The 72,089-nt window shown below is 45.1% G+C and overlaps 3 protein-coding genes across 3 annotated transcripts in view; all 3 read left to right on the top strand.

The window, feature by feature from the left end:
• The first annotated feature begins 7,753 nt into the window (after positions 1-7,753).
• Positions 7,754-29,636, top strand: LOC119400362 (cytochrome P450 3A4). Its single transcript, XM_037667375.2, has 14 exons — positions 7,754-7,962; positions 8,594-8,690; positions 9,605-9,657; positions 9,784-9,880; positions 10,812-10,937; positions 11,806-12,058; positions 13,674-13,804; positions 18,069-18,180; positions 18,284-18,377; positions 19,289-19,397; positions 19,531-19,619; positions 21,274-21,414; positions 28,741-28,906; positions 29,437-29,636. Exons 1-14 carry the CDS (start codon positions 7,802-7,804, stop codon positions 29,518-29,520), a joined length of 1,713 nt encoding a protein of 570 aa, XP_037523303.1. The 5' UTR covers positions 7,754-7,801; the 3' UTR covers positions 29,521-29,636.
• A 4,650-nt stretch (positions 29,637-34,286) lies between these two features.
• On the top strand, positions 34,287-51,370 carry LOC119400364 (cytochrome P450 3A8-like). Its single transcript, XM_049418061.1, is given in 15 exon segments — positions 34,287-34,406; positions 36,170-36,266; positions 36,749-36,801; positions 37,334-37,430; positions 37,966-38,091; positions 39,720-39,972; positions 41,142-41,272; positions 42,031-42,111; positions 42,113-42,140; positions 42,241-42,334; positions 45,882-45,990; positions 46,071-46,159; positions 47,473-47,613; positions 48,970-49,135; positions 51,181-51,370. Coding segments are annotated over 15 exon segments (1,605 nt in total). The 5' UTR covers positions 34,287-34,350; the 3' UTR covers positions 51,265-51,370.
• Positions 51,371-60,226: 8,856 nt separating this feature from the next.
• LOC119400363 (cytochrome P450 3A8) overlaps positions 60,227-72,089 on the top strand; it is a 20,948-nt gene continuing 9,085 nt past the window's right edge. Inside the window, exons 1-7 of the mRNA XM_037667377.2 lie at positions 60,227-60,352; positions 64,243-64,339; positions 65,186-65,238; positions 65,782-65,878; positions 67,222-67,347; positions 69,107-69,359; positions 70,740-70,870. Of these exons, the coding sequence (XP_037523305.1) occupies positions 60,297-60,352; positions 64,243-64,339; positions 65,186-65,238; positions 65,782-65,878; positions 67,222-67,347; positions 69,107-69,359; positions 70,740-70,870 (813 nt within the window). The 5' untranslated portion in view covers positions 60,227-60,296. The remainder of the gene's footprint in view (positions 60,353-64,242; positions 64,340-65,185; positions 65,239-65,781; positions 65,879-67,221; positions 67,348-69,106; positions 69,360-70,739; positions 70,871-72,089) is intronic.

The raw sequence follows: 72,089 nt of genomic DNA on the forward strand, positions 1-72,089 counted from the left end.
CAACGTCGCGAAGTTCTGGTGAGGGAAAAAACGCCTCCTAACTAATGCAGCAGAAACGATATTAAACTTCAGTTGCATTTCCTCGCACAGCAATTCTTTCTTTTCTTCGTCTTTCTTTAAGGTTAAGATAACATGACAGGGAGCTTCTGTACTACTGATGAGAACCATCGTGAATGATTTTCAACCAATGACGGCACTGTGCCATACAGGAAAAAGCTCTCAAGGCCCCGCCCACATCTTTCAGCAACTATTGAATATTTTGGCATCGAGACAATACAGGACTACGAAGTGAGGAGCACGAGCAGCAGCCATCGTTCCTTCAGGAAGGCGAGGCTGCAGCGTCTGCTCTTGTGATCTCTTGATGCTACTATAGAGCAAACTTCAGAGAAGAGGGATGAAAGATCGCAACGCACACGAGAGCTGACTTCCAGATGAAATTTTATTGCTTGAGAGGCATATTCGTAATGATAACCACCGCGCGCCTGCGCCACTTGACCTCCACAACCTACCACACCCTAAAGTGTCGTGGGTTGTGGAGTTGAAGTGGCGCAAGACCATTATTTATATGTCTCAACTGTAGTATAGTAATCATGACATAAATTACAGAAAAATAAAGTTGACGCAAAATCAACTTGCCGCAAGTAGGGACGGAACCCACAACCTTAGGATAACGCGTCCGATGCTCTACCAATTCAATCAATTTGATAATTGATCTGCTGATAGTCTACTGCTTCCTCTGGAGCTCAAGAAGATTGAATGATGAGCGGATGTACTGACTTCCATATCTGAAGTTTTAACGAACGCTGGTATATCTTGCATCAGCACAATAAAAGTGGTCTATAACTAACGAGAAACGCAACCTTTTGGAGACGTCGGGGCTTGCAGACAATCGGTGCGCACTTTTACAGAGTAACCACATTACCGCAATCATTGTCACACTTAGCGCCTATTGCTCACAGAATCACGTGTATTCTTACCTGCTTCCCTTTACAAGCATGTGGTCTGACAGCGTGATTTGCATTATTTACTCCTAGACTCAGTTTGTTGCGGACAATAAAAGATGCGACGGGCTTATCTACTCAGTTTCTCTCTGCGTTATCGCATCTTTTTAACCCCTGTAAAGGGGCATTTATAGCAGAACCAATCTTCATAAGTTGCTCCCACAAATAGCGATGCAAATATTGACGTTGTGAGACAAGACACAAGTGTTAAGATAAGATGTTAGGCTTCGCCATGTTATTACAGCCTCTTGCCCAGGAAAGGAAGGTAGATAATATTACAGGTCCATTAGATTATTACAAGTCCGCGCAAAATGTCAGTGACCGTCCTCTACAGCCCAACTTCACTACCTTGTTAGAAGACACCGTCCAAACTGGAAATGCATCTGCATAATCTGGAACCGTCTAAAGCTGAGACGGTTATCTGAATGGCCAGTGCTGTTGACTGTCTGTAGCATTTTACGAGGAGGTTACAAGGACCGACACCTGGCCAGAAGGTGTGAATAGATCCTGGTTGAAATGAAAAGATCGTGCAATATAGTGATAGATTCGAGCATCCATTTCGCGTTGTGAGTTGGATTTATATTTTTAAATCATGTTTAAGTGCAACAAAAAACCGGTATGTCGTGCAGCCTAGTGGAAGATCCTTGAAGCTGGATTATGGAGTAAATCACTTTGCTGTACGTAGTCACGTAGTCTGATGCTGTCATGTGTGCCATAATTAGTCCTCAAAATTAGAGTTTGTATATTATTATCCATCTCTGTTCTATTCTGTGCTGCTTACAAGGTGAAAGAAGTTTCACGGTGAGAAGCGGCGCTGCCTTCGCGGCAGCCAGCGGCGCGGCAGCCACGCCACGAGCCGCGGCGCATGCGCGTGGAGTGCACGCACGCGCAGTAAACCACTGCGCTCGAACCGCTCTCGCGCTCATTGTTTGCAGCATGTGTTGCCACGTGTATATACGACTTCATATTAACCGCGAATATAAAAATTCTGATTACAAATGTTTCACGGCGTTTTCCACGTTACCATTCCGTGATTAGGCAATCTGACCGGTAAGGTTTCCGCTTCGCAAAAGGAAATAGGTACCACACGGTACCTATCTGTCATATAACAATTAGTTGTCGGCCCTTTTAATGTGCGCCTGGGCAGAAGAAGCTACGGCAATGTTAGAACATTAGCTATAGCGGTTGACTGAAACGTGGTCGCTTTCCTCGGATTGCCAGTGCAGCCAGTGCAGCCACGCATTGAAGCATACCTGCGCTGTCGCCTGAAATCAATGCCTGGTAATCATCGTGGTATCATCATCATCATCATCATCATCATCATCATCATCATCATCAGCCTGTCTATGCCCACTGCAGGGCAAAGGCCTCTGCCATGTTCCTCTAGTCAACCCTGTCCTGTGTTTTCAGCTGCCACGTTATACCTACAAGCTTCTTAATCTCATCTACCCACCTAATTTTCTGTCTCCCCCTCCCGCGTTTGCCATCTCTTGGAATCCAGTCAGTTACCCTTAATGGCCACCGGTTATCCTGCCGACGTGCTACGTGCCCGGCCCATATCCATTTCTTCTTCTTGATTTCAACTATGATATCCTTAACCCCCGTTTGTTCCCTGACCCACTCTGCTCTCTTCCTGTATCTTAAGGTTACACCTATCATTTTCCTTTCCATCGCTCGCTGCGTCGTCCTCAATTTAAGTTGAACCCTCTTTGTAAGTCTCAAGGTTTCTGCTCCGTAGGTAAGTACCGGTAAGATGCAGCTGTTATGCACCTTCCTCTAACTAAACTCAAACTCAAACTAATGTGGAACAATCTTGGCAGAGAACAGCGCTTTGCGATAGGTAGCGAGACACTGGAAGTTGTGAAGGAGTACGTCTACTTAGGACAGGTAGTAACCGCGGATCCGAACCATGAGACTGAAATAACAAGAAGAATAAGGATGGGATGGGGCTCATTCGGCAAGCATTATCAAATCATGAATGGTAGTCTACCACTATTCCTCAAGAGGAAGGTATATAACATCGTGGTATGCTCCCCTATTAAGGCGCAAAGGCAAAAACCAGTCAAAAAGACGCGGGACAAGGGGAAGAAGAGACACACACAAGGACTGGATGTGTCCTTGTGTGTGTCCAGTCCCTGTGTGTGTCTCTTCTTCCCCTTGTCCGGCGTCTTTTTGACTGGTTTTTGCCTCAGCGTCATGTACCAACTGACCCAGACTTCGACCTTAAGGCGCAAGCCTTAAAGGTTTGTTTCAAGGTCGTGTATGCTACGGAAAATTTTTTTGTTTCACGTGGTGCTGTTGTTTCACGAGATGGTTGACTCACTCGCGAGTGTATCGCTTGAAGGTCTAGTTTTGTCAGCTACGCCTCTTACAGCTTACGTTACAGCGGCGAGGTTCCGAAAATTTTCTCTTTTTGAAGATTCAGAAAAGGTTAAAATACCGAATTCAGAATATTCGCACTTGCATTTCGCATGAGATAATTAATGGTGTACCACACGTAAATTGGAAGTATCCATCACTAACTTAAGGTGCCTTATTCCACCGCTTAATTTTTACTTAAACAGGTCTGGTCTGGTGCGATCCCCTTTGTGCCCTAGCTCTAACGAACCTGAATATATTGACTATTATCTATTAAGCTGTCGCCGTTTAAAAAATCAAAGGAAAAATGATTTGAAATTTTATTTAAAAATTTCAGAATACCACTAAGTTCTCTAAATATTCTGTCCTTTGGGGCTGCTTCATTGGAATATAACAGCAGGAACGTCTGTGGGGCCCTCTGCAAATTTCTGGGTGACACAAGGAGATTTCCTTGCTAATTCATTCATCAGCATCATTATTCCCAAACCATAATTCGCACCATTATTTTCATCATTAATTAGCATGAGCTTTTCCAAGCCAGAAAATTAATAATGTATTAGAAATATGGTTTTTATTCTTAAAAACATCTTATTTATTTATTTATTTATTTATTTATTTATTTATTTATTTATTTATTTCATTTTTCCGTATCACAAAAATCACCTTATTCTATTTTTAAAAAAAGTCACTTTTTCCTTTCCCTGACTTTTACCTAATGATCGCATTTACAATAGCCGCCGGCTTCTTGGCCAATCCGTGGTTGTGGGTACGAGCCAAATAAAAGGAACCAGCAAGCAAGCAAGCACCCCGGCTCCCATTCCCTGCTGACGTCGATTCTGGTTCAGCCGTCGCTTTCCTTCGCTACTGTGGCATAAGCCTACAAGTGGAGACCTAGGGCGAACACAATGACTGATTCGAACGCACCCTCCACTGAACAAGCCTCACGTCTGCAGGACGTCTCGACGGGGCAACTACACCTTGTGCCCCATCTATTATCATGTGAGCCCCTGTGGTGTGATGTCTCGGCTGACCTTCCGCGCTCTTTGGCCGCGTGACAGCGCATATGCCCAATACGTTTTCACGTAATGGTGAAATAGTAAGACAATAAAATAAACGAACCGTAAAAGAACGACGCAACGCAGTACGGGCAAGGTTCCCGAGAACTAGTGATAAGAAGCGGCCACAAAACTGCCGCGTTTACAGACAAGGTGATAGCGATGACAAAGCACACACCGCTGAAGCAGACCACACCATATTCTCATAAACACGAGGACTTGGATAGGTTGCCACATGACGCATCGACAGACGTCCCTGACCTACGAACACAGTTACAACTTTCTGGCTGAAATATCACGTCGTACATATCCCGCACTCCCATTAAAAAAAACACGAGGGAAACGATTTTTGTCGTATCAGTACATTACCATTTCTCAATGCCGAAAACATCACGCTTACTGCGAGCAGACGCGCAGTAAGCGTGTTCGTACGCGTTCCGCATAGGAATGGCCCAAACGGGAGCCTGTGCAATGAAGAAACGATTACATATATTCGCTGGGACTTTACCCACAGCACTGTTCACAAAGACAGTTGCTTTGCAATGCTCTCCATAAGTTGGACGAGCGCACACTTTCAGAAGAAAGAATCCTGCGCCATCGATAGGACCTTACGTCAAAGAACAAGGCTGTGCAAGCGCTGCTGGCTCTACTGTGCTTTCTGTGTTCGACCTGTCTATCAGAACGGCTCTGATTGGAATGCCCTGCCTGCGTGTGCATGTTTGTATTTTTTTTCACCTTTTATCTCTCTCTCTGTCCTCTTTGCGACCTATATTTCCCCATTCTTTGCAGGGTAGAAAACCGGTTACTACTACCACGTTGATCTATCTGCCTCTCCTTTCCAGCTATTTCTCTCTCTCTCTCTTTGGCAAGCGCGAAAACGCGCAGCAAGAAAATACAGGCAGCGACACCGCCTCAGAGTTCGCGCACCAGCTCGCCTTGACGTCACACATTTTGATATTGTCTGCTTAGACCGAACTAATCGTTTGTCGCTAAACATCATCTACTTTATGTTCTAAAAGACACAAAGTCTCAACATAGCAAGTTTCGAAAAATTTCATTGAACCAATAAGGCCGAAATACGTAAAAATACGTTGATCTTCGTGACGTCACACTGACGTTCACGTGCTGAGGTTTCGGCGAGAAATTCAAACATAAAACTTTGACCTTCATTTCTTCTTCTAGTAATATAACCTATCATGATGAAACTACTGACAATGGAGTTCTGAAAGAATAATTTATTTTTCGGGACTGGTTCAACGTTTCCCTTCAGTGTCTCTTCAAATGCAAGCTCCGTAATAATATCTACGGTTTTTCGTCCCAAAACCACGATATGATTATGAGGCACGCCATAGTTGAGAGCTCTGGAAATTTCGGCCATCTGGTATTCTTTAACATGCACTGGCATCGCACAGTACACGGGCCCCTACCATTTAGAATCAATCCAAATGCAAGCTCATGCTGATATGTACTTCTAGAGTCCTCAAAAAGTCTTAACATAAAAGCAAGTATTGTGTTTAATGTGCCAAAAGCATAATATTATATAGCGCGTCGTACGAAACGGACTACCAAATAAGTTTGGCCAGCCGGAGTTCAGAGGCATGCTTCCAAGTCTAATTAGACAAAAATGAATGACATGATGCATTAGTCAGTGACAATATTTCATGGTTAACCTAAATTTCACGGTTAACGCAAGATACTGACTTATTCATCAATGTATACAACTGTGCAATACTCAAGCACTCAAGTGTGATAGCGCCAATTAGATTTTTTTAGAAGCGGGGGGTATATTTTTTCTTAAAGAAAATGTTATTCGAGGCCCCACGCTATTCTAGTGCACCAGATAACGAATCAAAAGCACAGAATATTTGCTCTAAATATTAGGAGATGATTTTTGTTTTGGGAAAGTCAAAATAGTCGATCAGTGGCATATTGAACGTTGCTTCAACTTTGTGTACTCATCATGCTCATCGTCAGTGCACGTACAGTAAAACATAAGTAAATATATGGTGTCCACTTCTCCTCCTCCTGAAACTGAATCGAATCTACATTACACCTAAGCCTACTATTGTTGTGTTACAGTCTTTATTCTCATGACAACCATACTATGATAAACCTCCCGTAATCTCCGCAGTGCATGACCAAATTTTTTTTTATTCTTTCCGTGATTCTCAATACAACTCTCAACAGAGTCCTTTAACTCCGGCATACGGCCGCGATAACGCTGAAATGTCGACGTCCTCGTATTACGTTTTGTCTTTGAATTGTGTAGGGTGGTAGATCAGAGGGTATTGCTGGTGGTGCAATATTTTTATCACTTTTTCCCGCAATATGAATATGATAATATTAAAGAAAGCTAATATGGTTGCCTCTCTGTATGTTTAGCAATTAGGCCTTCTTAGGTCGTTGTTGGAAAGTTTTTCCACTGTCTCTTCTTAACATTACGTTGGATGAACTGGTCAGCGTGCCGCGACTACCGCACCGTGTCCGCACATATCAGAACGGACGTAATATGCTTTTCCTACGCTCTTCGTTGACTCACGCAACAATGAATACAATATCTCAGTCTCAGAAAAGAGCTCCTGCAGGTCCGGGTGACAAACTGTGACACCACCGGGATGCCAGGATGATCGCTTGACTGAAACGGCACTCTTCATGTTCTCTCTGTCTTTCCGTATTTTATTCCCTTATTCTTTTTTTTTACCTGAACAGGGTAGCAAAGCGGGCGCTCGTGTGGTTCAGGTCTATGCCTTTCCATTTCTTGATCTCTTCCTCTCTGTCACTCTGTTTGCCGCAGGGCAGCCTGTCAGTCCTTTAGAGAACAGCAGGACAGTTTCTCAGAGTGTTCCGTGGACACCACCGAAGGCCAGCATGTCTACCCCTGTGCTGCAGAACACAAGCCCGCATTACGTTGCTTACAACTGATTGAACTTGATAACGCCACTGCAGTCAGCTGAGTGTCGCTGACTGAGTCACTGAGTGTCACTGAGTGTCACTGAGTGTCACTGAATCACTGAGTGTCGTCCCGACTAGTGCACATCATAGCTATCAACGCATTAGTATCCCGTAGGTGGGGCCTCTGATCCTTCCAGAAACTACAGTTTCTGGAACCTTTGTAGGCTGAAGAAGTCATTCATAAAGCAAAACAAAAACAAAAAGGCACGGTGCGGAAACCGGCGAGAAGTGGCCATCCCGTAGACATTTTACTGCCAAGTCGCTCGCTTTCACGGCCGTCCTGATAAGACGGCTCACGATGCAACGTGCGCCAACAACCGAACCACGTACTCTTGTACAGCAATGACGCTCTTTGTACCTGCGTACCCTACGTACCTGCGTGCCAAAAGAAGGAGATAATTCAAGGGTATTTGTCGCTTTACTTATCTGTATACCATGGCAACAAACCACAGTGGGACTTCTAGAAAAGAGACTCATTGCCCCCAGCGACGTCAACCTTTGGGCACGTACGGATCAACTAAACGCACGCCATCTCGAGCAATGTTTGCGGCCTTCATATTGAGCTTCGTCATCGCTTTCGCAGCCTGGTTCATCATGTAAGTACCCTTCCGATATTAGTACTACACACGAGTGGGACTACAATTAAATAATAAATAAATGTGCGTAAACTTCAGAAAGGTAATCAGCGGTGCTATATATTTGGTGGACGTTCATGATTGCATGGCAACTAGTACTGCAGTGATGGAACAAAAAAAGAACTAGTATAAAATAACAACGTACGTCTACTGTTTTCGTCTTTCATGTTAGTTCCTTCAGTCTTCCCTAATCACAATAGTGAGCGCAATACAATCATGAACACTGCTTAAGCTTGTTAAAAGCAGGTCATATTAGCAGGTTGGTGTGCTTTTGGCAGGTCTACAAGACATGGGTGTCATGTACTATGCATTGCTACATTGTTCATAGACATCAAGACACACAATTCACGACGTCATGCACCATGTGGCCTCGAATACCAGCATCTTACTGTAAGCCGATTCGCTTGCCTGTACCATCAGAAATTTACAAGGACAGTGGAGCCCAAATAACTTTTTTTTTTCTGGCGATATCACAGTGGTGAACCCGCGCGTCGGCACTTACTGGCTAATGGTGTTACCAGGAGCCGGTAGTGATTCGGTTGTACTTAACAAGAACAATGTCGCCACTAAAAAAAATCGATGGCATTTTCAGACAGCGCAAGAGGCGCCTTTCTTTCTTTCGAGATCTGGGGATTCCAGGACCTCCACCAAGCTTCATTTCTGGAAATCTCTCAGAACTTATTCACAAGGTAATGTCGCTGCGCCGAACAGCGCAGATCAATGCCTGCGTCACTGTTCCAACATGCTTCTGTTTGTGGGCTTTACATGCGAATAAATTTCTATGAACTCAGTATGTCTAGTTGTCCACGGTGATTTACCCAGCTAAGTGGCCGCTTACATACAATTACCTTGCTTTTGCAGCGTGCTGAAGCTATTGAAGGAGAGAGCCTAATAAATATCGCATTGAAGTAATTGCTAATAGCAATAGTGCTTTTGTGAGACCAGTCAAACTATCATTCTTGTCTGTCGTCCTTCATGTTTTTATTTTTATTTTACCGACGTTCCATATGTCTTTCGTAATTCTATGCCGACTATTCCATGACTATATTGAGCTAGCTAGAGTCTAATTCCCTTATCATATATTATTTAATGACCCACGTGAATACACGAAGTTATTATTGCTACTACTTGTGGCATTAGTATTAAAAAGGCTCACCCTAAAGCCTCCGTATTTTTTATGCCGAGCCAGGATATGTAACAGGCATTGCCTAGCCAGGGTATGTGTCCGTCGGGGGTGTGGGGTGGGGGTGTTGTTGCGTGGTTTCAGCCCCTAAATTTTTCTAATTTGCGTGTGTATATATACACGTACCCCCAGTTGCTCCACAAAAAAAATTTCTGGCTACTCCGCTGGTAAAAGGACGTTCCAGTAAGAACTTTTACAAAACGTCACCGTATTGATTTTATTGATTGATTGATTTTTGTAGTTGACTTTCTTTATACTCTGCGTGCTTTTCATTTCACCCATTTTCGCATAACTTCGATATTTGAGCACACATGTCAACTTTCGTTTTGCAAGGTTACGCCGCGTCCTGAGTTACTTCTCTGAACACAATGTGCAGTTTGTTTTTATCGTGGAGACTCATCCTAATGTTACGTTGTGCAGGGGGCAGCAGCTGCATTCAAAGAATGGATGGAAAAGTACGGAGACTTCGTGGGGTATGGAAGTTTTTAGAAAGCAGGCTTTTGGCCTCTGTATAGTTGAGTCATGGTGCGCCATATTTGATAGCGTTCACGTGGTAAGGCGCTTATTCAGTGTCCGTGTATACTTTATTTTCCTTGCAGTTTCTACAATGGTGCTTTTCCGGTTCTTATCGTGAAAGACCCCGAGCTAATCAAGAAGATCCAGATAAAGGATTTTGGCAACTTTCACAGTCGAGGAGTAAGTCCAATGCCAGCGTTTTATTGCCGCAGTTTCGCGGTGCTTGTAAGGCATAAAGTTTTTCTGTTTACGCATGTGAGGCTGATATCATAGGCTTCATTTGGCTTCGGTTATGAGCATCGTGACACCACAAAAAAAGAAACGACCAAGGACACGGGTCAGTTTACAACGCTTCGACCACACTGCCAAGTTCCAACATTATTTGAATTCAGAATGACACCCTCCAAAAATCCAATAAACATATAAAAAGACTCTTCAGTCACTCCTAATCACTTCCTGTGAAAATTTGAAAGTCTTCAGAGGCGACTAAAGCTTGCACTAAAGCTGAGCTGAGCTAAAGCTCGACTAAAGCTGAGCGGTATCGCATTTATTCAAGGTAATATGTCAAACAACAAGAGATTTGCAGAAGTGCTCTTCAGAAACATTCAAAGTTTGTCTTGATGACAGTGGCATTCTTGACCGTTAATAACGCATTTAAGCTTTGTTGCGCTTTGACGCCACAGTCTACACTTATTTGACTGTTGACTATGTTTGTCTTAAAGGTTACGTTACGTATGCTACGTTTTATTTTAACGTACCGTGTATATACATATATGCGATTCTTGACTATGTTGTCTTGACTGTTTTGTTATGTCTTTACATGACAATTCATCTACATGATGTATGACTACAGAACTTCATAGAAGGGGACATTATTCCTTGTTTTTATCTTGTTTTTTTTTAGACGTCATAGTGTCATGATATTTATACTGTGTGTGCTGCGGATTTGTGACGTTCGGAAATTTTGGACCATGCATGGTTCTACGTTCGACACGTCTAAGATCTGAGAAGTAGGCGGCGCCTTAGTTGCGCGCCATCATCTTCGAATATCATTTTAATAAAAAAAAAGAACTACGCCGACTAAAAATGAACCCATTAACGCAAATTACAGGTGTTGTCAGGTTTCGCACGAATACATCCCATCAACAAGCTGAATCTGGTCAACACGCCGGCTGACCGTTGGAAAGAGATGCGCAGTCTACTCACTCCTGCCTTCACAACGAGCAACATGAAGAAGGTAACCAGCCTCTAACCAACATTGACTAGCGTGGTTTTATGCAGAGCGAGGCATAGTTGATTAGGATATCAATATATTTTTGTCGAAATTTTGAGGAAATATTTTACCGCGTAGTACGCATGCAATAACTACAGGTTACTTTGAAAACATTGGCAACAGTTTTTTTTTTTTCGAATATTATCTGCATTTATGGCAGGTCGATTGAAATTTTGATGCTATATTTTTCATAATATTGTCTCAAAACTCCATATTTACCATATGACTAACTGAATTCTTTAAATGGCAGTCATCAGTCTGCAATCGACTTTGTAAGTGATCTCCTTACATACAGCAAACAAGCATATTTCGCGAAAGTTTCGGCTACTCCAGCTCTGTTACCATGTTATCGTTATTCCACGTCCTTCTATTATAGAAGATGACCCGGCATATGCACGCATACTAAAAAATCTAAATTCCTTAATGTGAGCGCCCTACTGCGACGTAGTTTCATTGTTTAAGACTGCACGAAATGAAGTGTCCTTGAATGCAAGCGACAACGGCACATCTTTTAATTTATCTGGATAATGATGCCACATTTTGTTGGTCTAGCATAAGACCGCATCACTCGCTCGATATATCACATTATCACCTCGAACATAGACACCATCATTGAATATTTCTCTAGCTGGACTCATCGGACAGTGGTCTCCTCACTCAAATAATTAAGTCAGTTGGCACAAAAAGTGGTCCCGGGATAGCAAAACAATGCTGCGCAATCTAATAAAGATTGCCAAGCGTCATGTGTTGTGCCCAAGGAGGTTTCCTTGGTTGTGCCCGATCATGAACTACGTCCTTGCCGTCATTAATAAGGACATCTCTTCACTTTCAGATGGCAAACCTAATGGACGCTTGCACGAACGAGTTCCTCGACGTCCTGAAATTTCTTCACACAGAGAACAAAGTCTTCGAGGCTCGCGAGCTGTTTCAGAGGCTGACTGCTGACGTTATCATTCGATCGGCGTTTGGCCTCAAGTCAGATCTGCAACTGAAGAAAGGAAGCAAGAGTACCACTGAGTCACTCTTTCAGGATAGTTTGCGGAGCTTCCAGCAATTTCGATGCGCGTGGATGAGCTACCTCACTTGTAAGTGTGTCGCTCACGACAGCCATACTTCGCTTAGTAACGACTAGCGTAGCACTGTTAAGCAAACCAAATCCATTTTGACCACTTGTATTTATCTATCTACCTTGTCGCCTACGTCTGGGTGCTATTGCGTTCGTCTCCTTATCTTGGTATATACTAAAATCGGCATGAGAGTATGAAGAACATGGCTGCAAAGTCATGGCACTAATAATATGACAAGCCTGTGGCGTACGTCATTCTTATTCCCGCAATCACGTGTGGCACATACCCGTGCAACAGGGCCCGTAATATCCGGGTATGCGCCACCAGGTGATTCACAGAGTATATCAACTCCGGAAAAGCTAGAATAGACTGAAATCTTAACGCGAAAGCGTTACGGAGTAAACGTCGCAGAAAATCCGGTGCCGGCATTGACGCCGTTGTCGAGCGAAAAACCCGATTGAAGGAAAGAATAATAATCACATCTGAAGACGTAATAAAACCCAGGCATTCTGCATAACAGTCTTCTAACAGTGTTCTAACAAAGAGCAACGCCAGTGCTTCAAATTTCTTGAGAAAAGACCCTACACAAGCTTCACGTCGGGGCCCCGCCAGTAGTGGTTGCAGTGTTTGCTACCCGCTTTGATAGCAATGTAATAAACATTGACTACGCAATATATAGTCAAGCGTTGCTTAAATACGCCGACGAACGCTGCCTATCATATGCACTTCATCGGGCCGTTCGCAACAAAACTTGCATCAAAGCTCTGACGTAAGCGCTGACTTTACGTCGGACCACGAGCTACCCTTTAAGCGCCAGTGTAGTCGACATGCCTGAGAAGCCCACGATGCAAGCACAACTACAAAACTTACAATGACATCGATCCACCTAATAGTAAAGATTGGCTAAAAGCGAGAAATCCGGCATCGGCTGGTATGCACTGACCTCTACGCATGAAATCGATTCCCACAATGCGTGGGATCGGCTGAAATTTTTTTAAAGACTTTCAAAACGGCCTGCTACGCTCTTTAGATGGCCCCTGCCGTTGAAGCATTACCACTGATTTTGTGGACATTCGACCGCTCGGGAAACCGTTGCATCTGCAAACAATACATGTTTGATGCCAGAGTTATCAACGCAACTGCGCTACTTGGAAGTGTGTACAGGGTCGACCACATCTAAGCTGAACACCTCATTAGTATTCAAACCGGTAAAACTAGAACGTTTCTTATACCTCACAAGTGCAATGCCCGTTATAGAACGTCTAATCATGGTGTCGACAAACACAGTAACGATTTTCCGAATTATGTATTAAACAGCAGCTTCAATGAGGTCTTGAATACTAATGAGGTGTTCAACTTAGATGTGGTCGACCCTGTACATTCACGCGGGCAATCTGAATGCGATGCTCGCTACTACAGGCGAGAAACAAAAGCTTCTGCAAACACACCTGTTTACAATATCCGGGTATAGGTATTGCAAGAGCTAGGCACCCGCAGCTCGCATTTTCTAAAGCGTTTATTTGTTGTCCCATAAGCTGTCGCGCATTGCATTCACGCATTTTTTAAAGCAGTCCAGCTTACCTTCCTTTGGTTTTTTCAACCTCACCTGACTCATGCTCATTCTTTCTCACAGCCTCCTTTCCAGAGTTCGCGCCTCTGTGGAAAGTCATACTTTCCTTCAAGGCGCGGTACAGCAAGACTGCCACCGACAACATCCTGGACGACATTACTCCAATTCTGCAGTTTCGCCGTAAAAACACTGAGGTACGCCAAATCCGTGAGAAAGTAACATACTTTATTCTCCCGTAAGACAGCAAAGTACGAACAGCAGCCAACTAGCGCAATAATAATTATAACAATAACAATAATCGTTGGGTTTACGTGCCGAAATTACGATACGATTATGAGGTACGCAGTAGTGGAGGGCGCCGGAAATTGTCACCACCTGGGGTTCTTTAACGTGCACATAAATTAAGGTACATAGGCCTCAAGCATTTCCGCCTCCATCGAAAATGTGGCGGTCACGGCCAGGATTCGATCCCGCGACCTTCGGGTCAGCAGTCGAGTGCCATAACCACTAGACCACCGCGGCGGGTAGCAAACTAGTTCAAGTAATTGATCTATTGAAGTGGAGATAGAGAGGTATAGCGATTTTATGCAAGAACAGCGCAAAATACAAACAGCGAATACACGGGGCATAGCGCTGTGTGCTGTGTGCTCACTTTTACGTATTTTGCATTGCTCTGCCATAATGCTCATGAACCAACCAAGGAGGCTTAAAAAAATGTTTTTAACCTTCTTCGGACCAAAATAGCCCACCAGAGAATCCTTCGGCATATAGATTGTTTAGCCTACTCGCAAAGAAGTGATTCAATATTCGCTGAGTTTGTCATCGAGCGGTACATTCTCTAGCTGCCCTCGGTAGCAGGCTCGAAGGCTGCGGGTTCAGTCCCGGCCGCGGCGGTCGAATTTCGATGGAGGCGAAACGCCAGAGGCCCGTGTACTGTGGCGATGTCAGAGCACGTTGTAAGGAACACCAGATGGTCGAAATTTCCGGAGCCCGCTTCTGCGACGTGCCTCATAATGTTATCGTGGTTATGGCACGTAAACCCTAATTATTATTATTATTATTATTATTTTAAATGCGAAGCATTTCTTAGCGAACTTCTGCGACTTTGACCGTATCTATCTATCTATCTATCTATCTATCTATCTATCTATCTATCTATCTAGCCGCCTACGACTTTGTGCTCTCCTGGTCGCTTGGTTAATCGAATGTGCACCAAAATTGGTATGGCGTAACATGACTGTATGACGAACATAAATGACAAGTCATAACATGAAAATCATGACACGAATGTCATGTAGAGCATGATTTAAATGCTACGCTCATGGTGCGCTGGCGGCCGTTTCGCTAGCTTGATATACACCAAAATTGGTATCTTGTGACGTGACTGTGTGACGAACATAAATAACACGAGTTAACATGAAAATCATGACACGCATGTCATGTACAGCATGACTTACGTGCCACGCTCATGGTGCGCTGGCGGCCGTTTCGCTAGCTTTATATACACCAAAATTGGTATCTTGCGACGTGACCGTGTGACGAACATAAATAACACGAGTTATCATGAAAATCATGACACGCATGTCATGTACAGCATGACTTACGTGCCACGCTCATGGGGCGCTGGCGGCCGTTTCGCTAGATTGATATGCACCGAAATTGGTATCTTGCGACGTCACCGTGTGAAGAACATAAATAACACGAGTTATCATGAAAATCATGACACGCATGTCATGTACAGCATGACTTACGTGCCACGCTCATGGGGCGCTGGCGGCCGTTTCGCTAGCTTGATATACACCAATATTGGTCTCTTACGACGTGACCGTGTGACGAACATAAATAACACGAGTTATCATGAAAATCATGACACGCATGTCATGTACAGCATGACTTACGTGCCACGCTCATGGTGCGCTGGCGGCTGTTTCGCTAGCTTGATATACACCAATATTGGTCTCTTACGACGTGACCGTGTGACGAACATAAATAACACGAGTTATCATGAAAATCATGACACGCATGTCATGTACAGCATGACTTACGTGCCACGCTCATGGGGCGCTGGCGTCAGTTTCGCTAGATTGATACACACCAAAATTGGTATCTTGCGACGTGACCGTGTGTCGAACATAAATAACACGAGTTATCATGAAAATCATGACACGCATGTCATGTACAGCGTGACTTACGTGCCACGCTCGTGGTGCGCTGGCGGCCGTTTCGCTAGCTTGATATACACCAATATTGGTCTCTTACGACGTGACCGTGTGACGAACATAAATAACACGAGTTATCATGAAAATCATGACACGCATGTCATGCACAGCATGACTTACGTGCCACGCTCATGGGGCGCTGGCGGCCGTTTCGCTAGATTGATACACACCAAAATTGGTATCTTGCGACGTGACCGTGTGACGAACATAAATAACACGAGTTATCATGAAAATCATGACACGCATGTCATGTACAGCATGACTTACTTGCCACGCTCACGGGGCGCTGGCGGCCGTTTCGCTAGCTCGATATACACCAATATTGGTCTCTTACGACGTGACCGTGTGACAAACATAAATAACACGAGTTATCATGAAAATCATGACACGCATGTCATGTACAGGATGACTTACGTGCCACGCTCACGGGGCGCTGGCGGCCGTATCGCTAGCTTGATATCCCCTTCAGGCGCGAATTATGATGTACTGTCTGCAAATGTCTCAAATTCGCACAACCTAATTCTAAGGCACTCAATACTGCATTCCAAGCAAGAAAATAAATTCATATGCTGTTTTTGCGAGTTTTGCTAATTAATCTTAATTAGAGAATAATTGAATATTTAATTACTCAGCCGTCAGTCATGTTCCATTTTTATACAAGAATAAGGAAATTGTTGGCCTAAAATACATGCGTAATTTGTTTTTGGCTGCGTTCATTTCGTGCGGAGAAAAATACTTATGACGTTGGTCCTGGAATGCGGCACGTCGAACAACCCGTCGAACATCGTAGTGCCTTCACCAAAGTGATCGGTTATGGTCATACTTAGCACATTGAGGTTAAGTCGAGACACGTTGACCATGCAGAAGGTTCAGTTGATGCTATGCGCAATGTATCTTGCCCTTTCTTTCCGACTAGTCCAAAAAACTGGCAAAAACAAGTTGCGTCCACATATGTGGACGTTGCGCCTGAAGGGGATATACACCAATATTGTTCTCTTACGACGTGACCGTGTGACGAACATGAATAACACGAGTTATCATGAAAATCGTGACACGCATGTCATGTACAGCATGACTTACGTGCCACGCTCATGGGGCGCTGGCGGCCGTTTCGCTAGATTAATATACACCAAAATTGGTATCTTGCGACGTGACCGTGTGACGAACATAAATAACACGAGTTATCATGAAAGTCATGACACGCATGTCATGTACAGCATGACTTACGTGCCACGCTCATGGCGCGCTGGTGGCTGTTTCGCTAGCTTGATCTACCCCGGAATTGGTCTTGCGCGATGTGACTGTGTGACGAACATAAATAATAGGAGTTAACATGAAAACCATGACACGCATTTTCCTCAATGCCATACAAGACGATGTATGCAGCTCTTTGCTGGCTGCTTCGCATTACATCGATTCCCACAATACGTGGGATCTGCCGGCTTTTATTATTATTATTATTATTATTATTATTATTATTATTATTATTATTATTATTATTATTATTATTATTATTATATTATTATTATATTATTATTATTATTATCTATTCTGCAGTTAGCACTGGAAATCCAAAGTAAGGCAGTTGTTCAGGGGAACAGGGAAGCTTGAAGAGATGAAAATTCATGAACAATGAGGTGTCGCCGAAGCCGACGTTTCGACAAGCAGACTTGTCTTCTTTCAGGCTCTTTCAGCTTTGAAGAAGAGAAGTCCGCTTGTGGAAACGTCGGCTCCAGCGACACCCCTCACAAATTTTTCATCTTGCCAGTTAGCGTTGGGCCATTCGCACGCATGTTATGTGCAGAAAGGTCCACTCTTAAAGGGAAGACTTGCGTGCAGGGCTTGTTTGGATTTGGCTCTCTTGCAAAGGCATAGTGGCTTAGAATTGCGTAAGACTACTGGTGGTTGACAGTTGTGACTCCTTTTGACAGACTAGTGCCGCGCACGAGCAATGCTTTCACATTCACTCGCAGTTAGATGGCCAGCAATATGAAAGCTGCTCACTAGAGTCTTCCCTTCAAGTGTGCACCGTATATACTGTACATTCGTTGGCGTTATGATAGTAGTCAGCTCGGTGACAAATTGCTTATTATGTGTAACGGCTGCTTTTTTATTGTCGGTCGATATGGATTTGTTCATGCGTACAAAAAACAACACGTAATAATTTATGCAGACGAAAAGCACTTTCGCAGTCTCAAGACGCCCTTACAATGAATATGAATAATCATCTCTCTCTCAGGTGACTAGGAACGATATTTTACAACTGATGCTTAACGCCGAAGTTGAAGAAGGAGCACCCGTCAGCGTACACTCGCTGGCAATAGACTACGACGCGGACTCAACGTCCGAAAGTGAGGAAGTAATTTTATATTATGGAGAATGACATAATGGCTCTTCATTCTACAGACTTGTTCACTGATGTTTACTAAACTTTTCTCATAATTTCCGTTCTAGAGAACGAGCCAACTAAGGTTGGCAAGAACAAGAAGAAACGCTTCCTCACCAACGAGGAAATCTTGTCCAATGGTCTGGTTTTCTTCATAGCAGGGTATGAAAAACGTTTACCTTCTAAGGCACCTAGTATCATAAGCGTATGTCCTTATCACTGCAGGTCTAGCCCAGCCAAGTGCGGTGGTAGCCATACAGCAGCTTGACGATATTTTCATATTTTTTGTGCTTCATGTAGCGATACCAGAGACTTGCTTCAGTCAATATTGGAGCCGTAAAAAGTAGCCCAGTTGTCGACCTTCCTACAGAAGTAATCAAATAATTGTGTTCGCACATGGTCTTTAATTTTAACAGCGGAGTTCTTTAAGCCGGCCGCAAAATCTTTGGTGTGCGCAGAAAACCACAGGTGGGTCTGCGCCACAGGAATTGGGCAAGCCCATCTGCCGAGTACAGCCGGTGCGAGCGTTAAACGAAAACTATGCTCGGCGAAGTGGAGCACGTGAAACGCGTGTAAAAGAGAGAGAAAGAAAGATAAAATAGAGATAGAGAGAGAGAGAGAGAAAAAGAGAGAAAGCGATAGAAAAAGAGAGAAAGAGGTAGAAAGAAACAGACATGAAGAAAATGTAGAAAAACCAGAGCAAGAGAGCAAAAGAAAGAAAGATATAGAACGAAAGAAATTGAAGGCAATTGGTATCAAAAATAGGTACAAGAAACAGAGAGAAAGAGAAAGTACTAAAGGAAAGAAAGAAAATAATAAAGAGAAACAAGGAAGGCCACCCACCTCCGCTCTTCTTGAGGCTTGACACACCTAATGCGAAGCTGCCGTAAATTTTTTTTATGTAAAAACACTTCGAGATCAGCGTTAATTTTCTCTCTTAGTGTTAAGTTTCATGCAGCCCAACGTTCTTTTGCTGCAAAAGTAAGTACGTCCTTGTAACTGATTTTCTGGTCGCTTGAGCTGGTTGCTGATTCCGATTACTGCAATGGTCACTTCTTTGGTACAAATTCTAGATTTGAGACAACGGGTACAGCAATGTCCTTCATGGCCTACCTGCTTGCGAAGCACCCGGATATTCAAGACCGACTCCGCGAGGAAATCCTGGCTGTCCTGGAAAGAGATGTATGAACTTGTGCAATCTAAATATGCAGTCATATGCCTAATATTAGATTAGCACAATACGCAATCCGGCGAGCATAATATCTCTCTTTCACATCGCAAGCACCGATTTGATCGTATCGCAATTCATTTGCAGGGAGCGTTCACGTACGATAACGTTTTTGGTATCAAGTACTTGGATCAAGTCATATCGGAATCTCTGCGCTACTATTCGCCTGTTGTGGGGTGAGTGAATGTTTTGGCGGGTAGTATTTGCTGCATTTTGCACACTCCTTTATAAAGGTTTCTACTGTGTAGAAACCTTTATTAAGGAGCGTGCAAAATACCCCCTCCCTCCCCCCCTGGCTACGCAAGTGTTGTACATTATAAAACAGTGTCGTTGTACGAGCAGTTCATTGTACTTTACATCACGTAACAGTTGAATTTTCGAGGAAAGGTAAAGTGACCGTCTCGCTTCTCAGTGGACGCTTTAACCGTGTCGTGATGAAAGGAACTCCTGAATGCGTAATATTGAGACAGGAGCAGAAATGTAACTTAGAAAAGGGTACTGGTTTGGGCTGCGTTCCTGGCTTACAGCGTACAAGGGCACACACAAAGAGCAGACCAGACGACACGCCTGGTCTCCTCTATTTCCTTGTCCTTTCGCGCTGTAAACTATGAACGTAATCCAACTCTCCCAATTTTCTATCCTCGTTCGTTCTGGGCTAGTTAGTCTATTTATTCCGGTCCTACGCTCTTGAGAGGAGTGCCAATAACCGGACCATGAGGAGCGGTAAGGTTGCACTGCTCGCGGAGGCCATAAGGAGCAGCGTTGACGTCAGCGCTGGGGCATAAAGTGCTTGAACGTGCGCTCGCTCTTGGGGTACTTGCGATAGCTTCGGTGCCGTGTACTAATGGCGGGTGCGCTACATGGCACCAATGGGGCCTGTACGTCAAGTGGGGCTAGACACTGGTGGGAGGCCACGCAAGAGAAGGGCAGAGATCACGGTGACCAAAGCTCGGCATGCCGAGGCCATGCGGCGTGCCGAAGACTTAAAATTCAAAGGAAAAGTCTACTAGAAGAACCCCTTCGAAAGATGGTTTTGAATTTGTCGCTTCCGGTGGTTGTTTCATTCGGTGCTACCGTACTTGGTTTTAGCCACAGGAGCGTTTTCGACGCTGTATGCAATTTCCTACGAGAGACTAAAAGAATTGAATGTTAAGTGCAACACAATTCAGTTTCTTTTTCGAAAGTTTCTTTCCTTAATCACAGCCATTCGTTTATCTATATACAAGTATGTTTCTAATAACTTCTCTAAAGCTTTTTTTTTTTGCTGAATTTCACTTCGTTACATCTATAGTGAGTTAAAGTGAAACTTCTCGTTTTAAACTATTTCCTTAAGCAAGTTTATTGATCAAGGCACTGTCTGATTCAAGACCGATTCCCCGAAGTGGGTTAGCCAAGTGTCCGAGGAACAACAACAATCATACGGCGAAAGCGATGCGGGAAAGCAGACCTGCTGGTACAGCAGTCTGAGGTCAATAAACAGCGGCGGACTGTGGACCCGGATTTCAGATCCAGGGAGGCCGAGGCGATAGCACGTGCCAGAACAATGACAAGGCGATCGTACTTTGGACAAAAAAGGAGTGCTTTCTCATGGGAATTAGTTCATTGTGTGACTCAAGAGGATGACAAGCGAACGAGAAAGCAACACGAGTGGAGCCCGATAACGCTATCGCGTTCCACTCGTACATGCGATGCCCAAGTCCTCTAAGTTTTCTAACCCTTCAAGTTTCATATTTTTGAAAAGCACTGATGAGAAAAACTTTGGATACATTTTCATTCTTACGAGTGAACATATACATTTCCCGGGTTCCTTTTTGTTTCCTCGTCCCACAGGTTCACGACGAGAAGATGTTCCCGCGATTACACGCACAATGGTACCACTATACCTGCTGGAACCAGTGTTCTTATTCCAGGCTACCACATGAGCCATGACCCAACGTTCTGGGAAGAACCGGAAAAGTTTGATCCTGACCGGTATTATTTTTTGTTTATTTGGTTTACATTACGGCAACAGCCGGTTAATATGTAACAAAGAGCTCCCAGGGCTCGCCTTTACGCATTCGCCTAAAGAACTCGAAGGCGAACTCCATCTTCCTTTTTCTTCTTATTTCATGTATTGGTCCACCACCTCCTACCCTTTCGTTCGCAAGCTTTCTGCACCTAACGTGATTTTGTACTGCTTCCAGTATCGGAAACCGAAACGGTGGTTGAGTGGTTATGGTGCTCGACTGCTGACCCGTCATAGGTCGTGGGATCAAATCCCGGACCCGCCGGCCGCATTTTTGATGGAGGCGAAAATGCTTGAGGACCCGTGCACTTAGATTTAGAGGCACGTTAAAGAACCTAAGGGGGTCGAAATTTCGGGAGCCCTCTACCACGGCGTCTCTCATAATCATATCCTTGTTTTGGGACGTTAAAGCCCAAGAATTATTATTTTCAAGGATCGGAGGCATTGCAAGCTTTCGGCATCTCATCTGGTTTTGCTCTGCCTCCGTGACTGGCCCGCCTTCGACCACGGGATGATGTCATGCGATAACTTCATCATTTTACGTCACATTGTGTGACGTCATAGTGACGTGATGATGACGTAACGAGATTTCACAATGTGTAACGCCCTGATGGTGACGTCACATGATGACGTCATAATATGATGATGGTTTTTTGCATCACTCTTGTTGATGCCGCCGACGTCGACGGCCAAATTTTGTGTGTGATGTGGCATCTAAGGCTTTCTCTTAAAGGGCCCCTCACCAGGTTTGACAATTTTGAGCTAACGAGCGCAATGCATACACTGTGCGTTCACGATCACGTCTGCCAAAATTTGCAACGCTACGCGCCGCGGAAATGGGTCAAATTTCAAGGTGAACGCTGCTTGTCCTTCCTTTCGCGGGCGCGCGCTTTAGAGAATGAGGGGATGACGTACATGAGAAAATGGCCCTACGTAGATGATAGTGCTGTCACGTCGCTCCTCTACGTACACGAATGTGCTCTGACGTCGCCAACAGTAGCACGTGACACTGCGATAATTATTTGACGCGACATGTGTAGTTTGTGTAATTTCTTGCTTGAATAGATTAATAAAACATGAGAAATATAATGAGACACACAATGGGAATGTGTGCGTCTTTCTCATTTTTTTTTTCGTGAATTGCAGCGAGATGAGGGGCTAATGTGCCTCACTTTCCCATGCGTTCGTGTCCACGCGGTTAGCGCATTGAGCAGACGCCAGCCCTGGAAACGAAAGTAATGTTCAGGCGCGTTCGAGCACTCATTATTCTCAATTATTCTACCGCGTCCAAGTAAACGTTAATGCGGCACTGGCTCACGATACCGCCACTCTCGTGCCCGTACAAATGTCTCAGCTTTCATGCCCGTCCCGCAGAAACAGTCAGTACACCACAGAGAACGCCGACAAAACGCCCACGGCCGCTACATAAAAAAAAAAAAGGTAGCGGCCGTGCTACGCCGCTCGCGTGCTCGGGCTGGCTCGGACACGTCATGCGCACGTGACCATGCATGCGCATGATGTGTTCATGGGTATGTGTCAAGTGAAGAGGGCAGGGAAGGGATTTGGCTTGAGAGAGTGATTCGTGAAAGAAATGAAAAGGGGCGCTATTTTCTGCCTCCCGTCGCGGGGGCACGGCTCAGCGCCCTTAGGAATGGGGAAGGGGAAGTAAAGATGATAGAAGAAAGGAAGATAGAAGGAGTGATTAGCGTGGCAAGTGTGTCTTGTCCACGAAGGCGGGAGCACGAAGCCAAAGGGCTCGTCTATAAGGTGGCGAGGTCCGCAGAAGCCGCAAACTCGAGGAAGGCTCGCAGGGCTTGCAGCTTTGAACGTGCAGGAAAGAGAAAGTCCTCCACCGTTGTGGCAGGGAGCCCGAGCAGGCGATAGCGGCGCACCATCAAGCGTCGTTCAGCGGCCAGGGCAGGGCAGGCGCAAATTATATGGTCCAAAGTTTCGTCGTCACCGCATCTGCGGCACGCAGGCGATGAGCAGCGACCCTTGGAAAACATGCGTGCCGCAGGCCAAGCACTGCCGGTCCGCAGGCGAAGCAGTAGCCACCGCTCGCGTCTCTCCAGGCCGGTCTCTGGTAGGGGTGGCGGTGGTTTGCCGCTTGCCACGCGCGTGTCAAGGCTACACGGGGCGAGTGGCAAGGGTTTGAAGCTCGCCTCCTCGCATCGTGGTTTCACGCCGCTACAAATTATTGTTTTTCTCAGCTCGTAATGAACCGATTTGAAAAATGCTTGCGGCATACTGCTCTTCATTCGGCACACAACAACTTCCAGCGTCTAACTAAAACTTGCTATGTGGCCTGGTGAGGTAAGGAATGAAAGCACTTCCCCCAGAACCGCGGCGCCTCGGCCACTCACTTACGTAAGGGAGTCGTAAAAACTGTTCTCCGTTCGTACCATATGTACTTTTTTCCCTGCTACTGTAAATACTGCGCATATGGGGAATTAAACGACCGTCGTTCCGTCCTGATATATGGCGCTAGGCGAAGCGGTGATTCAGAATTAGGGATGAAATTCGTCAAGACGTTAACGCTTTAGATATAAAACCAGTGACACCAGTGTGCGTCTCTATGGGAAAATCAATTACGGGAAACACGTGAAGAGCGATGGGCGTCATACTTCATGCCAATAGATTATATGCGAGTTTGGTATCGGCAGAAACTCCATTTAAGTACGAAAAATGTACATAGTCCGCTTTTAGATGCGAAGCATCTCATGGCAGAGTTCAATCCGGTGGTGGTGGTGGTGGTGTGCGGCGTGAGCACCCTTACTACGCATGCGCATCCTCCTCCCCCTCCTCTCCTACGTTCCCCCCTCCCACATGCCTCATTATCTCCTTCGCAGCGCCGCGATGAGCGCCAGCGCATGCGCGTCCCCTCCCCTCTTTCTCTCCTCTTCTACGCTGTCCCCCCCCCCTAAAGCCCCTCCATGAGTTTTCCGCCGACCAGGTTAAAGGAGTACTGGCACAATTTTGAAGTGCAGCAAAACGGACGTTTTTGGTTTCCTTGGCATGTAGTGTTAACGCTCTCCCCACACCGCATCCGGGAAACACGTATAAATATTTAAGTTTGATTTTAAAGTTTTCATCTCCCAGCATCTGCAAGGCAGCTTCACCGCATGGAGAGCCCTATGACGTTTAAAGTCAGCTCACTTGGTTTGCGAAGTCTGGGTTCTGCATGCAGCCTAAATCACAGAAATCGCTGTCGGAGGCACTGGACGACAGTTCACTCATCATGAACCACGTTCGACTGACAGCAAAGGACAGCAGGTGCATATTTCGTGGGTTGCAGTCTGCCTCTGACGTCACGGGCAGACTTGACACGTCACTATGAAGCCGCCCCCTCGAAACCGAAACCGAAACTGCTGGTTGAAAGAAGCGGTATTAAAAATATATGCAATGCATCCCCAGGCCCCACGACACTCTTTTTAGGGTTCTCGACACCCGTGCTTTCATTTAGAGCAACAACCCTAAAAATTTTAAAATTCATGTCAGTACTCCTTTAAGTAGCGCCAACTCGCCCTCTCCCTCTACCTTTGAACCGGATCTGCCGCAGCGGAAGCGGACGTGCCGCCATGATGTTTCCCGGTTGCACCCTCCCCCACCCCCCGCCTCCGCCTGATTGTCCTGCCGCTCGGCTGTCTCCGCAACCTTCCTGCCGGCGGAGGATAGGTCGTGATTTTGCTTTAATGGAGCTTTGATGTACATCGATCTCGCTAAATGCACACACTAGGTGATGTAGCTAAGCGTCTAGGAGATCAATGGGAACTGCAGCTGTGCGTATGTGATGCGTGCGCGGGTATTGCAACTGCACGAGTGCGTCTCGCCCGATGGAAGGACCTCCTTGATATGTGTGTTGTGTGAAGTTTCGTGCGATGCACCGAAAATGTGGCTTCGCCGTGCGGCTACGACGTCGATGCGGCGAAAAGGCGGGCATTGCAACTGCCCAAGTGCATCTCGCCCGATGGAAGGACCTCCTTGATATGTGTGTTGTGTGAAGTTTCGTGCGATGCACCGAAAATGTGCCTTCGTCATGCGGCGAAAAGGCGAGCCGAATGAAAGAATGCGAGCTTCAGTGTGCGAGCTTGGTGTGAAGTTAAGCTCGCTTGGTCTGCCTGAAGTGACTTAAACGCCTTCCTGCAACGTCATACTGGTGTGAATGCTCATAGACTGGGCATTGTGACCGATTAATATAATCGTTTTGCAATGTAAAGTTCGAACATCTCTGTTCCACGGCTGCTTCTTCAGACGTCGGTCAAGCGTCGATGAAGGACCCTCCTTTGCGTCTGTTGCCCCATCTACGCCATGCAGTCATCGAACGCGAGGTTTGCGTGTGTCGTAGACAGAATGAACAATTCCGCTACTCACCCCACTGGTTCACTAGAAGTTAACAGTGGACCACACGGGCGGAATATTTATACTGCGCGGGAAGGTAGGTTTGCGAGGCGGCACGCATGCACATTATATGTATGAAATTCTGCTTTTGCACATGTGTATGAAGCGCTACGTGGTGCTCAGTGCCGACTTCTTTGGCTGGATGTTTTGTCGTCCAATGCGCTGCAGCCAGACGGCTGTTCTCTCTTCATCATACTTACCAAGGGGTAAAGAAAAGAGAGATTTGCCGGTATTCCATCGCGTCGGACAGCCTGGTGCGCAGCAGCGAGGCGGCATCCCTAGCGACGCAGAAACACCGAGCGAAAATTCCCTCGGCGGCAGAGGTAAAGATATTCTAGTTCACTGTAGCAGAGGAAAATAATTGCTGTCTCGCGTGTGTGGAAACAAGATGGAAGGAAAAAGCGGAAGGAGGTGGCCCAATAACTTCCTTCCGGAAACTCCGGAACCGGAACTAGGCGGCGGCGGCGGAACAATGCTTGGCGCTACTTAAAAAAGCGGCAGTAGACGTGATGGAGGGGCTTTACACCCCCCCCCCCTCTCGCGCGCCGGTCGACCGCGTTCCCCGCTTGCCCTGTGAGAATTAACGGCCAGGCTAGAGGGAAGACACGACCAAGGAACGCCAACGGAACGCGATCGCGCAAGTGCCCCGGCCTTGCATTGCCTCATGGTCCCCTTTAACGGGAGGTGGTGTAATTTTTATTTGTGCTTTCTGCTTTACCATGTAGTGTGCATATGTATACCTAGCTTTTTGTAACAAATTCTTTGTATCTCTGTGTAAATGTGCGAAACATCAGTTGTACGCGTTGCCTCCGTGTCATTTCATGTGTTGATTATGTCCATGCAACTGAAGTCTGTTTTGTCACTCGTAAACGTATGTTTATCAAGCAAACGTTATGTTGAATTGTTATTAGATGTGTAGCAGCTCTTTCACTAGCCTGTGTAACGCTGTCCATCCGTCCGCACAAACGCGAGGCAACGCGCTTCCCTCGGCGCAGGTGTTGGAGCGGTGCCAAGTTGGTCACGCCGCAGCTGGGCGTTGACGCCACGCACCCCTCGCACGCTTCCCTCGCCGGTGCGCGCGTACGTCACTCTCTCCCTCACCCGCCGGAGCGCCGCAGCTGCCGGCTTCAACTCCCGCTCGTCTCCCATGTCTGCGTTTCAAACAAACGTTTACACCAGTAAACGCTACACCGAGTTTCGCTTCAAACGAATCTTCCAGCGCTCACCGCAGCACCCGTGTTAGCGCCGTTCAACCCGTGACGCTACCCGTGTTGATGTTAACCGTCTGTGATATAATACATTTTTCTAAACACACACTGAAGTGGGACGGCACACTGCTCTCCCATAGTAGAATAAATATAGTACATCATCCACATTTTCTTCTAAACGCAAGCACACAAAAACGGGGAATAAGTCTGCAGCCGTTTCTCTCACTGACGTTGGACGGTTACAGCAGTAAATTCGATGCTGCCACATTTAAGCCACTGCGGCGCTCAGTGAAAATAGTGCCTTGAGCTAGCGAGCCCGGGGACGCGGGTTCGATTCTCGGACGCAGTCGCCACATTCCGACGGCGCTGGAATGCATGAACCTTCGTGCGTTATGCTTCGTGTGCATTGCAAGAAACGGCTTCTATTAACTTAATCTAGCACACTCCACTCTGGCGTTTCTTATAGCCAAATCAGAAAGTTCAGGACGGTTAGCTCCTTAACTATTATCAATTTTAACAACTTCGCAGATGTTTGAGGGACCTTTTATAAGAATCATACGATCTGCGTCCAAGGTGCTAGGCTAACGTAACTAGATATTTTGGCAATGGTTTCCTGCGTATCAGTATCTACGTTACATTATATTTTTACGCTGGTTTCCGTGCGCGTATTGAGTTTCATGGGAATATTAAATAATAATAATAATAATAATAATAATAATAATAATAATAATAATAATAATAATAATAATAATAATAATAATAATATCAGGAGTTTTACCACCCAAAACCACCGTACGATTGGGAGACACGCTGTAGTGGAGGGCTCCGGAAATTTCGACCATCTGGTGTTCTTTAAACTGCCCTGACATCGTACAGTACAAAGGCCTCTAGCATTTCGCCTCCATCGAAATGCGACTGCCGCGGCCAACATCGAACCCGCGACCCTCGGGTCAGCAGCCGAACACGTTAACCGCTGCACCACCGAAGCGGACTCGTGTGAAAGTTATTTCGTCTAAGCAGAAGCACGTGAGGAAAATAAAATTAAATCTGCTTTAGACACACCGAATACATCATTTGTTTATAAACACGCCACAAGCTCACCCACATTAGAATAGCCCTGCCTGCCGAGTCGATTTGGTGACCCTTTCTACTTATGATCTTTCATGCGAGAACGAAGTGCTTAGTTGACTTTATTAGGTCGAAAGTCTTGGATGCCTTAACATCTAAGGCTAAGCGCGGAGCTGGTCGTGGAGGCCACGCCTCAACAAACAGGATAGTTAACCGTCGGCCTCAACACGAGTGATGCAAAAAATTATGTGATGACGTCACCTCAGGATCTCCTCATGGCGCCACAGATCGACGAAGTTTGTGATGTCATCATGTCATCATAGTGGCGTCTCATGGTGACGTCAACACACTACATCGTCGCTTGGTCACAGGTGAGCCGATCCCGGAGGCACGTGAGGTACAGCAAGCTAGAAATGCTTCCGATCTCGGAGGCACTCAACACTACGCTAGACGCAGAAAGCTTTCCGGCGCGGGAGGATCAATGCAATAGAATGGGAAGAAAAAGAAAAAAAGGCGACGTCTTTCACGTTCGAGTCATCCAAGGCGAATGCCCATAAGGGACCCTGTGAGTTTTTCTGCACCTGCAAGTGTTGATTCGTTACTTTGACCTTGCTTCAGGTTCAGCAACGGCAAAAAGGGACAAGTCGACCCAATGGTATACCAGCCATTCGGACAGGGACCCCGTAACTGTATTGGTATGCGCTTCGCTCAATTGGAGATGAAATTGACCATGGCAAAAACTCTGGCCAAATACAAGTTTGTGCTGGACGATCGTCATGTCAACGTGAGTTTAACATTTTTATTTATTTATTTATTTATTTATTTATTTATTTATTTATTTATTTATTTATTTATTTATTTATTTATTTATTTATTTATTTATTTATTTATACTGCAATCACCAAGCGAATTTTACCAGGTAGACGTACAATATAGCTGGGCACAAATGTATACAGGCAACCGAACAAAGCAACATGGAATACATTGCTTGGGCTATTCTTGGCAGACTAGGCGACCCGCCTTGTAGAGATTAGCTGTCATGATGTGCGCAATTATTCAATTAATCATGTATGCAAGGATACTCCTGCATTGAGCCCTAAAATTTTTCAGCACAGACATTTAGGTTTGGTAAGCCCGCATTTATTTTGCATATTAGCAATATTTTAAGAGACAAAATTTTCATGACACTTTGTTGGTTTCGTTAAGTTTCTCCAAGACAGCCAGTTGTAGGTATATTTCTTGTCAAGTTGCAGAGCCTAATACACAGGGGTGTTGGAAATGTCCTAATAAAAAATTGCTTTGTTTCAATCGCAGGAAAAAAGCTTGGAGATTGGATCTTCTTTCATCTTTGCCTACCCTCAGGGTGGAATTTGGCTCAAGATTGAAGAATGCCTGTAACTACGCGTTCAATACACGTATTATTGTCATCCATTTCAGAAGGTCTGGGAAACACGCATGAACAAAATAAAAATGATCCCAAAAGTCATCGCGAAGGAGAGGAGAAACATCTGGCGTCTTTCGTTAAGCAGCTGGCGTCTTTTCGTTTTGCTTTAGAAACATCTGGCGTACGTCTTTTCGTTTTGCTTTTAGAAAACATCTGGCGTCTTTCGTTGGTTTATTTCATCAATCAACGGCGTTTGGAACAAAATTTTTATTTAATCACGCACAGGAGAAATCTTACCAGGCACTACCTTGGAGGTAAACAATGGCTGCTAATGGGAATGAGAGACAGAAGAAGTCGGCTTTTAGCTAGCACTTACACTTCTACTTCTACTAACGTTTCCTACTGGACATGCCAATGGCTGCTAATGAGGAATGAGAGACAGAAGAATTCGGCTTTTAGTTAACGCGCACGCTGCGAATTTTTTATTGTTCAACAACGCACAGGAGAAATCTCCCACCGGCACCACCTTGGAGGTCAAGATCTGGTACTAGCGTTAAGACTGGTTACGCACTACGACGGGGATGAACGGGTGCCGCTTTAAGGAGCTTCGCCCCTAAAAGAAGGAGGCCAGGCCTGTGCGCAATGCGCAGCACAATAACAGTGAAACAAGACGGGCCAATAGAGCCCGTAGTAAACTCTCTTGGGGCTTCTAATAATAGTAGACTTGCAAGGTACCCACTATGCCATAAATTATAATTTTTGTGAAGATGGGATGCACCCACTACGCCATTATTTGTCATTCTGCGGAGAAGCGACGTACCCGCTACATATTTGTAAGGCATTATGTGCACTTTGTTGACGCGGTAGCTTGTGACGTTGAAGAATTATGGCTGAGCCCCTTGTAATGGGTTGGGATCTTTAAACAATCAACCAATAATGTAATTCGCATTGTGTGACGCCCGGCAGTTATCTTACTTTCCTGCCACGCTATAATATATATGTTAGCGTGATTCCTTGGCATTTAAATAAGTACACTTGCCAAGTAACCCCTACGCTATAAATATTGAAATTTCTGTGAACTAGTGACGCATCCAATATACCGTTATTCGTCATTATTTCATTTATTTATTTATTTATTTATTTATTTACAATACTGCTACTCTCATTCGATGTCGTCGCAGTTGGGCAATACAATAATTTTTAACATAAAGTATAAACAAAAAAGAAATGTAGACGTAAAAACTTGCAAGCATTAACAGGACATGAAGATCATAAAACAATTGAGCAGTACAGAAGTTACACACTAAATATGTCAATATTACACAATGTATAAAATAACCACAAGATACAAAGCAAGTTATAGCCATTATACAAAGCTAAGACCTTGCCGAACGGCGATAGAAAGAAAATATATCATTCAAGAAAGGCAATCATGTTAGCATTGGTATCGTGAGGGAAAAGGAAATAAAACAGATGTGACAGGAATAACAAGCACTGAAAGCATATTTAAAAAAAAATAGCTATACTATCGTGAAAGGAACGTTTCTAAAAAGATGTGTTGCTTTAACTAACGGACAGTAGATCTGGACCGGTGCGTCTGGATGCATATCTGCTGTTTTGCGCGCACAGTTTTTTTCTATCTGTGCAACAAATTCTGATAATGATTCGGAGTTGGTGATACTGGCATCAAGTTGGTTCCATTCCGCTATCGCGAGCGGAGAAGCGAGGTACGTGCGACACACCTGTAAGGCATTATGTTCACTTTGTTGTTGCTGTGGCCGATGACTATGAAGAATTATGGCCCAGCCTTTTGTATTAGGTTGGAAGCATTTAACGACCCACTGGTTACGCAATTCGCATTGTGTGACGCCTGGTTGTTATTTTACTTGCCTACCACGCTGTACCACACATGTTAACGTGGTTCCCTCCCGACATGAAACGTGCATAGGGTCTTTTTGCGAAAGTGTTTCAAGCACCGGCATGGCCCGGTGTTAAAATAATACTTACGTAGTGATATTGCGCCTCAGATATGCGTAATGTTTGCTTTTTGATCGATGATGTACACAAGTATGGACCTACACACCAATTCAAGATGGCTGGCCCTTGGGCAAGTGGTTCAACTTTGGCCGGGTGGCTGAATCGGGTGACAGACAGACAGACAGACAGACAGACAGACAGACAGACAGACAGACAGACAGACAGACAGACAGACAGACAGACAGACAGACAGACAGACCAAAATTTCTGCGTTTAAGTTCCCCAAGAAAGACTATCGTCTTTAATACTCGGCTGCCACGCCGAAGGCCATAGTTGGAGTCCTGTTCCAGCCTGGATACTTTAGTTCTTATTTCTTTTTTTTTTCTTTTTTCGCGCGATAGCGGTTGCGGACACCTGCGGCGGGGGAACCCTACGGCGCCAAAAACGGCTGTTGTTGTGATCTTGCAACAGTTTCCGCTGCAAAAGGAAAGAAAGAAATAAATTCCCGCACCCCTCTCCGGCGCCTGACCAGTCCTGTCCCCCACAGTGTTACGAATGATGCCCATGAGGAACTTTACGTATCGCTGCTCGTCGACTGGTCCTCCGCTTTTTTGTGCGCTGTAGGTGTTAAGATGAATTGCCAACATGCCCAAGCTCACGTTCTTTCATGGTCCTCCGCGCTACGAAACTGCGCCTGAGCGTTACGACAATGTGGTTTTGGCCACGCAGTTGTTGAGGTCATCACGTATTTGTTTACCCCTTCAGTGCCTTGCACAGCGCTCTCTTATCACGCCGCCTGCAAGTATGTAACAGGAGCAACATGTGGAGGAAGCCTCGTCGTTGGTTGCGCGCCGATGACGTAAGTCGCTGACGTCCTATTACGTTTCAAAGGGGGCGTGGTCACGACGACGGGCTACGCCTACCCCTCACAGCGGCGGAGAAAGGCAGAGAGGCCGAGTGCGAAACTGAGAACCAGCCGACGCGGTCACAAATAGCGTTGTTTATACCCTGTAACTTTCTTATCACAGCAATTATTCGCAAGGTTCTTTGTGCGGCAGCGCGTTCGCGTCAGTACAAGTGCGCAGTTATCTCACCATTACGAGTTTTTGACCATGTGTGTTGTTTACTAGCCCTTTAACACTTTCGCCTTAAATATCTTCTGCTCACCCGCACCAATCATTTTTTTCCTCAAGCCACGAGTATTTGCTCCATGCATTCGTCGATGATGAGAGGTACAAGCCAAGCTGTATATGGCCGGGCGAAAAGTAGAGCAGAGTAATGTAGAGCCTTGCACCCGTGGCACACACCCACGCTGGGGGATCAGCCAAGAAAGGGGTAGTTTTGAAAGAAAATTATGAAACTATAAGTAAGATTATGTCTATTAAGAAGATGAAATAAATTAAATACACGAAAATAAAGAATAAATAAAAATATTAGGAATACATAAACAAAAAAATTCACCTGTCCTATGCTCGCAAAACCCCTTTGCGTTTATGTGCCGCAAAATTGAGCAAGCGCCGTTACTCGCTGCTGGTCAACCAAAACTGCGGAAGTCGACAGCGGGCAAAAACGTACGTACCACAGAAATTCGACAAGTGTCACTAATCGCCTATAGCCCAGAAATGACGCAAAATGGTGCCCACGCGCGGCAAGCACCAATTGAGATTTCTGCGTAGAAGCTACCTATATCTGAGAAAGACTTGAACGAGCCGTCGTGATTAACCTTGCGGTAAATTCCTGGGACGCATGTCTCAGCTTAACTGGTAAACGTTCTGGACGGAGTGCTTGGTCAGGGCTGTTTTTTTTTTAATGTACGGTATATTCATCCGTAATTTTACATTACGCCACGCTACATACAGGTACGGTAGATTCCTCCGTAATTTTTTCATTATACAACGCAGCACACACGTAAGGTAGATTTCTTCGTAACTTGAGATTATAGACCTTCTCACAGACGGCTCCATGGGCGCCACCATAAACCTGTCTGGGCTGCGCTAAATAGGCGTTACCCTCCAAAAAGGCAACTGCCGAGGCTGTGACGTTAGCCTTTGTACTACCGCGCGCAGCGAAGCATGGCGGCGTTCTTTCTCTCCTGTGAAAAGGTCTATAGAACGCAGCATACACTGGAGGCGAAAATGCTTAAGACCCGTGCGCTTAGATTTAGGTGCACGTTAAGAGCTCGAACTTTCCGGAGCCCTCCTCTACGGCGTACCTCATAATCATATCATGGTTTTGGGATGTCAAACCCCAACAATTATTAATTTTGACGAAACATGGACGTACAGTAAGTTCCACCATAATTTTACATTACACAGCCCAACATACGCGTACGGTAGATTGCTACGTAATTTTACAGTATACCATGGCAGATACACGCGCGGTAGATTATTCCATAATTATACATCACACCACGCAACTCATACTTACGAATTCCTCCGTGATTTGACATTTTACCACGCCACATACACGTACAGTCAGTTCTTCCGTAATTTTACATATCCAGCGCAACATATGCGTACGGTAGATTGCTCTATAATTTTACAGAATACGACGGAACATACACGCACGGTAGATTTCGCCGTAATTATACATCATACCACACACTTACGAATTCCTCCGTAATTTGCATTGTACCACGTGACATACACATATGTATGTTGAGACGAGGGCTTATCTTTCGCTATAAATATGAACAACCCAAATAAGCGGGCACTAACACACTGAGTGCAGAGATAAGGTGGCAACGTTTCTGACGTAGTTATCAGAGGTGCGTGTCAAAGGCCCCGAAAGGTGCGCACAAGACGTCATTCTGAAACACAACTCGTGCTCTTTCGCTTGACTTCACAAGGGCGGCGCAATCACGAACCATGCTCGAAGCGTTGCTTCTGAGTTTCGTCGTCACGTTTGCTACATGGTTCATCATGTAAGTACGATTGTGCAGACATGTTTAACAGTAATGTAGTTTGGACTTGTGAAGAGTTAGACTTATGAAGTCTCAGAACTGGAAGGTTTAGACTTGTAAGCTAATAATAATATCTGGGGTTTGCCGTCCCAAAGCCACGATATGATTATGAGAGACGCCGTAGTGGAGGGCTCCAGAAATTTCGACCACCTGAAGTTCTTTAACGCGCACCTTAAATCTAAGTAAACGGGCCTCAAACACTTTCGCCCCCATCGAAAATGCAGCCGCCGCGGCCGGGATTCGATCCCGCGACCTTCGGGTCAGCATGTCGAGCGCCATAACCACTAGACCACCGTGGCGGGGTCTACTGCTCCGTACTCGCGCCGGCTCATTGTTATAAAAACTAGTGTCGTTTATGATTGTTCTGAGACATTTACAGGATACTTCCCGCTAGGCAACAACGATACATACATTACGAAGGTGCGCGGTAAACCGCGAAACGATGCGTATAGCGATGTCAACTGTTTAGGCTAGCGCAAATGGACAACGTAATTGTTCGCTGCGATGCGCGTGATGTCCAGGTCGACAAGCGTTCGTGAACCTCTGCGATGTAATTAATCTCCAGGCAGAAAAACCGGAAAGATCGAAAATGTGAACACAACGTCTTTTCTTTCTTTCGGCACCGTGAAAGCTTGAAGAACCTTAGAACTTATGTTACAAAAATCTTAGACAACCTTCATTGCAATCGCACCCTTACATCTCACCCCCCCCACCCCCCACCCCACCGGGAGAAAATTTCTTTCAACTACGCCACTGCTTGGAGGTCGGGAACTGCGGACGCGCTATCGTCTGTATATAGCACTGTTGATAAGAATGTTGGGAGCGCCGAGTTTTCAACAAATAAAATGTAAGAAGGCCTCACGTAATTATTATTACGGGACACAAAAATGTCCACTAAGGCTGCAACTGTTTTAAAGCGTATTTGACAAAATATGGGACGTGGTGGCCGCCCTCCATAAATGTGTAACGGGGCATCAAGTCTGCCCCACACCATTGCTTAGTCGCGTCCAACCTGTGCCTGCTTTATAACAGGACTGAAACTTGGGCTAGTTGGTCGCACTTCATACTGGAACGGCAGCGCAACTACACACGGACAGAAGAAAGAAGGTACCCGTAACACAGCGCTGTACCTGTTTAATATGCCCGCTTACGGTCATGCACCTTTTCGACGATAACCGCGGCCGAGGATCCCTGATGTTGCATGTTAAGAATTGTTTGCTTCCATCTTTGCCCTCCGGGAACCCGGGGACCCAAGGCAGGACGTTGTGAGAAGCACGTCATGACTTAATTTTTATTTTTCCATCCATTGCGAAGCTGGGTTTATTTGTTTTTTTTTTTTGCTCAACCACGTGGAAGGGGGCGTCTGGTAGATCTTCGTCCCCCCCCCCTAGTGGAGGACCCTGGCCACGCCTATGCTCATAATTACAGCAAAACCTTAAAGATAATAATATTAATATCTGGGGTTTTACGTCCCAGGACCACGATATGATTATCGATAGACGCCGTTGTGGATGGCGCCGGAAATTTCGGCCATCTGGTGCGCTTTAACGTGCACTGACCTCGCACAGTACACGGGCCTCTAGCATTTCGCCTCCATCGAAATGCGACTGTCGTGTGAGCAGCCGAGCACCATAACCACTGCTCCACTGCGGAGGACAATACCTTAAAGAGTAAAAAAAGAACTGTAGACATTCCCACAGCATACGGTGTTGTGTGTTTTTCAGACAACGCAAGAGACGGCTGTCGTTTTTTAAAGACCTCGGAATCCCAGGGCCTCCTCCAAGCTTTCTTTCAGGCAACTTGTCTGAACTTATACAAAAGGTAAAGCTTGTCATGAAAAATTTCATTACAAAATGCACACGATGGTCATTTTCTTTTTTCTTTAACGAGTAACATTACAAACCAGGATTGAGGATCTATCTGAAAATGTTCCTAACAGTGAACGGCATATTGATTTTGAAACTTTCAAGCATTCAGTTCTTGTCTGCGCCAATCAAAACTGTTTAAGAAACGTTGAGCACGAGAGAAAAATTAGCGAAGGTAAACAACTTTGTAGCAGTGTGACTAATACTGAAACGTAAAAAGTCGGGTCCTTTATTATCACGATATGACCTGAAGAGACAGTCCAAACATGAATTCACATGTTAAAGCCGGCTGGTTTACTGGCTGGCAATGAATCTTGAGTGTCTTAACTATCGAAAAATTGTATTTACAGACCTCACAAAGAAAATGGGAAAGAGCTGACCCACTTGCATTTTCTCAATTGTGTAATTCAGTAGTTAATTTCCATTGCTTCTTTTTAGGGAACGCTGGTTAAATACAAGGAATGGCTGGACAAATACGGCGACATTGTAGGGTACGTCTTTTTATTTTCTTGTTTTGGGGAAGCAAGGGTAGTGGTCCTATTTTTCTTCTAAAATACGCTTAATTATATGAATAATAAAGCACTGTTACCCTGCTCGATGACGCTAACGAAAATCTATATACCTGGAGTGATGCTCTTATCTGGGTTAGGTACGGTAGCTCTATTTTCCTTTACACAACAGTTAGTGGTTCGTTGCTTATCGTAATATATCGCGTCCACGAACACACGTATTAGAGTGCAGTACATCTTTACCTCAAGCATTAGCTATTTTATACTGAAGGTGTATCTGTGCAGCACTGTTACTTGGGAACATATGCACATATTGCCGTCACGTCTGGCCAATATTGTCTAATGTAGTTACACAAATTGCCCCCTATAAAACTAGTCGCAAACCAGTAAAAGATGATAAATTTGACAAGTTTCCCGCACCGCAATCATCTTTATCAAGTAATACTTTGAACTAGCTGGCACATTATAAAATGTCTTCTTCCGGGTAACCTTCCTTTGTGACGTCACTTTTCAGTTTCTACAACGGTGCTCACCCGTTTCTTATCGTGAAAGACCCTGAGCTAATCAAGAAGATCCAGATAAAGGACTTCCACAATTTTCATAGCCGAGGGGTAAGCACAAATAGTTTATATTTCGTGCTATATTTTTGGCGTACTTATGAATCCCTGTCGAAAATTACGGCTATACTTGCAAACTGGATTTTGTAAAGTAGAAATTGGAAGGAACTTATCATCGCAAACGTTTTCTGGGAAATTGCGTGCACCATACGCAACGCTCAGATGGTGTAAGATAAGTATTGCTTGCTGCCACACCTGCACCATTCACCAGCACCATTCAGATACGTCCATAAACTTTGCAATCGAGATCATTTATCATTTCACGTCGCTACATTTTATTGTTGTTTGATTTCATTGTTTCACGCATGACCGTCGTGTTGCCTGTAGCAATAGAATTGTTGCGCTTCCCAATATGAGAAGGGCTCCTAATTTTTATCTTTATTTATATTCATAAAATTTATTTTTTATGCCATTTCGTATTCTATCCGAAACTTTGAATATTCTCTCACCCCCTATACAAGATGTGCAAAGCGATTTCAGCAACTCGCACTGCGAAAATTAACGCAAAATGGCGCATAAACATTTCCAGATTTCGTCGGGATTGGCCCTTAGCCACCCTATCAACAAATACAGCATTGTCATCGCTCAGGGTGAGCGCTGGAAAAAAATCCGCAGCCTTGTAACACCGGCGTTTACGACGAGCAACATGAAGAAGGTAAGCGACTGCGATGTGGCTAGTTCGGCGGCAAATCACGCATACTAGACAGTTTTATTGCCGGAGCCCCTTCGAGGCTTGCGTACGTAAGCCCTCGCGTTCTTCGTATACACCACAGGTGCGACTGGGAGTACAAAGTATTGCCCTCTGCATTGCCTTCTGTCCTCCTTTTCTTGCTCCTAACCCTCACATCGCTCCTCCTCACTCTCGCTTCTCTTTCCCATCTTTTGCTATACTATACTGTACATGGTTATGCTATAGATTACGCTCTTACTTCCCCCTTTCCCTCATTCTCGCCTTAGCATCAGTTCTCCTCATTTTCCTTTCCCATCCCCTTGCTAAGCTATTCTATACAAGGCTATGTCCAACGATGCGAGAAACAGCACGAAACACGAACGGGACAGTGAAAGAGACGGACCAAGCGCTCACTTACAACCAAGGTTTTATTCCCTACATGGGGGTATATATAGCACACGCAACATGAAAGGAAGGAGAGGAGAATAGTGACGTGGATCTTCGTTCACGAATTCTATGAAAGCTTCTGAAAAAAATAAAACCATCATCCACTAGACAGATAGGCAATTTCCCTGGTGAGGAGCGCTAACGAAGGCACACTCACGCACATATCACCTTTTTTGTCAATGCAAAATGCCTCATAAATCTCACGTGCTCGTTGATCGCTGTACCGCCGACGTATCTTACATTGATCGAAACACGCCAAATGATAAGAAACACGCCAAAACGTTTGTTGAATGCTGTCATTACGCGGTATACGAAATCCCCCTCTCATGCGGTCGCTGCTACATCGGCCAAACTGGTCGGTGTGTAAATAACCGCCTCAGGGAACGCCGCAATCTAATGCGGGGTTCTGTGGGCAGCCACCTAGCTGCGCACAGCTCCGTATGCGGCTGTCATGCAATGTTCGATCAATGTAAGATACTTCGGCGGTACAGCGATCAACGAGCACGTGAGATTTATGAGGCATTTTGCATTGACAAAAAAGGTGATATGTGCGTGAGTGTGCCTTCGTTAGCGCTCCTCACCAGGGAAATTGCGTATCTGTCTAGTGGATGATGGTTTTATTTTTTTCAGAAGCTTTCATAGCATTCGTGAACGAAGATCCAGGTCACTATTCTCCTCTCCTTCCTTTCATGTTGCGTGTGCTATATATACCCCCATGTACGGAATAAAACCTTGGTTGTAAGTCAGCGCTTGGTCCGTCTCTTTCACTGTCCCGTTCGTGTTTCGCGCTGTTTCTCGTATCGTTGAACATGTACCAACCGGCCCAAATACGCACCTTAGTAAGGCTATGCCATGATTAACCATCTCCCCTCATCTTTTCATCCCTCTTCGTCTTTTCCACCCCCTTTCTATACTGTACTATGCATGACTGTGCTATTCTCGGGGCTGCTGGCACGCACCCTCCGAGTTTACTGTCTGCGACACCGGACATACTCCGAGCTTAAACGGCTCCGCTGTTAAAATACGTACGATAGGACTGCCGCCAGTCCTTTCATACATGTCTTTTTCGCCGTCGTCACTCGTGCTGTTTACGTACGCTCACCTTCCAATTTTTCGTGCGACTGCGTAGATAACGGGTGATCGAACCTACTCTGTTTATCTCTCAGATGGCGAGCCTCATGGACGATAGCTCCAACGAGTTCCTCCAAGTCCTCGAATCCCTGCAGAGGAAGGGCGAAGCCCTCGAGTTCCGGGAGCTCTTCCAGAGGCTGACGGCGGATGTCATCATTCGATCAGCGTTCGGTCTCAAATCCGACCTGCAGCAGAAGGACCGAAAGAAGAGCACAATAGAGTCACTGTTTCGAGAAACGTTGGACAGCTTGCAACAGTTTCGTCGTACGTGGATAAATTTCCTTACCAGTAAGTTCAGGGATCGTTTACAGAACTTCAATGAGGAGCACCAGAAGGAACGTGTGTGTACTAGTAAATTTATTTGATTACCACTCTTGATTGAGCCGCTCGACTGAGCACTTAGCTCTCTCAGGTTTTGTTCTCCAAGCAAACATACAAAATTTGGGACTTCAATATGGCATATTCTCATCGAAGCTCCTTTATGTATAGGCCAAGGAAGGAAGGAAAGCAGGAGAGAGAGGAAAGCCGCGGACGTTAACAGATTTAGAATAGCCGGTATGATACCCTAAAGTGAACAAGGGGATGGGGGAGTTTGAAAGTTAAAATTGTAGAGAAAGTGAGTGAGGGTGAAGGAGGCCAGGAGAAGACATCCGCAACGTCACAGTCCGCCAGTTTTGTGTGGTACACGACATCACCATTACTTTACAGCTGCTCGTCCAAGCCTGTTGTCCTTAAAATTTCAGTAATGTCTTTGTCGCCTTCACCCTCTATGGCTTTTCAGGATGACATTCCAGGATGGTTACTGGCGACATCAATATGTTGTCAAGGCGAGTTAGAGCGATTGCGAGTGACCGTCTCTCCTCAGTGTAGCAAGGACATTCACAGAAGATGCGCTGCAAAGTCTCCTCGATACTCCTTTCCTCACAAAGAGCGTTGTAAGCCATTCCTATACGAAAAGAAAGAATTCATGCTGATTCTTGGGGCCCGACATATTTTGCGGTACTGCGGAAAGTACTGCAAGGAACGAAAAAAACTGTTTCTATAGCAATCAGACAATTCTTATTTATAAAAGGCTTGTCACGTGGCTTTGCCGTCATCTTCGCCGTCATGAAGCAGGATGGAACCCACAGAGAGCCGGTGAAGACAGAAAGTGTGTCCCCTGGTTAACCTCCCGGCCTTTCTTTTGTTCTCATCCGCCCCTCCGAGCACACTAAGCTGCACACTCGATACGACTACCAAATAAAACACAAAGAAAAAGTTACATTTCGTCGAACTGAAGCACGTATAAGGAGATGGCTTAAGTCTTGTCCATTGAGCGTGTGGTTCGGGGACATTCTGTACCTCGCAGCCTAGAAAAAAAAAAGACGGCCCATGAAATGAGCACATTCTGATGACTGCATAATTCTTTTTCATGTTTTTATTGTTTCAACGCGACTTACTACGTGGTTTCCTTCCAGCTTGCTTTCCAGAGTTTACTCCTTTGTGGAGATTGACCATATCGTTCTTTTCACGGCACAACAAGACTGCGCAAGACAAGAGCTTTGACGAGATCACGCCCATCATACAATTTCGTCGTGAAAACCGCGAGGTAGGTCTTTAAAACAGCTATCATCAATGGTCGATCCTTCGCAGAACTTTATAATTTTTCAGAAGCGTTTGTGGTGGCTCAAACATAAGGTAACGAAAAAATCTCAGCTTAAGCAACGTTTAAATACGTCCATACGCTCCTAATGATACATGTTCATACCACAGACAAGGGCTGCATGCTACAAGTGCTCTGTAACACTCATCGAATACGAAGCGAAGAGATGTAATACCATCAGATGTAAAAGCACCAGATGAAGTAATTCATGACGTCAAAATCTTCTCTGATTTTTGAATTCACGGTGACGTCACTGCAAAACATCAATGAAGCCGTCAAGTAACGTGATATTGCACTGAGATTGAGTGAAGGTAACGTTGTTCGTATAGCAGCTTAATCGCTAACATTATGTAGCATTACATAACAGTAGTTGGCGTTTGTCATTGCTGACGAACAATAGCCGGCACTAGTCAACATTAGTAAGCGTTGGCAGTATACTCGCAGATACATTATTAATCATGTCCCTGGTTTAATACTGGCTATATCCAGGAAACCAGACGAAAAATGTCCGGTTCCCTGGCTATGTCTAGCACTTTAAGCGGGACCTGATTAAGAGTGTACGGCAATTGAATTCGGTAAATCGGTACTATTCCAATCTGTACTGGCTGCAGAGGGGACCAGGAAAACGTTATCTTCACTGTCAGCAAACTTCACTATTACAAACTTTACTATTACAAACTTCTTCAATGAACCGTTTCAGGAAGGATAGATGCGACCTTCTGCAGCTGATGCTCAACGCTGAAGGGGAGGATGCACAACTTGTCAACGTGCATTCGCTCACGGCATGCCGGCGATGCTGACAGCGCATCTGAAGGTCCTAGCCTCTTCCACCTTCTGATAACATGTATCGGTATCGGTTAAGTCTTTTAATCGTGACCAATGTCTATGCACCTCGTCTGTGCTCTATCTTTCAGGGAACCAGCCTGAGAAAGTAAATGAAGATGGGAAAAAGTGCGTCCTGACAAATACTGAAATCTTGGCGAATGGCTTCGGTTTCTTCGTAGCAGGGTAAGAATAACTGCAAGCCTGATACTTATTTCTATAATGTTAAGCTTAAATATTGTGGTAGGCTGCTGCGAATTCACTTTGACAAACATAAGTTTCATTGCAACAACAGAATGTTTATTTTGTTGTGGTAAACATGAGCATACACTACCGAAGTGCGCTATATGAAGTGCGCAGCACAACCTGTATTCTTCATAAAATACGGTGAGGAGTGCAAACACGGACACAAGAGAAGAGCAGCAGGACGAAACCAATGTTACATAAGAGGTCGTTAACAGGAGGATCGCTATCTAATAATTCCTTGTCGAGAGTCTCATGGTCGAGAGTGCTAACGCACACCAAAGTTCAACGAATTCGCGGTGTTACTTAGGCTCAAGACTGAAGGAATGTGCCTAATGATTGAGGTCTGGCATATCAATAGTAGTGAAATAACATGTGTCAGCCATCATTCGATTACTTACATAAAGAAGAGAGGAAATGACTAAACAATTATCCACTGCGTAGATTCGCGGCGCAGCTATCTCTTGGAGGATTTACAGGTGGCGCCACAATACAGGCGAATGCGCAGATGAGTTATCACGTTTAACATTTATTTATTTATTTATTTATTTATTTATTTATTTATTTATTTATTTATTTATTTATTTATTTATTTTCACATACTGGAGCCCTACTCAAGGCTATTGCAGGAGTGGAGTACACTTTCATAAAGAACAAACAATTACGCCGTTCACAAGGATCACATAAAAGCAAGACAAAACAAAATAAACAGAACCAGCAATACAGTAAAATCTCGTTAATTCGGATTTCATGGGACCGAACAAACTCTCCGAATTAACCGAATGCCGAATTATTGAACGTATCAAGAAAACAATTAACAAATGTCTGTTTCACCAACGCACTTTCATTTTCTTGATGAATACGTAAATCCAGTAATATTTTTGCATAAGAGCAGTGCAAAAGCCGCTATTTTCTTCATTTGCGACTTCCTTCACAATGTGAACGCGGTTCAAGACCCCGTGTCCTTAACAGATTACGTACCAACAACGTGATTGTGGATGGCTACCACGTCTGCCTGAAAGCCGGCGGCCATTTCGACTGTCCGCGAACGCCGTTTTCGCTGCTCGGCGTTGCATATTTGCGGCGCTTAGTGCTTGGCGCGCTCAGAGGATCGTCCGAATTCAACCGGACTGCGGCCAAATATGATCAAATTAACGATAGCTTGATGCCACTTGAACAATGTATATGCTGGCCGAGACCAGAGAACACGTCTGAATTATGCGATTTTTCAAATGAACGAGTGGCGAATTAACGAGCTTTTACTGAATTATCATAACAGTGCTTCTACAAAATCTGATGGCGCCATTCGCGAACAGAACCGAGTAAACCGTTGCAGCTTTCAGTAACTCTCGAAAGACAACTGTAGTAAAAATTTTGATGTGCGTAAAGAAAGGCTTTAATTGTAGAATGAAGAACAGCGCTAAAAAGACGGGACAAGAAATTACACGAGACCACAGCGCGACCTTCGTGTCCTTTCCTGTCCCGTATTTTTAGCGCTGTTTTTCCCTCGTAATCATGAACGAAGCAGCTCAAATGCGTACCCTACTAAAGGCTTTAAGTTGGGGCTGTGATAATGTCTAGTTGAAAGAGTACTGGCATACGAGATGTATTAATCCGAGTATAGATAATAATAATACCTGGGATTTTATGTCCTCAAACCATGATATGATTATGAGGCATGCCATAGCGGAGGGCTCCGGAAATTTTGATCATCTGATGTTCTTTAATATGCGCTGACATCACACAGTACCCGGGCCTCTAGCATTTCGCCTCCATCGAAATGTCACCGCTGCGGCCGGGATCGAAACCGCGACGTTCGGGTCAGCAGCCGATCACATCCGAGGATAGACGACAAGATGAATGGAGAAATGAATGTAACAGCTTCGAGGAATCGGTATTCAATCTGGCGCATAGGATAGGCAGTTTCAAAAGGTTCATTGCAGATGAGTCTGAAAAATTACGATCATAGCGATGGCAAATGAAACGAACAGTCCTCGTTTGCACAAATTCAATTTTGTTAATGCCGCATATTTCACATGGATTCCAGATACATGAAGCATACTCTAATATAAGGCGAATAAGCGTTTTATACATTAAACGGCAGGAAGGGGAAGGTCCAAGCTTGCGATGAAAAAATCTGTAAACACGGGGTGGGTGCTCGAGCTGACGTTTCGACAAGTGGACTTGTCTTCTCAGTTCCAGCCTTGAACAAGTCAAGTCCACTTGTCGAAACGTCGGTTCGAGCACCCATCCCCTGTTTACATTTTATACATTAGTCACTTAGTGCACTTGAGAGATTTAGATAACGTGCCTCGTAAGTAACCTGACTTCCTTTAGTGCTTTGATTGTAATGCAATCAATATGCTGCGACCACTGTATGCGAGAGAAGATAACCCCAAGGCATTTGTACATTTGTGCCCGGGGGATTATTGTGTTGTTGAAAGCGTACACATGCTGCAACAAAAGTGGGTCTTACTTCCGTCGCAGCGCGCCTTCTCAGCTAATTGTCGTCATCTAACTTATTTTATTCTCTTCTCTCGTGTCCATGTTTGCACGCCTTACCTTGTTTTTACGATGATTACTTACTAGCTATAGCTCAGTTTGCTCGCATTCGGCAAGCTATATATGTGCACAGCACAACCAAACGTGTTCTTTTCTATACTCGGTCACAACCTGAGAAAAAATGTGGGCTCCTATCACAGCCATCGCTATCTTTCCCTCAGAAAATTTGCATAAATGCTCCGTCCAATAGCGTTTACTCCTTTTCGTGACGTCAAGCACTTCACGAGTGTTTCCGATAGCTGACTTTCCAATACACACCCTACGTTTGTGTCGCTGGTTTTAGGTAGATAAAACCTAATGAAAACTAATAGATAGCGAAGATAAGGAATGTATAGGGGACGTTAATTGTACTGTTTTAACTGTATTGTAGTAATTGTGATATAATAAGAGCAAAGTAAAGTGGATTACAAGGACACTTGCCGCCGGCAGGAACCGAACCTGCAACCTTCAGATAACGCACCCAAAGCTATGCCAAATAGCTACGGCGCTGGTCGTCCCCTCGTCCACTTTATCGGGCATTTATGTACATGCACATCTGGCGAGTCTCAATCAGCGCCATGACGGCGAGTTAAGGCATGAAGTTGAGTGCCGAACACTCTTTTTTTTTGTTGTTATTGTTAGCTGGTGTGACATAGTTTTGAATTGGAAACTGGAACGTCAAGGTAAATTTCGTAAGGAACTCTGACATCGCAGTTCGGCCAAACGTAACGTTTCGGGTAATGACGATGAGCCTTTAGCTCTTAATATGTGTAGTAGTTACACTAGCCGGGCAAAATACTTATGGTTCCAGGGGAAACCAGTAAGCACGACTGTCTTTTCCAGGTGAAGAGCAGGTGCGCCGCGGTTCCGTGGGTTTAGCTGACATAGTTTCTTGCGTTGAAACCGAGGTTAGTAAAAATGCAGCGGCTATGTGCGGTATAAATTACAGATTCGAGACGACAGGCTCAACGATGGCTTTTCTATCATATCTCCTCGCAAAACACCAGGACATTCAAGACAGACTCAGAGAGGATGTCCTTGCCGTCCTGAAGAGAGACGTATGCCATTTTATGAACCCTCTCTTCGCACTTTTTTTTATTATTCGTTTGACATTCCCTATAACTACATTGTTTTCCAGGGTGCCTTCACGTACGACAACGTCTTCGGCATAAAATACCTGGACCAGGTTATATCGGAATCTCTTCGCTTTTATTCGCCGGTAGTAGGGTGAGTAAACAATTACACCATTTCCCGCTAAAGGGGACCACGAGGCGATGCGAAGCCGGAGCACTTGCACGATCGCGTTCCGTTGGCGTTCTTTTGGCATGCTACCGACCTCGCGTCGTGGAACGCGAAGAGGAACGCTACGCGCGTCTTGTCTTCCCTGTAGCCTGGCCGTTATTTCTCACAGGGCGAGCGGGGAACGCGGTCGGCAGGCGTGCGAGAGGGGGGCAGCGTAGGAGAGGAGAGATAGGGGGAGGGGACGCGCATGCGCTGGTGCTCATCGCGGCGTTGCGCAGGAGAAAATTTCGGCATGTCTAGCCCGCGTTTCAGAGGAAGAGTGGAAAGGGGGAGGGGAGAGGGGAAGCGGTGAGGGGGAGGGGAGGGGGAGGGGAGAGGGTGAGTGGAGAGGGTATGCGCATGCGCAGTAAGGGTGGTCACGCCTCACACCACCACCACCACCACCGGATTGATCTCCGCCATAAGATACTTCGCATCTAATATGTTACCAATGCCTCTCTTTAATCAAAGCAGAGATTCAAGGTTAATATATTGGGTTTGGTAATGATTTCTATGTCTCATGACAATTGTGAAAAATGTCTATCAGAAGTGTTGAAATAAAATCTTCTCTCGTATTCCAACATGCAATATATTGCCAGGCGCACTTGCGTCATTTTTTTTTTTTTACTGCTACAGGATTTCACCGGCTGAGACGGCTCGTGTACACGTCTTATCACTCGGCGCAAGGCACTCGTTGATCTACCGCAACCTTCTTGAATGTCTTCGATTTATGCTAAAAGACTAGGCATACAAACACGAACCCAAGAGAGAAGTCAAGGCGCCACAAACGCCGTGGTCTTGACTCTATTTTGTGCCCATGTTTGTACGCCCAGTCTTTCAGCATGAATGCTTACCAACTAGCTCAGCCTTCCACTATTCTAAGTTTTCGATTATTATCATGAAATTGCCTTCTTGACGCCATTAGTGGAGTATACTTGGGAACGTATGCTAGCACCAGAGATTATTTATAAATAACCGACGATGTTATAGCCATAGATAATATCTAGACAGCCGACAAGACAACTGTGCTCGTCGCTCTCGTGGTACCGTAAGTGTTGTTTCTGAGCACATGTTAATCTGAGACTTCTATCTATAGTCGCTGCTTTCTTCACCGTCAAAGTCTCGCAACAGTGTACTCTCCAAGCTCTTATGTCACAGTGAACTGAAATTCAGTTGAAACAACGCTGTAGCTAACGTTGCTGTCGCTTTTCCCTTCGTGATGGTGATTCAATCACTTATACATGCTATTTCTTGGACAGGTTCACGACAAGAAGATGCGCTCGTGACTATGTACACAAAGGTATAACAATACCTGCTGGAACCAGCATCGTTATTCCCAACCACCACCTGAGTCATGACCCAAACTTTTGGGAGCAACCCGAAGTCTTCGATCCTGAAAGGTGGCAACATTTCTTTAACACGTGATTCACCTGAACGACGGCCGATTGATGCATCGCACATATTCGAATTTGCAAAATTGGCCTGTTTGCCAGATTTTGCTTCCCTTCAATTGCCACTTTTGCTACTGTGTCCAATATCAAAATTTCTCTGCAATACACAGTTCGCTTGCAGGACTTCACTTTGCAATCGAAAGCTTAGACGTACACATTTCCGTCCAAGTTCGACCCACAGTATACGGAATAACATATAACTTCCTATATAGCTGCACATAGCTGTTCATAACAAGCGCTTATCTTGTCCAATGTCCACTAAGACGTCTTTTAGGAGGGATTTCGCCATTGCTGAAGATGTTTTTCAGGTTATGGTTCCTATAATTTTTGTAATGTGATAACTTTTTTACGATAAACTCTATTTTTCGCGACAAAACTTATAGAAACGGAGTAGCCGAGGCGATGCAAATCTCTACCTCTGCACAGAAAGCCAGTTAAAACAGAGCTCAACACTTTATCGCGCTCGGCTTTTAAAAATAGGTGAATAATAGAAACACCTTCAGGAACTACTATCATGTATTGTTCGGTGATGTTATGCTCTTATTAAATCTACTCCATAGGTATTCGTGGTGTTGCACAAAATATATTTGCAGTACTCATGGTTGAACAACAGGCTGACATTTATTTTCGACCACAAATATGCACACGAAAAAAATTTACAATAAAAGAACTTATTAAAACTTGGAAGTTTTACTCCGTAACTGTGGGTATAATGCAGCTGCAGGATTCAACTATGCAGAAAGTTGAAACAGGCACCGACAATAAGGACGACTCATTGTGCCTCTGCTCAATTTTGTCTATTTTAACCTGTCAGAGGCGCACTATGTCTACAAGTATTCTATTGCAGTCTGTTACTCTGAATCACCATCGGTTATTCTTCCTTCGAGCTACATGCCCGACCAGTGCCCATTTGTTATTGATTATCGACTAAGATGTCTTTAACACCTGTTTGTTTATTCCCTGACCCACGCTGCTTTCCTGTTGTACCCTTAAGGTTACACGTATAATTTTTCTTTCCATGACTCGCTGCGTAGTGCTCAAGTTAAGTTGAACCCAATATTAAATTTGATTTCAAGAGACGGCAAGCGCACGAAGGGGAGGCAGAGGATTGGTTGGGCCGATGAGATTAATAAGTTTGTGGTGATAACGTGGCCGTAGCAAGCAAAGGGCTTGGTCAATTGATGAAATATGGGAGATGCCTTAGCTTTGCAGTGGACGCAGTCGGGCTGATGAAGGTTCTATTACAAATAGCTCCAACGTAAGCCGTAACAAATTTACTTTTTTTTGTTTTAACTTGTTTTGCAGATTCAGCCCCGAAAACAAAGGCCATGTTGATCCCGTGGTGTACCAGCCTTTCGGCCAGGGCCCTCGCAACTGCGTCGGTATGAGATTCGCCCAGCTGGAGATGAAATTAACCATGGCCAAATTACTGTCAAAATACAAGCTTCTCCTAGATGACCGCCACATTAAGGTTCGCACGCTCTTCGTCGACTAATCTATTTCATGTTTTCACAAAGTCCCAGGTAGCTTTCGTCTCCATCAAGCATACCTGACTTAATCCATAGCCAAGACATTCGTTTCGTCTCTGACGCTTGGGAGTTCGTAGCAGCACAAGTAAGCCAGAGGCGACTGAAAGAGAGCATTCTTTTCTCTCCCTTCTGATGTTCTTGAGCTGTTACTAAGTCGGAAGCATGTTTCGCTCAGTCCTACATTTGCCTATATGACGCGTCTTAACTAGCAGGAACTAAAAACGCATGATGCTTAAAAAGGGAAATAGTTAAGGACCTTAAAGTTTCGTTTCAGCATCTTTAATGACGCTCTACCCCTAGGCATTTCGTGAACCTTTGGCTCAATTGGGTAGGCTGTACAGTGAGAGAAGTTTGTTCTGTATTGGGCACGGGGCGTATTTCTTGCACAGATCCACGATAAAATAGACTGCTCTTTCAAAGAACTCATTCAAAGAGTTTAGCTGCGCTTCACCCTGCATGGATCCGCAACCAACACAGGCACCGCGCCATTGCGCTGTCAAAACAGATCGCAGAGGCCATGTAGAAAGAAGCGTGTGGTTTAGATCCGATCCGCGAGGTACCACGGAGATTGCGGCTGTTTGCAAGAAAACTATATACTCTTTCAATGAGTTCGTTCAATTAATATAAATTAATTATCATGACGCTTAATTGCCTCCTAACTAAAATATTCTCAGATATCCTATGTAGACTAAGAAACTCTTAATTCGAACCATTACCTCCTTTTGATATGAGCCTTTATTTTTTATTGGGATATCGTCCCATTCGGGCCAACACCGAAGTTCTGGTTGTCTGGGGGCGAATTCCGGTGGGCTCCTCGAAGGACATATTGTCGCTAGATGCTAGCGTCATAAAAAACACTGGTAATTAATAACCCCGTTATCTGGTTTCATTGTAGGGAATCACTTTCGTTACGAAACTTTCGCGATTTCGTGATGCGAAACGATCAATACGAGGCTGCGAATATTTACGTCATCCATCGGAAAGAAGCTTCGTTAAGCTTGGGGCTTGCATCGCACAGTCTAAACTGCATTGTCCTCGTATGGTTGAGTGCTGCCACGTCGCGACAGTGGCTATGTTCCAGGCATGCTTTTAACACACATTGCTGTGTGTGTGTGTGTGTGTGTGTGCGTGTGTGTGTGTGTGTGTGTGTGTGTGTGTGTGTGTGTGTGTGTGTGTGTGTGTGTGTGTGTGTGTGTGTGTGTGTGTGTGTGTGTGCGCGTGTGCGTGTGCGTGTGCGTGTGTTCTTCGCTAGTCCTTGTCTGTTGTGCTGTTGTTTTATCTACTTTATCCAATTGCTTTCAACGTTCACAGCGCACTGAAGGAGCAAGGCTCAGATGGGAGGCGCGGACACATCCTTGTGTCCAGTTCCTTTAGTGCGCTTTAAACAATGAAATGGATTACCAACATGCCAAGCAAGCTTACGCTCATCTAGTTATATTGTACAATCGATCATAGGAACCTAGCATGCAGCATTGTGCTTCGTGGTCCTAATGTGGCATGCACTCGTCCCATCTTTTCTCTTTCTTTTTTGTGCCAGAGATACCAGCCAAATGGTCTGATTGACCATTCTCTACAAGATTCTTTCAGACGACAACTTAAGACTACACTGAGCCGTTCAGAGTACACTATGATCATAGCAGCATAAGTGACCGAAGCAATGTTTCTGTAGAGCCAACAGTGCAACGGGGGGCTTTGTATTCACTGAAGCACTAATGTATACAAGTACTCTTGCAGAAACCATGGCTTTAGAGACATCGACAATTCTACCACTACTGGTCATTTCACTTGCGTGTTTTTGTTGTTTTTTTATTTTGTTCTTTTTTTGGTTTTGTTTTCTGTGTGAACTGCATTTCTTGAACAGCGGTTTGTCCTGATCAGCAAAAGCACGCACTTGGCCGTATAAGCCTGGTTTGCACGGTGATCCTTTGAATTCATTCAGACACACAGCAAACTTGAGCAGTCATCTACAAATCCTTTATTATTACAGGAGAAAGACTTGGAGCTTGAATCCACCTTCGTCCTCGCGATGCCCAAGGATGGAATCTGGCTTAAGGTCGAAAACGTTGTCTGACCATATCAACATGGCTTGCAGCGTCATTCGACAACGCATTCTACGAAAGCGGTGTTTTGCACAACATGTTACTCAGTTTCTGCATAATAAACTCGGGCTTAAATATATCGTCAGCTCACAGTGCTGTAATTTTACGCGAGTTACAAGGGCATTCGCGTATTTGCGGAACTAATCAATGTGGACGATTGGGCAAATTGGTAATTCATAATTCCTGGTATATTCCCCAGACGAAAACAGAGACGATAAAAGGCAAGCGCGGACTGTGATCTGAAGGTTCATTATGAACAACATATATATATATATATATATATGTATATATATATACACATACAGAGAGTCAAAAAGTGAAAAAATACAAAGGAAGCAAATTTGTGGCGAAAAGCAAAAATTAATGGACAAACGCACGATGCGAATGAGATGTCTCACTGGCGCCTCCCGTGCGTGCGAGTTATCGAAGCAGAGAAAATGACGCGAGGACCAGGTGCATGCGTCAGTAAACCTTCCTATGCTCTCTCGGACAAATAGCTTCATTTCATGGCAAATGGCAAACTCCAAAATAGAGCCATAAATGATATGGTGAAATTTCAGCATCTAGCGCACAGCACAAAACAGCGACCGAGTGACAATCGACAAAGCAAGGCGTTAATATCCAACAGATTTATTTTAAGAACTTTGAAAACAAATTTGTTGGAAGTTAGTGCCCATCTTTAGATAAAGCTGTGCGAAGTTAGCGCCTGTATTTGTCGGTTGTCACTCGGTACTTGTCTTGTGCTGTGCGCTAGATGCTGAAATGAAACACCGACGTTGCCCGAACTTATGTGCTTTCCAGAATAAGGAAAGTCTGATAGATAAAAAAAATCGCCTTTAAATTATAGTAATTTTTCCATTAATAGTATATAAGGTAGATGGGTTAGTGAATAATAATTTCCATTATAAAAGCTTTAGTTAGCCTTGTTTATAGTTCATTAAAATATATTTGAAAGGGCTACTCAAGCGCTGAAAACACAGGCAATTTTCCATAGTCCTGAAGTTAGTGAAAATAGCAAAGTGACGTATGGTGGTACGTAGTGCCTGAGTCTTGGGCTATTTTGAAGTGTACTTATCACGTGTAGTACTTAATCTGTAATAATTTAAGGTCTCATTAGACCGTAGACTGCGCCGACCAAAGCAAAAATTTAATTACACCCTGAAAAGGACCTTTATACCTTCAGCATATGCGCGCGGTCTGCGTGATATATTCAAGCGTATTTAAAACGAACTGCTCGGACACATATTTTCATTTTACTTGTGAACAAGGCTCTCGCGTGGGAGCCGAAACGTCCTTTTGTGTGTGTGTGCGTAATAAATTTACGCATTGGCCAGCGCAATGGCTCGTGTTTTCTACCTTCACCGCGTATCATCCCGAACAGATGGGCTTCCATCAAACTTTAAACTTCATCACGTGGTGTGATCACTTAGTCAGTGGCTCGAGTTGGACAGAGTTAGTTTTGAGGGTAGCCACACAAATTTTGTGATGCAGCGATGGCGTAGTGGGTAGAACATCAGCTTCGCATGCAAGAGGTCCGTGGTTCGAATCCCGGTGCCGGACAATTCCCAACCGGATAAAAAAAAAATCCGCGTGATGATGGAATTGTGTAAAAGGCCTGGGGTGCAGCCTCACTGGCGACCACAAATAGCAATGCACTCCCTCACCAGAGCAGGATTGGCCACCCTGGTGTAGTACTTGGCCACTACCTCCCACATGAATACACCAATTAACCCTCGGCCCTCAGTCCCCAGCGGCTGCGAAGCAACTGACCAAGGCGGCGGTCAGACCTGCGACGCAGCAGAGGGTGCTAAGAATCTCTGGGTCCGGACAGGCCGCCATTGGAATCTGAACTTGGCTACATATAACGCTAGAACTTTATCTAGTGAGGCGAGTCTAGCTGTACTATTCGAGGAATTAGAGGGTGTTAAATGGGATGTAATAGGGCTCAGTGAGGTTAGGAGATCACAGGAGGCTTATACAGTGCTGAAGAACGGACACGTCCTATGCTATCGTGGCTTAGCTGACAGAAGAGAACTAGGAGTGGGGTTCCTTATTCATAAAACTATAGCTTGCAATATAGAGGAATATTATAGCATTAATGAGAGGGTTTTATGTATCGTGATTAAGTTTAATAAGAGGTACAGGATGAAGGTGATACAGGCCTACGCGCCTACATCGAGCCATGATGATCAACTGGTTGAACGCTTCTACGAAGACGTAGAATCAGCAATGAGTAGGGTAAAGACACAGTATACTGTACTGATGGGCGACTTTAATGCAAAAGTAGGCAAGAAGCAGGCTGGAGATCATGCAGTTGGGGAATATGGCATCGGCTCTAGAAATGCCAGAGGGGAGTTACTAGTAGAGTTCGCAGAACGCAATAATTTACGGATCTTGAATACCTTCTACAGAAAACGGACTACTCGTAAGTGGACGTGGAGGAGTCCTAATGGCGAAACTAAAATGAAATAGACTTCATAATGTGCGACCACCCGGGCATTATACAGGATGTGGAAGTAGTTAACAAGATCCGATGCAGTGACCATAGAATGGTAAGATCTAGAATTCAACTAGACGTGAGGAAGGAACGGCAGAAACTGATACGCAAGAAGAAGCCGATTAATGAACTAGCTCTGCGAGGGAAAGTACAAGAATTCAGAGTTTCACTTCAGAATAGGTACGCGGCTTTAACCGAGGAAACCGACCTTAGCGTTGACGCAATGAATGATAATCTGACTAGTATCATTAAGGAGTGTGCAGTGGAAGTCGGGGGTACAGTCGTTAGACAGGACACTGGTAAGCTATCCCAAGAGACGAAAAACCTCATTAAGAAACGTCAAGCTATGAAAGCCTCAAATGCAACAGACAAAATAGAGCTGGCGGAGCTTTCGAAGTTGATCAATAGGCGTAAAGTAGCCGACATAAGAAAGTATAATATGGAGAGAATTGAGCATGCTCTAAAGAACGGAAGAAGCCTCAAAGCTACGAAGACAAAACTGTGCATAGGCAAAAATCAGATGTATGCATTAAGGGACAAGGATGGCAAGGTCACAACCAATATGGATAGAATAGTTGAGGTAGCGGAAGAGTTCTACAGAGATCTGTACAGCAGCCGAGACAGTCAGGATGATAATGTAAGAAGCAGTATTATCCCAGAGGAATCTGACATCCCACCAGTATTAACAGGAGAAGTAAAGAAAGCCCTAAAGGGAATGCAAAGAGGCAAAGCCGCTGGTGAGGATCAGGTAACATCAGACCTGCTGAAGGACGGTGGAGAGATTATGTTAGAGAAACTGGCCACCCTGTATACGAAGTGTCTCTCGACAGGGAGGATACCAGAATCTTGGAGGAATGCCAACATCATCTTGATCCATAAGAAAGGGGACGTCAAGGACCTGAAAAATTATAGGCCCATCAGCTTACTGTCCGTTGTCTACAAGCTATTCACAAAAGTAATTGCTAACAGAATTAATAGGACATTAGAGTTTAATCAACCAAGGGACCAGGCAGGATTTCGTACAGGATTCTCAACAATAGACCATATTCATACTATCAATCAGGTGATAGAGAAATGCGCGGAATACAACCAACTTCTATACATAGCCTTCATAGATTACGAGAAGGCATTTGATTCGGTGGAGACATCAGCAGTCATGCAAGCACTGCGGAATCAGGGCATCGACGAAGCCTATATAAACATAATGGAAGACATCTACAGCGCATCCACAGCCACTATAGTCCTTCATAAAGAAAGCGACAGAATCCCAATAAAGAAGGGCGTACGACAGGGAGACACGATCTCTCCAATGCTATTCACCGCGTGTTTACAGGAGGTTTTCAGGGCCCTAGATTGGGAAGAATTAGGGATAAGAGTTAATGGAGAGTATCTCAGTAACCTGCGATTCGCTGATGACATTGCATTGATGAGTAACGCGGGAGACGAATTACAGCTCATGATTACTGAACTGGATACGGAAAGTAGAAGAGTAGGTCTGAAAATTAATATGCATAAAACTAAAGTAATGTGGAACAATCTTGGCAGAGAACAGCGCTTTGCGATAGGTGGCGAGACGCTGGAAGTTGTAAAGGAGTACGTCTACTTAGGACAGGTGTTAACCACGGAGCCGAACCATGAGAGTGAAATAACTAGGAGAATAAGGATGGGATGGGGCTCATTCGGCAAGCACTATCAAATCATGAATGGTAGTCTACCACTATCTCTCAAGAGGAAGGTATATAACAGCTGCATCTTACCGGTACTTACCTACGGAGCAGAAACCTGGAGACTTACAAAGAGGGTTCAACTTAAATTGAGGACGACGCAGCGAGCAATGGAAAGGAAAATGATAGGTGTAACCTTAAGAGACAGGAAGAGAGCAGAGTGGGTCAGGGAACAAACGGGGGTTAAGGATATCATAGTTGAAATTAAGAAGAAGAAATGGATATGGGCCGGCCACGTAGCACGTCGGCAGGATAACCGGTGGTCATTAAGGGTAACTGACTGGATTCCAAGAGATGGCAAACGCGTGAGGGGGAGACAAAAAATTAGGTGGGTAGATGAAATTAAGAAGTTTGCAGGTATAACGTGGCAGCAGAAAGCACAGGACCGAGTTGATTGGCGGAACATGGGAGAGGCCTTTGCCCTGCAGTGGGCGTAGACAGGCTGATGATGATGATGACACAAATTTTGGGAGCGGTACAAGTGAGTGGATCAGGAGGATTTTGAACGCGGCTCAACTCAATTTTCGAATTCGGCAAGGTCAATATTTCGGGTGTGGGCCAGCCAGGTTCGTTTTAATCGACGTTGAAAAGCGAAATCACACACCTCGTCCACCACCTGAAACTGATCAGCTGCAAGGTAGAACATGTAATGGCGGAGATATTGCTTGACACACCGCGGCGCAATCAACGTAAAAACAGTGTATTTGTGTTAAACGTTTATAGTAATCCCAAGCACAGGCGCCAGCAGTTCAAGACGTTGCTCGAGAAGGCAGTGGAATTAGCTGGTCCTCGCCCTCTCGTCGTAGTCGGTGACTTCAATGCACCACACGGCTTATGGGGATACGTATATGACACGAGCAAGGGTCAGGACCTTTGGCAGGACGCCAACGAACTAGACCTAACCCTAATAACTGATAAGGCTTTCCCCACGCGGATAGGCAACTCGGTGACCAGAGACACGACGCCAGACCTCGCTTTCATCAAGAATGTTGAAAACCATACGTGGACCAACACCGCTATGGACTTTGGCAGCGACCACTACGTCCTGCAGACCTCTATAGAGGTGGATCGTAGCAGAGTCCGAGAGTTCACGGTGGTTGGCTGGGATCTTTTTCGCAACATCCGTACTACAAGGCCCGGTGCTCCCGACAACTTCGAGGAATGGTGCGAGGACATCCGCAGAGATATCGCCACTGCCACCAAGAAGATAACATCAGACTTAAATGTGGAGAAGATGGACAGCAGGCTTGCCCACCTGCTGGAAGCCAAGGATGCTCTAATGCGTCGATGGAAGGAGCAGAGGCACAATCGTAGGCTGCGGCAAGAAATATCAAAGTTGAACAATGAAATCGGAGAACATTGCGACACATTGTGCAAACAGCAGTGGGACGAGCTCTGTGAGTCCGTCGATGGGCGAATCAGAAACGGCAAGTCATGGCACCTTCTGAAGCATCTCTTGGATGAGCACAGCACTAAGGCCAACCAAAGACACACCCTAGCCCGTGCCCTTCATGAGGCCACCAAAGAACAGGTGATTGAAGAACTCGTTGCCTGGTTAGTATCCAAGTACCTACCAGTCGAACGAGAGGGCGAAGACGGCGTGTTCCCGGACTATGGTGGCCCCCCTCTACCAGAACTGGACGAAGACTTTTCAGAGATCGAAATTAGGCGAGTGATTCAAACGCTAAATCGCAAGTCGGCTCCAGGGCCGGACGGGATCACGAACAGAGCCCTCAGAAACCTCGACGACGCATCCATAGAACGCCTAACTGCTTTCATCAACGAAACATGGAAAACGGGTAAGGTCCCTGAGGAATGGAAGCTAGCCGATACCGTACTAATCCCCAAGCCAGGAAAGTCGCCTAGCGTCGAGAACCTTCGCCCCATCTCCCTTACGTCCTGTAAGGGTAAGGTGGCAGAGCACGCGATTCTCAACAGACTTAACGACTACCTGGAGGGAAACGACATTTATACGCATAATATGATCGGTTTTCGCGCCGGCCTTTCAACGCAGGATGCAATGATGCTCATTAAACACCAAGTCATCGATGGTTACTCCAGAGATACCAAGGCACTTCTTGGCCTAGACCTGGAGAAGGCCTTTGACAACATCAAGCACGAATTCATCCTGAAGACGGTGGCGAACCTCGAGCTTGGGCCCAGGCTGTACAACTACATCAGGTCCTTCCTGTCTGGGAGAAAAGCGAGGCTGCGCATCGGGAACTTTTTCTCCGAAGACGTACCGCTTGGACATCGAGGCACGCCCCAGGGATCTGTGATTTCTCCGGTGCTATTCAATCTCTGCATGATTGGACTGTCTAAAAGACTGGCTAGTGTGGACGGCATCAAGCATACCATCTACGCCGACGACATCACGATTTGGTGCGTCGGCGGCAGCGAAGGCCGGGTGCAAGATGCCATGCAAGAGGCAGTAGTCGAGGTGGAAGCGTACCTGCGCCCAACGGGACTCAGATGCTCACCCGCGAAGTCGGAGCTCCTGCTCTACAGGAAGGAACGGGGCTCCCGACCCAAGGGATGGAAACCCGTCGAAGAAAGTAACATACACGTTTACACCAGTGATGGGGAGGAAATCCCGAGGGTAGGCACCATCAGGATTCTCGGCATGTTTATCGAAGCGGAGGGCGGCAACGGCACCGCTATGCGGAAGATCGTCGCCAAGACTGACAACGCTTTTCGACTCGTCAAAAGGATCTCCGGGAGACACAGAGGCCTTAAGGAGGACAATTTGTTAAGACTCATTAATGCGTTCGTGCTCTGCCACTTTACCTACACCGTTGCCATGCACAACTGGCTCAGGTCGGAGTGGGACAAGCTCGATGTTGTTATCAGGAAGATCGTCAAGAAAGCATTGGGGCTTCCAGTACGCACACACACCGAGAATCTACTCGCACTCGGCGTGCACAACTCTGCGGCCGAGTTAGCGGAAGCGCAGCAACGATCGCAGCTAGCTAGATTGTCCACGACGACGGCCGGTATGCGCATACTTAACGAACTTGGTTTCAACCCAATGCAGGTGGAAACAAATAGCGTGCGTATATCGAAACATGTACAAGAAAACATCACTGTTGCTCCAATCCCCCGCAACACACACCCTGTACACAATGAGGGACGTCGTCGGGCGAGGGCGACAGCTCTATTGAAGCAACTTGGAAAGGGTGGTACAAGTGCAAGTTTCGTCGACGCTGCAGCATATCGAGACGGTAAAAAGTTCGCAGCGGTAGTCGTCGACCAGACCGGCTCGACTACGAACTGCTCCACGGTACGCAAAACGAACCCGCAGGTGGCCGAACAAGTGGCCATTGCGCTCGCTCTGTTAAATGATCGATGTGAAGAGGTGTACAGCGACTCAAAGGCGGCAGTCAGAGCCTTCCAAAAAGGGCCGTATATCAAACACAGGCCGCCAGGATCTTGAACAGCTCCACCAGAGATGGGATGGTCCCTCACACCATTTACTGGTTCCCCGCACATATCGGCTCAGTAAAGGGCGTTGCCCTGAACCCGAATGAGTCAGCCCACACAGCAGCGCGCGCGCTCACCGACCGCGCTGCTCTCGACATGGGCGATGGCTCCAGCGCCGACAACGCAGGGCATAAGGACACTCCAACCACACACAACGAGATCACCAAGTACTATTACATGGCGAGGCGGGCTTTCCCGATCCCACATTCAAAACTCAATCGAGCACAGGCAGTCTCGTTGCGCTTACTTCAAACCCATTCGTACCCATCTTTAGCACACTTAAATGAAATTTATCCACACAAATTCCCCGACGCCGCCTGCACCGCTTGCGGGCAGGCCGCTACATTAGCGCACATGCTTTGGGAGTGCGGGTCGCTCGGCCCGACTTACAGCAAGGCCGAGTGGGATGCGCTTTTGCGCAGCCCAAACCTACAGGACCAAATCCTGGCCGTCCAGTGCGCCCGCGACAGGGCCGTTAGGCTAGACCTGCCGGTCCCAACGTGGGAGTAGCCGGGTGGCGCGGGGCAACCTCTGCGTCTGCACTGGACTCTCAATAAAGTTGTACTCTCTCTCTCTCTCTCACGTGGGTTTTGTTACCATCGGATGCTTACGCCGGGTGGACGACCGATTTTCCGCCTAAAGGGCTGTATAAATGCCTTGACGTAATAAAGGGAGATTAAAATCTGGGGTGATTATTGAGATGCAAAGGACTGCGCGAGTGATTGCAGTGCCATACTGGCACGACTTGTTCAGTTGGTCAGGCCAGCGCGTCCGTGGGGAAACAGCTCAGTGCTTAGACGGAGTCTTGAACGCCATCATGGCTATCATCATCATGATCATTATCAGCCTATTGTATGCCCACTGCAGGAAGAAGGTCTCTCCAAATGATTTCCAGTTTGCCCTGTCCGGTACGCTGATTCCATTTTATCGATGCGAACTTCTTAATTTGTTCAATCCATGTATTTACCTCGTTGCCGTCCTCGGCAGCGTTTCCCCATTCGCACGGAGTGCTTAGGCAGTGATGGTTCCTAAGGTAGGGTATACTGGCCCGCAATTTTACATTATACCATGCAACATACACCTATGTATGTTGAGATAAGTGCTTATCTTACGTTATAAATATCAGTGACCCCAACAAGTGGGTACTCGCGCATTTTCCGGGTCCGTAGATAAGGTAACGACGTTTCTGACGTAGTTATCAGAGGTGCCTGCCAACGGCCACAAAAGGTGCGCACAAGACGGCCTTTGCGGCACAACTCTTGTCGTCACACTTGAATTTACAAGGGCACCGCAGTCGCGAATCATGCTCGAAGCGTTGCTTCTGAGCTTCGTCGTCGCGTTTGCTGCGTGGTTCATCATGTAAGTACGACTTTGCCGACTTCTTTAACAGTAATATAATTTAGACTTGTGAAGACTTAGATTTGTGAATTTTTAGAATTGGAAACTTTAGGCTTCTTAAGCTATGCACATACAGAGGTAGGCAGTCCGGTGCTTAAGTGTACCCTCAATCGTCCTCACAAAAAAGACATTAGCTTCTTGCAAGGCTGCACGCGCGATACATTGCTTGGAACGTACGCGCAGCTTTTCGCGTAATGGCGACGCCACAATCCGTTTAGGTGTTTCTTGTAGTTGTTATCATTTCATACGCGATATATCCAAAGTAAAACTTCAGCTGAAGTATAGCGATCGTCCTGTGTGCATCTTCGTGCCTGTCTTATTCTCGCATGGTAAAATTTACTCAAGTATAACTTAGCTGCGCGCCTCAACGGAGCCAGTTGGACACCTTCAGAAAAAAATTGAAAGTCGCGAAATTTTCGAGAAATCTATATTCCCTTTTTGTGTGACGGTATAGCCTCCAGTTAAATGTTCCGGCCTGTAGAATTTCTTTCAGCCTGTACAGTTAGCCGTTAGATTAGAAGTGCCATGCACTAAGAGACCAGAAATGTGCACGAAGACCTTCTTGCAGGCTATAGTCGGTTCATAGCGAGCGGATGACGTACTGCGCAGTTACGAAGGAGGGAAAAGAAATGGAGATAAAAATCATGATGTCATTCTTGCTCAACATAGTTCATTGTAGCAGCGTTGTTGAATGTATTCGGTGGTCGGTCCTTCATCGGTTATGCCTTTGTCTGTTGTTGTCGCTTTATATTTGTTGTTGTTTTATACCTTCGTTATAAGTATTAAACTCTTTCTCGGGGTTTCGGTGGCATGGGGTCGTTTTAGAACCTTCATATTGTGCCACCGGTACAGTTCTTGTCAGAAGCACCTATTTAGCAGCACCATGTTGACCAGATAGTGAGTTTGTTTCATATCCTTGTCAATAGAAGCGAGTTGTCTTGTGAGTGTGCGGAAAAAATGATATTCTGTTTGTCGCATATGTGTGGTGCTTGCGCATCTGTGGTGGTTGTTGTTTCCGCTTTTCGCATGTGTGTGGTGGTTTTGTTGGTCTTTTTGACATCTGCGCAACAGCGTTCACAAAAGATAAGGGATTTTTCCGCACACGGGAGGCACATGCGTTGTGTATGCCTATATATTAGCTTGTTGCTCTCAAGAAATGCAATTCGAAGTCTGCAACATTTCCTGTCTCTCTTTCTTCTTTCCACCTTCGCACCTTCGCAGTGGAAAGACCCCCCCTCACCCGCCCCCTAACTATTTCCCTGGCTACGGCACTGCCTGAAATACCGTCCCCCTCCCTCCCCCATAATATTCTCATGAACAATTTTGCCTCGTCACAACAAAAGACATTGAAGGGCATCAAAAATGTGGAGTGTTGGTGCTGCACTTATGATAAAGAATGTTGTTATGCGAATCCGGGTTCACATTCAAAAGCGTCGTGATTCAATGCGGACAGAAGGAGTAACTGGTGAGCTGTCGAATTATACAAGATACGTCTAAAGCATAGGTTGGAAATATCAGTTAACTGCAACGTATGGAGACATAGCTTTTAATGAAAGGAAAAAAGAAAGGAACACAGGGTGACTGGCGCAATATGCTGCGCCCTATTATATGCGTCATATTCGTGCTCGGCTCATTCTTAAAAAAAGGCGTCGTTTATGATTGTTGTAAGACATTAACAAGATACTTCCGATGGTAACAACGGTGCATACATTACGTAGATGCGTGGTAAACCGCGAAAAGACGCATATAGCGATGTCAGCTGTTACTGCTAGCGCAAATGGACAGCGATCTCGTACCCGTGATGTGAAGGAAGGCAGGGTTGCGTCCATCTTGATATGTAAGCTACAGGGGGAAAATGTGAAGGATCGGAAATGCAAGCACATTTCATTTTTTTCTCGGCACCGCGATAGCGAGCACACCTTAGAAGTTCAAAAGACCTTAGTAGAAAACCTTCACTGTAATTCCCCCCCCCCCCCCCCCCCTAGGAGAAAATTTCTAGCCGCACCACTGCTTGGAGGTCAGGAACTGTGAACGCATTATCGTCGGTATATGGCAGTCTTGATAAGAATACAACGAGCGCCGAGTTTTCAACAAAGAAAATGCAAGAAAGACAGACGGAGATTATTGTTGCGAGATCAAAAAAAAATGTCCATTAAGGCTGCAACTGTTTTAAGGTGGGGTGAGACTTCGTTTGATCAAAGAATTCGATTTTGAGATTTTGCAATCATTTGATAGAGAATTTCTTTATCGTTCAGAAAATTTATCACACTTGGGTACTCGCGCTTTCAAAAATAATTCTTGCTCCTTTTTCTTCGACACATTCACAGGAAATGTAGGCGTACGCCTACGATGTCTCTGCGTTTTTCTCAAAACAACATTTTTGCATAAAGAAACGAAAATTCTCACATGTGTTAATTAGTGGCATTTACACAACTGGAACAGCAATCAATAGTCTAGGTGCTTTTGTATTTATTAGTATAAGAAACCATTCATAAGTAGCAATTTTCATACGCTGAAAACGTAAAAAAATATAACAAATCTAGCTTTTGCTGTACGCTCACAATTTTAGCTCCACTGCTGTAAAGCTTTGGTAGTTACCTTTGTACAAAATTGCAGTGTTCTGCATATAGTAGATCTTAAGAAAAAGATACATATGTAGAAAATTAAATAAAACAAAAAAAACATTCAACACAATTTAAAACTAATTTTGAGCTACCATCTGTGCTCACGCCACCGACGCCGGACTTCACATCTTTTTTTTCTTTATTACCTCGTTACCCATAGGGCCGTTACCTTAATTTGCCGGTTGTTATAGTGCCCCCCCCCTTATTTCAACCTTTCTGCACCTTACCGGGGTTGCATGACCTCCGGGATCCGCCGACATACCTTTTGGTACACGTCGTGTTCACGCCATCGTCCATCGGATTTTCTTTTAATTCTCACGGGTCATATAAGCATCTCGCCTTGCTAAGATTCTGTTCAGTATAGCTTTACAACACAGTTACCATATTTGGAACCATCCGCTCCTATGCGCTCAGTTTGGGTAAGACAGAATTACATGGTAGCGCACATAAACGAGGACACACGACAGGCCAACGACAACAGATGGTTTGTGTCTTCGTGTGCCTTTGTTGCATCCTCGTTTATTAATAGGAGAGCTGTTTAGGCTTGAACTAGGTCCGGAGGCATTCGCAAAAACAGCGCCTTTCACTGAGGAGCAATGACGTCATATTACGGCGCCTAGCAACGCGTTGGAGGAAGAAAATGAGGAGGAGAGGAGAAGAGAAGTGGTGGGGAGGAGGAGAAGAATAAGTAAATCAAGCAAAATGAAATTTCTTGGCGAGGCGGTATTCGAAATCAGGTACCCCCGGTCCGAAGTTGAATGTCGTAACCACTCGGCTATCCAGGCACGCTAGCAGACTAAGCATTTATGGGAACCTAGTGACTGAGTTGCTATGGGCGACAGAACGAGAAAAACATAGAAAGAGAAAGAGAGTAAGAAACAGAAAGAGAAAGCATAGCATAGTCGTGTATAGTATGCTATATAGCAAGGAGGTGGGAAAGGGAATCGAGGGTGAGGGAGAGGGAACGGAGGAGGGGAATGCCCCTAGCTCCGCTGTTTCCTCAGTTTCCGCAACACTAGTGCGCAGCAGCCATATTTCTTTTCCGTTTCATTATAATTCAGAAATGCCAAATTCACAAGCCCGCATTGCAAGTGCAGTTGGGTGAGACCATTTAATCCCTGCCACACAATTGCCTTTTTTGCTGCGTTGTGTTCCTCACTATTACAGCAATACCGGAGGAGAAAAATCTGTCAAATGTCACAGCATGCCATGTTGTGTGTTTTTCAGACAACGTAAGAGACGGCTGTCGTTTTTTAAAGACCTCGGAATCCCAGGACCTGCTCCTAGTTTTCTTTCGGGAAACCTGTCTGAACTTATACAAAAGGTAAAAATTGCCTTACAAAAGCGAGATTACGAAATGCATGAATTGGTAAATTTTTTGTAACAAGTGAAAAGATGAACCAAGCTTGAGAAGTTATCTGAGAATGTTCTTAAAAGGAAACGTCACATAAAAGATGAGCCGGATTTCAGAAGCTACGTCAGAATGTTCCTAAAAATGAACGCCACATAAAAGATGAACCAGGTTTGAGCAGCTGTTTAGAATGTTCCTCAAAGTGAACATCACGTAAACGATGAAGCAGGTCTGAGAAGCTAAGAATGTTCCTGAAAATTAACGTCACATAAAAGAGGAACCTGCTTTGAGAAGCTATCCGAGAATGTTACTAAAGGTGAATGTAACATAAAAGATGAACCACGTATCAGAAGTTATCTGAGAATGTTCCTAAAACTGAACGCCGCATAAAACATTAACCAGGTTTGAGAAGTCATTTGAGAATGCTCTTAAAAATGAACGCGATATAAAAGATGAACCAGGTTCGTGAAGCTACTTGAGAGAAGTTCATAAAATTGAGCGTCGCATTATCTTCGAAGCTTTGAAGCATTCAGTTGTTTTCTAAGCTCGCTAAAGCTGCACGAGAAACTTTCAGCACGAAAACAAAATCACGGAAGGAAAACATCTTTGTAACAGTGTCACTTTAATAACGACACGTAGAAAACTTGCACACCACATTAATAACACGATATGCCGTAAAGAGACGGTCCAAACATCAACTGATATCTTAACTGCCTAAAAAGTGTAATAAGAACCCTAACAAAATAATGGGAATGAGCTGAACTACCTGAATTTTCCCTTTTGTGTAATACAGAAGTTAATTCCGTGGCTCTTTTTCAGGGAACACTGCTTAAATACAAGGAATGGCTGGACAAATACGGAGACATTGTAGGGTACGTGTTTTAATTTTCTTGCTTTTAGGAGGCAAGGGTAGTGGGCCTATTTCTTCTTCTAAAATACACTTAATTATGTGAATTAAAGCGATGTTGCCTACTTCTTAACGATAATGGAAACCTATATGCCTGAATTGATGCTCTTGTCTAATTGAAATATGGTACGCAGCTCTATTTTTTTGACACAACACTGGTTCGTTGCTTATAGTATATCGCGTTCAGAAACACGTGTATTCGACTGCAATACATCTTTAAGCATTAGCCATTCCATACTGAAGGTGTCAGTTTACAGGATTGTGCTTGGAAATAGACAAGCATTATCGTCATAACATCCGCCAAATCTTTCAGATGCAAATTTACAAATTGCCACCATGTAAAAATGTTCGCGAAACCCTAAAAGATGATGAACTTGGCGATTTTCCTGAACGGTTATCTTCTTTCATCATGTAAAAGTTTTAACTAGCTGTAGTAGTTTTAACTAGTTGTCACACTAAAAATATGATTCTTCTCCGCGTAACCTTGGTTTGTGACGTGATTTTCCAGTTTCTACAACGGCGCTCACCCGTTCCTTATCGTGAAAGACCCTGAGCTAATCAAGAAGATCCAGATAAAAGACTTCCACAATTTTCATAGCCGAGGGGTAAGCATAAATGTTTGCACAAAGGTTCTTAGGTGGGCTAGTTGGTTCATGAACATCATGGCATAACGCCTTAAAATACGGTCCAGTGAAACACATAGAACACACAACGCTATCAACATGAGTTGATAGTCAGAGTTGTGTGTCCTGTGTGTTTCACTGTCCCGTATTTTGTGCTGTTCGGTCATAATAAATGTTTACATCTCGTTCTCTGCGTATACGGGCCATAGATCAATAAACCCTGTCGAAAATTTCATATATACTTGTAAACTGGATTTTTCGAAGTAGACTGTACTCAAATTTTTAACCCGAAACATTTCCTGGCAATTCCATGCATCATAACCAACCCTCAGTCGGTGTAAGGTAAGAATTGCTTGCTGTCGCACATGCACTAATGTAATTGTTTATCCTTTTATCAGTTAAAATGGCCGATATTTGTCTGTCTATGTTTGAAAATGTTGGCTATCACGAGCGAAAAGTAGCATTCGTAATGCTTATTCACCAGTACCATTCAGACGCTTCCATAAACTGTGCAGTTGAGGTCACTTATCATTTCATGCTGCCACGTTTTATTGATGTCTTTCATTGTTTCATTTCATTGTTTCACGCATGACAGTCCTTGTTTCCTGTAACAACATAAGTTTTGCGCTCTTGCGCACGAGGGTGAAGGTGCAATCCACTGCGTAATGAGATAGATAGATAGATAGATAGATAGATAGATAGATAGATAGATAGATAGATAGATAGATAGATAGATAGATAGATAGATAGATAGATAGATAGATAGATAGATAGATAGATAGACAGACAGACAGACAGACAGACAGACAGACAGACAGACAGACAGACAGACAGACAGACAGACAGACAGACAGACAGACAGACAGACAGACAGACAGACAGACAGACAGACAGACAGACAGACAGACAGACAGACAGACAGACAGACAGACAGACAGATAGACAGATAGATAGATAGATAGATAGATAGATAGATAGATAGATAGATAGATAGATAGATAGATAGATAGATAGATAGATAGATAGATAGATAGATAGATAGATAGATAGATAGATAGATAGATAGATAGATAGATAGATAGATAGATAGATAGATAGTAGGTCAGACGAGTACACGCCAATCTTCGCTTGCCGCCATTTTCCCGACAGGGGAAGGGCTCCTAATTTTTTTATACTTATTGATATTTAAAAATATTTATTTTTATCTTATTTCGCTTTCTATTCGAAACATGGAATATTCTTTCACTCCTATACAAAATGTGCAAAGCGATTTCAGTAATTCACAGTGCGAAAATGAATGCAGAGTGGCCCACGAACCTTTCCAGATTTCATCAGGCTTCGCGCGCAGTCACCCGATCAACAAAGACAGCATGGTAAACGCTCAGGGCGAGCGCTGGAAAAGAATCCGCAGCCTTGTCACACCGGCGTTTACGACGAGCAACATGAAGAAGGTAAGCGACAGCGATTTGCCACCGACCTTGTTTAGGTCGGTGGCAAATCACGCTGTACTACTGGCACTCAGTGTAGCGGACACGTTAAAGAGACAGTAAAGTTAAACAAAAGCTCACAGGGTCCCCGGCGCATCCGCCTCCGTCGACTCGAAGGCCAAAGCCATCCTCTCCTTTTTCTTCTAAATCTATGTATTGAATCTTCCGCGCTCCCCTCCGAAAGCTTTCTGCAACTAACGTGGTTTTGCCATGCCTCCAGGATCGGAGGCCTTGTAAGCTTTTTTCGCTTCACCTTGTTTTGTCCTGCCCCCGGGATCAGCCCATCTTTTATCAAGTCATCACAGGATGACGTCATCACATGATGTCATCGCGCGACGTCACGTTATATGACGTCATAGTGATGTCATGATAACGTCACAAATATTGACGATATGTGACGTCGTGATGACTTTATATGATGACGTCATCACGTGATTTTTTTTTCGTCACTCGTGTTGACGACCACGCCACGGGACGCTGACGCCAACGGTCTATGTTCGCGTTTGATGAGGCATCTAAGGCTTTCGCCTTAGAATGCGCTAAGTTGCCACCATTCCACAATGGTCAATATAAAACCTTCTCTGTCGTTTCCCCAACATACCTGGGCCAAGCGCAGCACTTCTTTCCATATTGTAGCGGAAAGCTTACCTGTGGTAGCAATACCTCGGTTTGGGCCACTTGGTTCATCTTTGGTTCAACAGCGCAAACGATGAGTACGAAAGAAAAAATTGGAACCACTTCCACGCCTGTGAAATCTGGGCAAACAGCGCAGCTGACAAGCAAGCGCCACCACCTGGAGAACGCAGGTTGAGTTCTTTCTTAATCTTTCTCCATCCTCTTCTGCTTCTTTCTTCTTTCTTTCATGTTTCTTTCTTTCTTTATCTCTTCGTACACTGTCTTCATCTTCTTGTTCCTTTCGTAATTCTTTCTTTTTCTTTATCTCGTTCTATATTGCCTTCTCTCCTGGTTTCCCTGCTCCAACCCTCATATCACTCCTCCTCATCCTTACTTCTCTTTCCCACCTTTTGGTTTACTATACTGTGCATGGTTATGCTGTGGTTTACCCTCTCATCTCCTCCTCTTCCTTTCCTTCCTCCTCAACCCAACATCCGTCTTCCTCACTTCCTTTCTCATCAGCTTGCTAAATTATACTATGCATGGCTATGCTTTGCTAGGAGCTGCTTTCGCTTTCTATGGAGCATACCCGCCGAGAGAGAGAGACAGACGGTTTATTATTACAGAAAAGCTGAGAGGTGTGCCTGAATCAATTTTCTGACCGTCTGCTCATCATTAGGAACGGGCACGCGGTGAAAGAGGGGCGAGAGCTGGTGTTCATGAGAAAGAAGGTGGCGATGAAGCAAAACCTTGGCTGTCCAAAAACTATTTACACTCTCTTGTCGAGTTCTGTCTCGCGCAAGAACTTGTTCAGAGCTTTCAGAAGATTGCGCTGACGTCGAGGTAGAGGTCTCAACGGAACTTTTTCCGGCACTTGTTGCCTGACAGACTGCAACAAGAGCTTTCTGTCTACGACACCTGCGATACACCGAGCTTAAACAGCTGTACTGTTTCTACACGTACGACAGGACTGGCGCCAGTCCTCTCGTATACGTTTCTTTTGTCTTCGTGCTTAACGCTGTTTACGTACCCTAGAAAGCTCGTCTTCCAAGTTTTCGTGCCACTGTGTAGTTAGCGAGTGATCAAACAGAGTACTTTCATCTCTCAGATGGCGAGCCTCATGGACGACAGCTCCAACGAGTTCCTCCAAGTCCTCGAGTCACTGCAGACCAAGCGTGAAGCGCTTGAGTTCCGCGAGCTCTTCCAGAGGCTGACGGCTGACGTCATCATTCGATCAGCGTTCGGTCTCAAATCCGACCTACAGCAGAAGGACCGAAAGAAGAGCACAACAGAGGCACTGTTTCGGGAAACGTTGGACAGCTTGCAACAGTTTCGTCGTGCTTGGATTAATTTCCTTACTGGTAAGTTCAGGGATTGTTGAGCTTCAACGAGGAGCACCAGAAGGAACGTGTGTGTACTCCTTACAGAGATGCGCAGGGTTCCCATCGGAGGGGGGGGGGGGGGGGCAAAGTCTTATCACACCCCCCATTCATAGAGCCCAAAAGAAAAGTTGTTTCACAATGCATGAAATAACTTAACATGAAGCGATGAAATGCTTCTCACAGTGGCCTGCCTTTGGTCCCTGCCTTTTCGGTAGTAAAGATGGCAAGAAAACAGTTCTTGGAATGCAACATCAGGGGCCTTCGACCGCAGTTATCGTCAAAAAGCTGCTTGGCCATAACCCTTCTCTTTAAACAATAACGGGACAGTTCCGACTAGGTAAATGTACGGGGCAGACCCCCCCTGCGCACCCCCGGGATCTCAGACTGTTCACTGAGCACGCGTAGAAAAGTTAGTCCTTTCAGTAATTTTCGCTTCGAAGCTCTTTCACGGAAAGACCGAAATTCGTAGCGATTCTTGGGGCTGCCATATTTTGCCGGGGCTGTGGAAACTAGCGCAAGGACCGAAATAAACTGTTTCCATAACGATCACACAATCCTTAATTACCACACGCTTGTTGCCAGCGTTCGATCGCCGTGGTTTTGTCATCATTCTTCCCGTCATGAATTAGGATGGACCATAGGGCGAGCTAGTATATATTCATCGTGACTAACAGCACGACTAAGGCGGACCAAGTGTCGCGTGTCCCCTTCAGTTCTTCGTCCAATTTAGTCGCGTTGTTAGCCCCGATGGTTCCCGTCATGGGCTGAGCAGACCAGTGCGGGCTCCGTCGACAACTGGCGGCTGGAGACGAAACTGAGTGCGCGCATTCTTAATGCGGCTGCGAGAGCACGTAACTTGGCCAATAGACTTAATGAAAATCTAGTCAGTTCCAAAAGGCAGCGAAAGCACTGCTGGGTTTTCTTAAGGATACGGGACCGATTCACAGTTCGTGATATCAAACGCGAAAGTGTTGTCAGCTACAACAGAGACATTTCTCTCTTCCTCTCTAACTTCCCTTTCCCATTGCAGGGTAGCCTACCAGGCTCAGCCCTGATTAACCTCCTTGCCATTTTTTTAATTCTTATTTTCCCTCTCGGAGTGAATTAATCTACACAATCAACACAATTACCAAATAAAACGCTTGCAAAGAAATAAAAAAATACAATTAGTCGAATTCGAGCACATGTAAGGAGTTGGCTTAATTCTTGTCCATCAAACGAGACGTTCTGAGGCATGTGCCTTGCAGCCTCAAAGAAAAAAACAAGACGTCTCAAGAAGTGAGCGCAGTCTGATAACTGCATAATTCTTTGCCTCATTTTTATTATTCCAATGCAATTAAGTCCGCGCTTTTCTTCCAGCTTGCTTTCCAGAGTTTACTCCTTTGTGGAGGTTGATCATATCGTTCTTTTCACGGCACAACAAGACAGCGGCAGACAAGAGCTTTGACGAGATCACACCCATCATACAATTTCGTCGGGAAAACCGCGAGGTAGGTCTTTCGAATAGCCGTCATCGATGGTCGATTCCTTCCTAAACGTTATCACTTTTCAGGAACTTATGTGAGAGCTCAAACATAAAGGTAACTGAAAAATCGCAAAACGTTTAAAATATGTCCATAAGCTCTCCATGATACGTTTTCCGATCACAGGCAAGGCCTGCACGTTACAAGTGCTCTTTGATACTCGCCGAATACACGTACCATTCTACATCGTGAACACTGTACAAAAAGCAATAAGGACTGAAGAAAGAACGGTGCACGCCACAAGCGCAGTGTTGCCCTTTAATTAGCTCTTGTTTTTCGTGTGCTCTGTTATTTCATAACGTAGAGTGGCATGCGCGTGATTTCGGTGAATATCGAAGAATGCTTGTAGCGTGCAGACATTACTTGTGTCATGCAGATAAGTCTTGAAATGTGCATATTGAATGAAACACGTCACCTCAATAAATGTCACAATCAATTTTGCTAAACGCTAAGGAGAGACCAGGCAAATCGCTCTTTCCTGGCGCGACACTCATCAAATTATCATCAAAAGAGAACACTCATAAAAAAAACATGACAACGTGAGACAGAAAGACACAGGGCAGGCGCCTGTCCTGTGGCTTTCTGTGCCTCGTGTTGCCGTAATTTTGCGCTACTTTTACCATGATAATCATCCAGCTAGTCCAGCTATATACGTAAATAAACTACTCTAACGTTTTCAGTCGATAGCATTGTTCTTCTTCCCCCCTCTCCTCCTTGAGGTTTCCTGCAGCTCACGTGGTGTGGCCCTGCCTCCGGGATCGCCCCACCGTGGACCAAGCGACAATGCCATGTGACGACATCACCAGACATCACAACACGATGTCAATGATGCCGTCACGGGATCTAATATCATCAGAAGAAGTCATTCGTGTTGTCATGCCAGAGTCACGATGGCGTCACAATCTTCCGTGATCCGCGCCATCATAGTGACGCCACTGCATGACATCAGTGATGCGAATTCATACTACTGAAACGGCGCCACAAAAGGGAAGACGAATTCACACGAAAAAAGAGGACACGAAACAGCAGTATGAACTCGTACCAAGTTGCCCAGTTGTCAGTCATTCTAATCAGTGATGCGGTCTCGCAGCGTAATATTGGGTTGAGATCAATGAAGGTACCGTTGTTCGTATAACAGTTAATCGCCAGCATTACGTGGCATAAAATGACATTAGGTGACGTTTAC

Source organism: Rhipicephalus sanguineus, chromosome 7, assembly GCF_013339695.2.
Source record: "Rhipicephalus sanguineus isolate Rsan-2018 chromosome 7, BIME_Rsan_1.4, whole genome shotgun sequence".
NCBI lineage: Eukaryota > Metazoa > Arthropoda > Arachnida > Ixodida > Ixodidae > Rhipicephalus > Rhipicephalus sanguineus.

Coding starts and splice junctions, on each gene's coding strand:
- LOC119400362 (XM_037667375.2), top strand. CDS start 7,802: ATGGCAACAAACCACAGTGGGACTTCTAGAAAAGAGACTCATTGCCCC. Junction 8,691..9,604: donor TCTCAGAACTTATTCACAAG/GTAATGTCGCTG, acceptor TACGTTGTGCAG/GGGGCAGCAGCTGCATTCAA. Junction 9,658..9,783: donor AAGTACGGAGACTTCGTGGG/GTATGGAAGTTT, acceptor TTTTCCTTGCAG/TTTCTACAATGGTGCTTTTC.